Source organism: Marmota flaviventris, chromosome 16 (genome assembly GCF_047511675.1).
Source record: "Marmota flaviventris isolate mMarFla1 chromosome 16, mMarFla1.hap1, whole genome shotgun sequence".
Taxonomy (NCBI): Eukaryota; Metazoa; Chordata; class Mammalia; order Rodentia; family Sciuridae; genus Marmota; species Marmota flaviventris.
The window spans coordinates 71,663,196-71,734,720 of record NC_092513.1 but is presented as its reverse complement, the minus strand read 5'-3'; the positions used below and the strand labels follow the sequence as shown (position 1 = coordinate 71,734,720).

Below are 71,525 nucleotides of genomic sequence, written 5' to 3'. Positions count from 1 at the left end.
CCCCTCAAATAGAAACCCCGTGCTCAGGAGACCAACCACTCCAGGCCGCACCTCCCCAGAGGGGGCGCCTCAGCTCCCACCCTCCTCCAGGTGCCATGACCATGAAGAGCGTTCTCACTGGACGCTCATGCAATGCGGAAAAGATGCCCTGCACGGGGCCTCCCCTCCAGGTCATCGGAGGGCAAGGTGTGGACCTGGAGCTAGGTGGAACCTCACAGCCTCAGAAGAGAAAGTGTGTGTCATCTGGCAACCAGAAGAAGAAGAGGCCCTGAGGACAGAAGTGTTGGCCGGTGGCCTCTGGGGTGGCTGCCCCTCAGGCAAGAATCACCTTTGCTTCATTCTACACCAGAAGGGCCAAAGGTCTTCAGCTTTTGAGGACCTTCTTCCCCACACAGGGCAGTTCCTGAGGGTTCTCAGGAAAGTGAAGGGGGTGGGAGGGTACAGGGAATGTAGAAAGAGGGCAGGTGTGGGGCAGAAGGGAGGGTACTGAGAGGGGAGGGTCACGATGTTCAAGCCTTGGTGGGAAGCTGTACCCTGTTGGACTGTCAGTTATAATAAAGGCAGTTTGGTAGGAAACATCTTCTGTGGCTGCTGACTCTGCCATATTTTCTGTGCATGTCCATGCAGTGAGAACTGAGAGGAGACAACTGGGGTTGCCAGGACGAAGGAAGCACAAGCATCCATCTATTGGGTCTTGTTTGCAGATTTAGACTGTTTCTTCCTCTGATCCTAGGAGAAAACCCTAATCATCACACCATTGAAAAGGCCTCTCTTGGTTGAGGGAATCTTCTCTGGGCATCCCTTCATGATCTGTGCCCCTTAAACACCTCTCTTACCAATTATCTGAGGGCCAGACATGAAGAGGAATCACAAAGAGGCAAAGCACATCTTCCTTGGTGTTGGAGCTCTTGGATCTGAGGACTGACATGGGGCTCTCAGACCGTAGTGTTAGTACCTGGCATTGAATGTCAGCAACCCCCAGTTCCTAGTGGCAGCAGTTCTCCTGTTGCTCTCCTGGGGGCAGTAGCCAGCCACTTCCAATAGTGCCCTGGAACTCATCTGACAGACCTAGCAGCTCCTGTAGCTCACCACTGCTCTGGGTCACTCTCTGTGCTGGCCACCCTAAGGTTGACCTACCCAGTTTGCCAGTTTTCAGTGCAACCAACTTGACCTGCTCCAGTTGAAATGAGAGTCTGAATATACAAACTCTACCCATCCCTAAGAGCCTTCATTAGGACTCCTGCTGCAGCAGAATGGGAAGAGGTACAGATCATGAAGGGATGCACAGCCACTGTTGGCAAAAGGAGATGGGGAAACAAATTTATTTGAATTAAAAAGATGGGCTCAAGCATGCAGTGTCCTTGAAGATATCCCCAGTATTTCTGCCTAAGCATGGTTAGGGGAGGGACTCCTTGCACTCCAGGCAAGGAGTGGAGTCATCTGGGGAGGTCCTGCTATGGAAGCAAAAGGCTCCGAGTGACTATGAGGCATTTGTGGCAGCCATGGCCATCACAGACAGGGGCATGATGTTTTTTATAACATGCCTCTTGAGATCTTTGGGCCCTCCTGTCTCCTTTGGAAGGAGAGTTACTTTTCAGCCTTCAGTCCCCTGTGCCATTAACCAGGTTTCTAGCAATAAGCCTGGAAACATTTGTTTTGTCTTTTTTCTTAGCTTCTTTCTCATCTCCTGAATGATGATGGACAGAGTGGTTGGACTGATCCCCAGCATGGCCATGGTCTCCCTGTGTAGGTGGCCTGATGAGAGAACATGGCCTTCCTCCCACCCTCCCACCCCCTCTATAGTCCTGACCATGAACTCTCTGGGGACCCAGCAGCCTGGAGGCTCTGACTGCATCCCAAGGCAGAACCACCACTGACACAGCTCTGACCCTCCCTAGTGTCATCCCTACCCTGACCACAGCCTGACCTGTGTTCCTCGTGGCTGTCCCAAATGTAATCAAGTTCTCCTACAAACCAATGAGAAAAAGAAACCGAGGCTACACAACATGGTTTGCCCGTTTATAAAACCGAGAAGTTTGCAAAGGAGAATGGTTTAATTACAAGGAGGCTACAGTTTAGTGCTCCTGATGAGATAAGAGCTGGGGTGAGTTCTGACATGCACAAAAGGGATCAGACGTGATGTAGTTTGTGGTCTGTCATGTGTAATCAAACTCCATGGTTCTTCATAGGACACAGGTTCCATGGCTTTCACAGACAGGGACACAATGTTTTCTCAAGTATTTCTTGACAACTTTGAGCCCTCCTGTCTCATTTGGATGCAGAACTGCTTTGGAGTCTTCAGGCCCCTGTGCCATTAATCAGGTTTCTACAAGTAATTCTGGAAACATTATGTGTTTAGACAGCTTCTTTCTCCTCCCCTGAATGATGCTGGACAGTGAGGATGGACAAAACCCCAGCATGGCCACGGTCTTCCTCAATAGATGGCTTGATGAGAGGACTGGCCCTGACTTCTAGGGGAAGAAGTCACAGCACACGAGGGAGTCATCAACTGACACCACCAAGACCCACTCCCTCCATTAATGAAAAGCTGTGCTTTCTGACAGTGACCATTGGGTCTGGGCTCTTGTATGTCCCCTTTTTTAGATGCACTCTTATAGAAACTCTGTTTATAAACCTCCTCCTGATCTCTATGCATTGGCCAGGACAGTTTCCTGGGATCTTGGCCAGGCTGTGGCACCCTGGCCAACCATCTGAGGCATTGTCTGCTAACATCTCACTATTTTTGCTGCAGGTCATTACAAAATCACTTTAGGAAGACATTCACATAACTCACATCACCCATCAAATATTAGAATTCTAGTTTTCATAGACTTTGCCACCATGTCGGCAATAAACATTTCTTTCATGACTACAACAAAATATAGAGTACTTCCATCAGCTCAAAAAGAAATCCCTTGTCTTTTAGCTATCAACCCCATTCCCCCTGTATGTTTTCCCAACACTTTTGAACTATCTCTGTGCCTATCAACTCTTCCCACCATTTATTTGATATGTGTAAGTGTGGCCCTTGGGTGTTCAGTTTTAGCGCTGCATCTCCCGTGGTTCAAGATTTAAGAATGAATGACATTCTTTCTACTTTCTGTTGAACATTCTTAACTAAAACTGTCATTTCTCATGCATCTGGGTGGGTGAGACAAATACAATCTCTACTCGTACGATTTAGGTCCGCTGCCTTGATTCATTTCAAGTTGAGAACAGTTCTGTGACCATGGCTTTTGCACCTCCTGCCAAAATATTCAAGTGCTAATCTAGTTGTGGCCATGTCAAGAATTCTCTTGGAAAAACCCTCTTTAAAGATACACTGAGGTGCCAGAATATGTGTCCCCACTGGTGTTTGTGGTTAGAAGTGCTGGGAGAAGTACCCCCACTCTGGGCAGGATGTGCTCCTGGTGACCTTCAGGGTTCCTCAGGCTCTAGCTGGGGAGACATTTCACTCAGGTGCTTTTGTTTAGTTGTGCAAGGCCAGGAAAGAAACAGGGTTTTCCAAGGAGAATCAGCAAAAGGAAGGCTGAGGAGGTGATGGACCCATAAATTATGAACTTGTCACCTTCACATAGGCCTTGGAGTGCCTGGAACTTTCTTGGAGAAGGGAGGTCTCCTTCCTGTTGGTGAGAATGCTGAGAGGCATGGTGCCACTCGGCAGAGTCAGTTTCCAGCGAGATGCCTTGGACGCTGACCCATTGTCAGCAAAGGACGCCAAGGGGCCTCTAAGTCAGGGAAAGCTGAGGTGTCACTATAGACCATGTTCAGGGAATGTTTGAGTACTGGGATCAAGATTTCTCTGAGTGATACTTTTGATTGGAGGAAGGAAGCCTAAATTTCACTCAGAGAAAGTTGCAAACCACAAGATTTCCTGCCCACGAGACCCTGAGCTGTTGCCCTTCCTCCTCAGATGCCCAGTGACAAAGGCTGGGGGCCTCACTCCTACAGCCACTTGCCCTTACTTTGCTCCACAACATCTTGAATGCTGACACCAGGCAGAACCTGGCTCCCCTATGTCTCCCCTCAGAGACCTGCCCTGTCTTCCCTCTGCTCCTGTGCCAGCACACCAGCCAATCTGGGTGCTGCCCATGTTGCCTCCTGTGACTGCACCAATCTCCCAGGGTAACCCACTGGTGCAGTCTCCTTACCCTGAAATATCAATGGCAGCAGGAGCAGTGTCCCTGCTGTGTGTGTGTCTAGGCTATTCAACTTTGATCAACATGGGCCAGATGGAGGCTAGGAGAGCCACATTCAGAAGGTTGCCCTCACTCAGGTGCTCCTCAATTGGAGGGCCCCAGGGGCCTTCTGAGGTGGTGTGGATCATCCTGCTCCATTCCTCATAGCAGCTTCTGCCTGGAGGACAACTGTGCCTGCCTCAGCCAGTGGGGGACCCAGAACTATGGGAGCTGATGGACTTTGAGCCTTCACACTCCAGCAACACCTCCATTTGCTAACCTGACCCCCATTGTCCCCCTAATGAATGCCCACCAATGGCCACAGGGAGTGTATGGGGAGAGTATACCAGCTGCGGTGCCACCAGATGACTCCAGTGGACCTCAGAGCATCTACAGAATCTTCGGGCACTGGCAGTGCTTCAAGATCCTAGTCCACCAGCACCTTCCTAAGAATCCACTCATGTGAGTGTTCTTCCCAGGGACCCAGAACTTCTCCTTGAGCTCTGACAGGGAAAAGTGTGGGACAGAAAATGAGGCTGGGATGTAGGGGAACTGGAAGGAAGGTCCTGAGGGTGGGAAACAAGCTGAGAGACCTACATTCCCAGCATCATTGATCTCACACCAGGGGAGGAAATGTGCCTTAACTCAGTGCCCATCACAGCCCTGTGGGTGATGGAAATCTTTGTTTCCAATGGTCTTCATCATTATATGGCAGACTCAAGCTATAGTAGGTTTCTGGGGTAATGTGAGCCAGAATTTGGAGTTGGCTGTCTTGCTCCATATGATGGTCCCTCCCCCAGTCATTTCACCTTCTACCCTACACCTGATTGTTCTTGGCATGAGGAAATCACAACCAGAAGTGGGGTTAGGGTTGCTGGCTCCAAGACAGAACTCTACAGATATCCACAATGTTGTCCTGAACTCTTGATAAGGACACTGTGGTCAAGTGGCACTCATGAGGAAGTTACTCTCTTTGAATTCTGAATGTGGATGTTCATCATTGCCCCAGTTTGTGACTGTGCTCCCAGGCCGTTCTGTGCACTGTCTCAGTTAGCTTGGGCTGCCATACCGAATGCTATAGACTAGGTAAATAAGACTCCAGACCTTCACTTCTCAGAGTTCTGGAGTTGGTAGATGCAGATGAAGGGTGCCTGATCCAGATTCCCATGTGGGCTCTCTTTTTGCCAAAGAAGATGACAGACTCGACTGTCCTCACACGACTGACATTACATCAGTGTCTCTTCCTTCTCCTGGGTGACCACTAATGCCTTCATGAAGCCCTATCCTCAGTATCTCATCAAACCTCCTAAACACTAAAGTTCATCTCTAGATACCATCACATTGGGGGTTAGGATTTCAACAGGTGAATTTTGGAGGATAAAACATTCAGTACAGGCTGGGATTGTTGCTCAGTTGTAGATTGCTTGCTTAGCACCAGTAAGGCACTGGGTTCGATCCTTGGCATCACATAAAAAAATAATAAAAATTAAATTCTTAAAAATCAAATTCAGCACATAACACACCATACCATCAAGGAATCCAAGTGAAATCCTACAGGCCAATGCATCCCTTGGTGTTAATGTTTTATATAGGGTATAGTGTCTCAGAGCCCCAGTACCATACTTGAATATGATGGAGCAGATGTAACAAAGGTAGGAGGACATGTTGGGCCAGTTAGGCTGATCCTAATGAATTCCAGCCCAGTGCTTTGGTCTCTGTCCCAATGGGAGTCCACCATGACCATGGAGGAGGGCCTGTGGAAGGGTTTGCAGGAATGGCAGTGCACCAGCAACTTTGATCAGATGGTCTTCTATGAGATAGCAGAAAAGTGAGTCAGGTTTCAGAGCCCAGACCTGAGTGGTGGGTATCTTGGTTGCATAGCAGTGTCTGACAGGGCCTGTCACCTACCTATGTGTTAGATCCAAGCCATCTATCTCTCCAAATAACAGCTCCCTCTAGCTGGAAGGCTGGGATTTCTCTCTGCAACAATGGAGGTTCAGGGTCGGGATGGGGAGGAGTAACTAGCCCAGTCACAAGGTCTCCTTCTGCTTTCTTGGCTCTGCAAAGGGGAAAAGTTGCACTGTATTGATCACTCAGGCCACCTGCCTGGGAACTGGCACCTCTTTACAGAGTGAGGACTACAAAAGATCATGAACATGGCCACTACTTCAACCTAATGTTCCAGAAGAAGATGGCAGTGGGGCGTGCATGGTCAGGGACATCCAGCACCTTAGATGCCCCGAGGACCTGTCTCTGGTCTTACTGCCTTTGTTCTATGAAATCCTTGCCATTGAAACAAGTGAAAAGAAGAAAAAGAACCAGCCCTCATTGGAAGCAATCCAATGTTCTCAGTTTAGCTTCCATTTTCTCATGACCTCTCCTGTCCCTTGGTCTCCCAGGTGATCCTTCCAGGGCTCATGTCCCAGAAACAGTATCTCTAAATTGGGCCAGGATCCCTGGTGTTCCCTGATATAAATTACATCCCTGATGAGTTTCTGGAACTCACTTGATCCGTGTGGTTCCTGGCAGAAACAGGAGAGACCTAGAATAAGGCCAGCTAGGGGCCCTGCCTGGGTCCCTCAGATCTGACTCCTTTCAGGTGGTAGCTGATGTAGTTGATGTGGTTCTTCCTTTGTAGAAGCTCCTTCCTGGGACTGGCCCAGCCCACTCCAGGACACAGCTCCACATCCCTGCCACCAGCTCCTGCCTGGTATGGGGCTCGCACCTGCCTGGTATGGCTGACCTGCTTTTCAGCTCAGCCTGTGCCTCCTTTTCCCAAACTCCAACCAGGTACATGGAGTTTGAAGCTGCAGAGGAAATGGAGGATCCAAGGATGCAATTGTCAGGGGTCTTCCAGTGCCAACCTCCTGTACCTCCGTGGATGGATATTCCAAGGCCTCCAGTCCCCAAGGCTGTTCAACAGCCAGGTGGGGTTCCCACGTTCCCACAGAAACTCATGATAGTGTCCAAAGTCACCAAAGGGTGACTAGGTCCAAGGCAGTCTGTTGTCCCAAGTAAGAACTTTTCCTTCAGTATGGGGGATTTGGTCTTGCAAACAGAATAGCCTCCTAGCACCTGAAGTCTCTGCCACCGCTCGTTTTGAACTGCATATTGACTGGGCCAAGTATGTAGCTCCTTTCTCTTCTTTCCTTTCCAAAGAACCAACACACCATCTTCCTGGGACTTGGTTGGGCCCAGACCATGGAATATTGTTGGCTCCAAATGTCCTCTCTCATGACTGTCCTATATGTTCCACCTGTGCGTTTTCATCTCCCTTGGGTCCTCAGGTCAGATTGTCCTGGTGCATGGCAGACCAGGTTAGGTTCCCTGCCTTCTACCAAGTGTTTGGGATGAGGTTGGATCGCCCATCCATGATCCAGCTGGTCCTCCCTCTCCTAGTGTGCATTCTCAGACCACTCGTAAGGCATAGCATGCCTGCTCATTAGCAGTAAAACACAAGGAACCAGAGAAAAAGGTGTTTAAGATCAAAGCATCTGAGAAGATCCCACCTGAAGCCATCCAAGAGTACATGGACATCATGGATGAGCTATTGGGCCTACCAGCTTTGCCACATGGGAGCCCTCCCACTTGTCCACACAAGAGCTTGCTGCAAACTTGGGAGAGGAAGGACTGGAGCAACAGCCAATAGAGGATTTATACCCAGATGCAAGTCTCCTGAGCTACGTTGATGAGGACTTTGTCAACAAGGTGGGCCACGCCTACCATCTTGGTGTCCACAAGGTTTTAGGACCTGTAGAATGGAGCTTCATAGCTTAGATTCTCAGCAGTGTTTTTTTATGGGATCATGTGTGTGTGTTTCCAAACATGTTTAGCTGGTGGTCGAGATTTAACAACCCCATATATGCATGGGGTTGTTATTGCCTCCTGTTCTCCTAGAAGTCTTCCTATATTGGGGCCATTGCCTTCCAAGGTCATTCATACTCTCTCCATTCTCCTCCCAGGTAGAGACCGCGATTACCCCACTTCCTGGAAGAATGGCTTTCCTCTGAACCATATATAAATTTCTTTGACCTAACAAAAGAGTAGAGCAGCAGGAAGGACTCCCCTCTGAACAGGTGAACAGGGACGGAGTGTCTCCCAGCAGACCAGGGGCAGGAGGTACGCCAGTTATCCAAGGGAGGCAGGGCACCTGATGACCAACTACAGGGACAGCAGGAGCACCAGGGTGTGGGAAGCCACAAAAGGTAGACAAGGAGAAAGGGAACCGGGTAGAACCATGGAGGTGGAGACGCAGGTTTACTGGGGCTTTGGGATGGACATCAAGTGGATAAGGGAGAGAGGATTACCTGGGAGCCCAGGAGACAAGGAGACAGAAAAGGTCGTGGCTGCGGGTGAACAGGGGAGCAAGGGGTAGCACGTTGATGAAGAAGGTACAGGACCCTAGTCACGCGGCCCACAGGACTTTGTCTGTCCCTATCCTGCCTGTGATTCATGGCTCCTTGAGTGTGACTTCTCCAGGATAGTTGATGTGGGGTAGGGGATGAAGGAGACAGAAGAGTCATGGTCAGGCTCAGGGTATCAAGCTGAAAGGAAGCCAGCAGGGTGGCCAGTAGAGCCTCAATTTGTCTCTCTGAGAGCAAGATGGGTGACAGCTCCACTTTCCATCTCCCATGGAAATATAATTGTCCCTGGTCCCTATGGCCCTTGTCATGCATAAATTTAGCCAGTGCCCATCATCCCCTCCTGCACTGGTGGAGAAGCACCTCTTCAGGTGCCCCAAGGTCATGTTACGTCCCAACTGGACCCAAGAGCTTCTGAGGCAGCTGCCAAACAATATGCAGAGAAACGTAAACACTGCACTGACCAAGGGGTCAGCACGCAGAACTGGCCCCCAGAGGTGGCTTCCAAGGACGTGAAGAGGTGCAGGAACACAGAGCCAGAACTTCTGGGTCCAAAGGACACTGCTATCCTCCTGAGCTGTCACAGGTCTTCCTGGTTGGGGGCAATTGGGTCTAACCATCCTCCCCAGAACCACAGATACCCTCACTAATCCTGGGGAAAAAAGGCATAATGGGTTCCAGGAGAGACACTTCCTCTGGGTGGCCACATGGGACAGCCAATGGCTGCAGTGTGGACAATGACCTCCAATGCCTGGACTTCCTCCTAGTCTCCCAGCACCGTCTGCTGCCCTGGGCTCTGTGCCAGAGCCAGGGCCCTCGCATGGAACCCCTCTGCTCAGGAGACCAAGCACCCCAGGCCCCACCTGCCCAGACAGGCAGCCTCCTCCCCCATCCTCCTCCAGCTGCCATGTCCAAGAAGAGCGCTCTCACTGGACGCTCCCGCAATGTGGAAAAGATGCCTCGTCCCAGGCCTCCCCTGGAGGTCACTGGAGGGAAAGACCTGCATCTGAAGCAGGTTCGAACCTCACAGCCTCAGAAGAGGAAGTGCAAGGCACCAGGCAACTCGAAGAAGAAAAGGAGGCTCTATGGACAGTAGGGCTGGTGGGTGGCCTCTGGGGTGGCTGCCCCTCAGGCGAGGTCTCACCCTTGCTTCATTCTGCACGCAAAGGGTTCCTCCTCACTCAGGATGGTTCCTGCCAGTCCTCGGGACAGGGAAGGGAAGGGGATTGGGAAGGGGAGGGCAGAGGGAGGCTACTGAGAGGGAGGGGGCAGGATGTTCAAGCCTGGAGGGAAGATGGACCTTGTTGGCCTTGTGTCACTGGGAATAAAGGCAGATTTGCAGGAAAACTCTTCTCAGGCTGCTGCTTCTGCCATAGAGTCTGTGTAGCATCATGCAGTGAGAACTGAGAGGAGGAGGTAACTGGAGATGCCACGCACCAGGGTGCACAAGTGTCTGTCCACTGGGTCTTGCCTCTGGATTGAGGCTGGTCCTTCCACTGATCCTGGGAGAAAAAAGCCAACAAGCTCCCAGAACCCCACTCATCACCCCACTGAAAAGGGGTTACTTGGTTTAGGGCATCTTGTCTCTGTGCAAGGGTCATGGTCTGTGTCCCTTAAACATCTCTCTTACCAATCATCTGAGGGCCAGGCATGAAGAGGAATCACGAAGAGCCAAAGCACATCTCCCTTGGTGTTGGCAGCTCTGAGATCTGAGGACTGACTCTCAGATCTTAGTGTTAATAGCCCTGAAGTTGAACGTCAGTGACCCTCAGCTCCTAGTGGTAGCAGCTCTCCTGTTGCTTTCCTGGGAGCAGTAGCCAGTCACTTCCAACACTTCCCTGGAGATCATCTGACGGCCAGACCTAGCAGCTCCTGTAACTCTCCACTGCTCTGGGTCACTTTTTGGGCTCGCCACTCTCATTCTGACCTGCCCAGTTTGCCAGTTTCAGTGCAACCAACTTGACCTGCTACAGTTGAGATGAAAGTCACGAATATAGAAACTCTACCCATCCCTAAGAGCCTTCATTAGCACTCATGCTGCTGCAGAAGAGAAAGTGTTAAAGGGAAGGTTTGCTTAAGGAGGTGAAGAAGGAATCTTATTTGAATTATAAAGGTGGCCTCAAGCATGCACAGTGTCCTTCCAGATACCTGCAGCATTTCTCCATAAGCACAGGCAAGAGAGTTTGCACACCAAACTAAGGACCATTGAAGGTCCCCAAAGAGGTGGAGTCATCCAGAGCCACCCCACTGCAGGGTGGAGTCATCTGGGGAGGAGTTGTTATGGAAACAGAAGACTCCAAATAACTGTGAGGCATTTGTGGCAGCCATGGCCATCACAGGCAGGGCCACAATTTTTTACCCACAGTATTTCTGCTTAGGCATGTGCAGGGGAGGGGCTCCTCACACACCAGACTGGGGACCACTGAAGGTCCCCAGAGGGGTGGAGTCATGTTGAGCCACTGTAGTGTGGAGTCATCTGGGAAGAACCTGCTATGGAAGCAAAAGTCTCCAAGTCCTGTGAGGTGTTTGTGGCAGCCATGAGCATCACAGACAGAAGCACAATTTTTTAATATAGTTCTTGAGAATTTTGGGCCCTGTTATCTCATTTGGATGGAGAGCTGATTTTAAGCCTCAAGCCTCTTGTGCCTTTAAACAGGTTTCTAGAAGTAAGCCTGGAAATAGTGTTATTTTTTAGACAGCTTCTTTCTCCTCCCATGAATGATGCTGGACAGTGAGTTTGGACTGATCCCCAGCATGGCCATGGTCTTCCTGAGTAGGTGGCCTGATGAGAGGACAAGGCCTGGCTTCTAGGGGAAGAAGTCACAGCGCCCTAGGGAAACGTCAACTGACACCACCAGCAAGAACCACTCCCTCAATTACTGATGTGCTGTGCTTTCTGACGGTGACCACAGGGACTGGCCCCTTGTGGATGGATGCCCTTTGTTAGCTGCACCTTCATTGAAACTCAGTTGAAGAAGCTCCTCCTGGTCTCTCTGCACTGGGTAGGGTTGGTCAGAGTCTCCTGTTTCCTGGGACCTTGGGCAGCCTGTGCCATGCTAGTCAACAGCTGAGCCGTGGTCTGCTAACATCTTAAAATTTTGTTTTAGCTCATTATAAAAAAACTTTAGGAAGACCTTCTCATGACACACATCACTCATCACATATTAGAATTCTAAGGTTTTCAGTAGGCTTTCGTAGACTTTGCCTCCATATCAGCAATAAATTCATAGACATAGGCAAAGAGGGCTGAACTGAGGGAAGGGGTCTAGAGAGATGTATAGGGGGCAGTTATGAGGGGCTGTAGGGACTGCTATCCAAGAGGAATTAGGTCTGTGGAGTGGGTAGGAGCCCTCCTGGTTAGAGAGCTGTGTGAACAAAGCCATGAAGTCTCTCAATTCTCTTCAGAGCAAAAGAAAGCTACAATATTTTTGCATGAGAAATTCATTGTGGGCTGGGGCTGTGGCTGAGCAGTAGAGTGCTCGCCTAGCAGGTGCAAGGCCCTGGGTTCCATCCTCAGCACCACATAAAAATAAATAAGTAAAATAAAGGTATTGTGTCCAACTATAACTAAAAATAAAAATATTTTTTAAAAAGAAATTCATTGTGAGCACTTACCACTAAGTGGAATAGAAACCCTTAGGGAGTGGGCAGTAGTAGGGTGGTTTAGGCCTGGGGATGGGTGAGAAGGAGACATTGGAAGAGACAATTGATAGATGAGTTAGCTTTTGGTCACTGTGACAAAATACCTGAGAAAATCAAGTTGAAAAGAGGAAATTTAACTTTGGGTCATGGTTTCACGGTTTGTATTTTTGTTACATGGTAATTTGGACACATTGCTTCAGTCCAGTGGGAGAGCACTACACTATGGCAGGAGCCGTAGTGAGAATTCCTCTTCACCTCGTGGCTACAAGGAAACAAATTGGAGGACATGGTCCTCTGCACATCAAGAGCACCCCACCCTCATGACCTAACTTCTTTCCATTAGGCTCTGATACTTACAGTTTCTGTCATTTCCCGTTAGTGGAGATAACACCTCTGAAGTGGGGGTTTAGGATGATCATGTTTTCCTAGGTTAATTTTTAGGGCTATCACACCTGCTTCTGTTGAAACCACTGACTTCCCTTAGGCCTATACTGGTGTCTGATGGGTGACCTTTTGATGTCTTGGGGCTGACAACCCCACAACTGGATCACACCAATGCCACCACTTTTGGAACCCATGTCCTCTGAAGAACAATGAAGTTTGATTACTAATGACAGATATGACCTATTTCACCTCCAGTCACTTTCATGTGTGCCTGAACTCTCCCCAGTTCTTTGTCCCATAAATAGCACTAAACCTCGGCCACCTTGTGATAAAATCATTGTTCTTTGCAAACCTCCCCATTGCAATGATTGGCAAGCCATGTGGTGCGTAGCTTCCTTTTTAAATTTTTTTCCTCATTGATTTGTAGGAGAACTTGATTGGATTTGTGCCAGCCATGCTCAATATAGGTCAGGCTGAGGTCAGGGTTGTGTCACACACTGTGTCAGTGGGGGGTCTGTCTTGGGATGGAGTTAGAACCTCCAGGCTGTTTCGTCTCCAGTGAATGCACCCATCAGGGCTTAGAGGGGACAGAAGGGGTGTGACTTGGGTTATATTAGGGACTGTCTGTAGTTGGGTCAGGCCCAGGTCAGGGACAGGTCACACGCTCCACTCTGTACTCTGGATGGTCAGGGGCTGTGGGGACCTGAGCTGAGCCAGACCCTGCCTCTGGCTGCTGCTGCTACTGCTGTCGCCCCTGAACCCTGAAGTTTCTATCCCCACACCCCCAGCCCTTCACACATTCTGTGAGGGACCAATGGGAATACCCAGGTGCAGGAAGGCCTGCAGCCAGTGAGCAGAGTTTTCAAGGAAGGTGTCATTTTGCATTTATTTCTTATGCTTTTTCTTCATGTCTGACCATAAACTTCAGACTATAGGGAACTTATTTTATTTGCCACTGTCAGGAAAAAATATCAAATGGAGCAGAATTGGTTCTGGGCACTTGAAATGGAGCAGGAAGCAATTGTTAATCAGTTATCACTGGGAACCACAGCTCAACCTTATCTGGGCTTCACCCCACCCCACCATGCTGACCCAAGTGGGACAAACTACCTGTTCCTGAAACACGATTAAACTCTTGATCTCCTGTACAAACCACTCCTTCCACCAAACTATATAGAGACTTAAATTGTACTCACGCCCCTTCCTACAAAATGGCTTAATTTTTCCAGCACAGCAGTCTTAATTCCTAACTCAGTGTTGTCATCCCCAAAGCCCTTGCTGTTAAGGCTCTCCATGCAGCCAGCATGCACTTGGGCAGTGCCCAAGTTGTGGGTGTTGTCAGGTCTCCAAGGTGATTTGCACTGGCAACCCAACTCCACATTAAGTGCCTTCACCATTATCATACCATTTTTATTTTTTCCCTCGACACAGTGTTATTGAAATATAATTTATATACTATAAATCTCACTCATTACAAGTAGACAATTCAATGATTTTTGGTAAATTCATGGATTTGTGAAATAATCACCTAACTTGCTATCTTCACTCTTGCCTCCACTCCTAGAAAACTGCCAATAATTTTTAAGTCTTTTTTTCCTATGAGCATTTCCTAGGCAATCCAGATAAATAAAACCACAGAATTTGTTGTCTTCTGCATCCAGCTTCCTTCACTTAACATAACCTATTTGAAGTTCTAGGCAGGTGCCTGTATTTTGTTTCTTTTTATTCCACCGCATGGTTGTATCACTCTGATATTTGTTTACCAGTTGACAAGCATTTGGTTGTTTGCAGTTTGGAGATATTATGTACAATGTTGCTATGAATATTCCTGTGAAAGTATTTGTGGAGACACGTGTGTTTTGATTTAACTATTTTATTTTAATTCTTTAGTTTACTTTCTTTTTGGACATGCAGTTTTGTTTTTCTTGGGTAGATTCTGAGAATTGAAACTGCCGGGTCATGTGGTAAGTTTTTGTTGAATATTTTATAAATTTCCAAACTGATTTCTAAAAGGTCTCTAATTTTACATTCCTGCTGAAATGTGAATGGGTTTCACTTTTTCTACATCCTTGCCAAGTTTTGATATTATCTCTTTTATCAGCCATTCAACTCAAATTAAGTGGTCTCCCATTTTAGTTTTAATTTGCATTTCCCTAATGCCTGATGATGTGGAACATATTTTCATGTGCTTCATTACCATTCACAAATCTTTTATTTTTCCAAATTTAAAAAAAAATTAATTCAAAGCTCATCCAGTTTGTATATTATTATACTTATTAGTGTATATTAATTGTACTTAGACACATTCTCATTGTCAAACCCAGAAGCATCTTAATCTTAAGCATCTCTTACTCTAATAAGGTGATACTTAAAATTAACCATTGCACCAGTTTATTGATTAAATATTTAAAGGTATTATTTATGTTACAATATCTTTTGATTTCTAGAATTTCCTTTTGACTCTTTCTTGGAGTGTCCATCTGCCTGTTGACATCGCCCAGAATGTATTCATAATTATTTCAGATTCTTGATCTGAATTTTTCAAAATGCCCACTAAATCTAAGCCTGGTTTTGATGTTTGCTTTTCCTTGAAGAAATGTTGTCTGATTCTGTTTCTTCTTCTCCTTCTCCTTCCTCATCCTCTTCTTTTTTCTTCTTCATGTATACCTTGAAATTTTCTGTACAAAGTCAGATATGATGTGCTGGGTGAAAGGTTCATAAATGTGCAGTGTGATGTTTAGTGTTTATCTGGTGAGGAGTTAGGCTGTGTTTGCTGTTTGACATTGCCATGGGTGTGACAGACTGTATTTCCTCTGGTGTCTTTATTTTTGTCTCCCCTCTTGCCTGTTAGTTTCCCAGTGGATCCTTACTGATTATGGACTGAGACGGTTCCTTCCTCTCTCATTATACAGAATCCCTACTGAGGTGGTGCTGAGGTGAGCATGTGGGATAGGAAGAATTCCCTAGTCTTAGAATTAGACCTCACAGTCTCACAGGGAGCCTGTGTCCTTTGGCTAAAACCTTCATGCACTCCCAACCATGACAGGGCAGGAATGAAAGAGGGAGCAGGAGGTTGATGTTTGCCACTCCAAGTCAGTTAGATGCAGATAAAATCATAAAGATCAGCTCTGGCATGACACTCTCTCTTGTAGCAGCTTTTATAGAGTAGAACTAATACTCTGGTAATAGTGCAAAATGGTTATTTTCCCCATGCCATTGCCACAAACAGGGGTAGTGTTTGATTCTCTGGTCTAAAGCCTGAGAACCTGACAAGGCTCCTGGAGTTAGCACTCAAAGGAGTGAGGGGTCCCAGTGCTCCCATGGCCTCTCTGGAGTTCAACTCTCAAGTCTCCAGCAACTGCTCCACTGCAGTTTAGGTTTGCTCACCCAGCACTGGTGCCGGTGCCTGGCGTGTACGCCTCGGCTTCCCTTCAGGTAAACGTTGAGTCTCCAGATAAGAATGTCTCTGCAAATGTGAGGGTCACAGTTTGCCTGGGGACCTCAGTTCTCCGAGGGATCTAAGAAGAGCTGTGGATGTTCCGTTTGTCCAGCCTTCCTGTTTTGAGAGTGGGAGTGAGGACTTCCAAGCTCCTTCTGTTCCAGGCTGAAGCAGCATCTCCAACTGACCTTGGCTCACTTCTTGCCCTCCACAGCTCTTCTACAGTTGGTCTTCCAATGAGCAGTAGCCTGTGTCCTTGCACCACCTGTGAGGGTAGGGAGGCCCTGATCAAAGAATTTCAAGTCCTTCCTCCTGATAATGCTCTCCCAATAGGGCTGCTTGAAACCCTGCTCCAGGCCCACCCAGTCACTCCCTCTCTTGAAGGCAGTATCTGGAGCTCACATTTGGGACGGGTCATAAAAAGTCTCTCCTGCGTGACTGAGGCTGGGTTAGGGCAGCCTATGGGAGAGGGGGAAAAAGGCCTTCAAACTCTTTCAAAGTGGTATTGGGCTTACATTACTCTGCCACTACTTGCTTCTTATAACATCTCAAGTAGTTTCTGAACCTTATATGCTTCAGCTCACCATTCAAAATAAATGACACTGAGTACTTAAGTTGCTTCACCTAAAGAAAAACCACTTGGGCTGAAGCTGATATTTGGTGGATCTGTTATGTGGACTAGGTGTGAGTTGAGATCTCTTGGTTTAGAGTGTGAGAATGCCCACGGATCAGAGAATCTCCCAGCCCCTGTAATAGGAAAGACAATGCCCGGGTCCCCAGCACCAGCCAGCCTGAGGTTTCCATAGCACCAACAGGCCAGTGAAGGAGGTGGTACTCAGCACTGAACCACCCAAGCTCCCCTGACCCTGTGGAGAAGATGCATGGACCGCATGCTGTGCAAATAACTCATATGCAGACCACAGTTCTGAGCAGTCCTGTTGGGTGAGATCACCTGTTTTGTTGCCAGATGGAAATCTCTTGTCTTCCACCTTCCATAGAGTATGGAGCTCCAAGACCCATCAAAGATGGTGGTTATACAATCATCCAGAGTTGTACTTTAGTAGAGGTGCTCTGGCCAAAGGCCAGGATTGTACTTAAAGCTCTACAGTGTCTTCACACTGGAAAGGCCATTGCTGAGCCTTCAGAAGGTCAAAGACAGGGAAGTCCTATTGCTAATGTTCATGAGAGTTCATCCATTCTCCTGTCAGTAAGGGTCCAGGAAATTTGAGAAATATCAGGGTAGGAAACATTTACCACTGAAACCCATAAATGGTGTCCAGTTTAAGTGACCATCTGCTAAATAAAAGCTCTCCCTTTCAACAAGGGATCTGAACATTGGGGTGGGTATTGTGAGGCCTCTGGATTCCTGCTGGCTGCATCAAAACCTGTGTCCAGCATATTTTGGGGAAAGACAGCCACACTACTTTGAAACTTATTACTGGACCCCTAGTATAGGATCAGCCTCATCAACAAGGTGACACTGGGATCCAACCACAAGAGGCATGTGGACACAAGGGTAGGTGTACCCTGGACCTTAGACAACAGGTACCATGTTAATGGGTGACTGGGGTTGGGAAAGTGGACAGTGAGTCAACCCCTGTATACATGCTTGAAGCATCCTGTAGATGCAGATGAAAAGCACACCAGGTGTCAAAAAGGGGGCAGAGCTCTGAAAATCGCTGCCTTATGAGGATGAGCTTTCAGTCTGGCATCAGGGCCTCCTCTCTGCTTCTTGACCAGATTCCAGCCCCCACCACCGAAATCTGAGAGACCTCTGGCTACAGGACAGGACCCATCGTCATCCCTCAGGTCCACTGATTCCTGGCTATTCCTCCTCCAAACTCCAGGAGTGCCGCACATCTACTGAGGGGAAGCACTGCCTCCCTTACACTTGGACACCAGGTGTAAAGCCTGGCCTTCTCTGAACAATCCGGTGCTCCCCAGGGTTGGAGCAGTCAGCCATGGTAGACAGACCATGATCGCTGCTTAGAAAGCACCCTGGCTCCCCAACTTCCTCATAGTCCACCCCTATGGCAGTGCTTTCTGCCCAAGGGCCCCTTGGCTGAAGATTCCTAAGAAGACCCTTTCCTCCTCCTTCTGGAAGTCAGATGACCAAGTGGAAGGGAAAGGAGAGCACTGAGGGACAGAAGGAGCCCAAGAGGGCAGCACAGCCAGAGGAACAGGAGGATGAGTCTTTTATTTGGGCTGGTTTGCTGAACTTGGCTTTGGGAGTGGCAGATGATGGGCAGGGAAGCTGAGGAAAGGAGCTGCTTAGATCAACAGTGGACTTGAGTGAGAGAAGCTGCAGCAAGAGCCCGGGGGCCTGGGCAGAGGAAATATGTAGGGCCCTGACAGTCACCCAGGGACCTGCTGCTGTACCATGAGGATAAATGGCAGACGGAGCCAGGTCTGTGTGCACATGAGCGTGTTCCAGGGCCCGGGGCAGCCGGAAGCTCTCAGAGGCCGGGATGGAAAGTCTGTGGGAGGCGGGTCTGGCAGAGAACTCTGCTTCCTGACTTTACTGATCCAGTCAATGAAGTAGGCAACCCTGGTGAAGATGCTGGGGTAGACAGGATGCCTGCAGTCCAGGCCCCAGCTGGCCAGTCCCACCAGGACCCAGGCATTGGGGCCAGAGCAGACAAGAGGACCCCCAGAATCACCCTGAGGAAAGAGAGAGAAGAGTTAGTATGGGGGCTGAGTGGGGGCAGAAATACCAGGTGACAATGTTGGACACCCTGGGCTGCCACTGTCTGAATCAGGGCCCCAGTGAAGGCCCATCAGTTCAAGCCCCCAATGAGCGACACCAGAATGAAGCAGCAAGAAGCTGCTGAGATGATCCTCCCAGTGGAGATCATGTTTCCAAATCCATCAGTGCACAGCCCCGCTCTCTAGCCCCCGTGCCTGAGCTCCTGGTGGCCCAGGGCAGCACATATTGTGAGGCCGGGATGGACAGCTCTATGGACAGAATGGCCTAGAGCAGGCCGGGTCAGCTGACACCTCTGTGCAGACCCTGGCTCTGTGAACCCTGAGCAGCAGGGAGCACCCATACTGCCTTGTTCTTCACTGAGTATCCAACTTCCTAGAATTTTGTAGGAACAGAATCACACAAGTTGTACTCCTATTTTTATCTGGTGTTTTTCACTAAAGATTGTTTTCTTCTATTTCTTTTTCTTTTTTTCAGTCCTGAGGATGAAAAACAAGACCCTCATATGTGGCAGGCCAGTATGCTATTACAATCATTTAGCCCCGGGACAGTTATTTAGTAGTACACCTGGGTAGCTGTGTGCACCATAGTTTATTCCTGTTTATTGCTGAGTAGTGCACTAGTGTAGGGATATTCCTTAGTTTATTTGTTCATTAGCCTGCTACTGATCTTTTAACTTTTTCTTAGTTTTGAATTATTACCCAAGAAACCTGCTGTGAATTGTCTTGTAATCATATAGATGTCTTTCTTGGACATCTACATGTCTTGCTTTCACTTCTCCTGGGTAAATACCTAACATTACTATGTCTGGGTTGTATGGTAAAAGTGTATGCAGCTTTTTACAAAATTGTTTTCAAAATATTTGCACCAGATTACAATGCTACCATTCAGGTATGTTGAGGGTTCCAGTTGCTTCACATCCTTGTCAACAATTGACGTGGCCAGTCGTTTGAATTCAGCCATCTAATTAATGTGTAGAGGCATCTCACTGGTGTTTGAGTTTGTATTTCTCCAGTGCCTGACAATATTGAGAGGTTTTTTTATTTGCTTGTTTGACATCTAATTGAACTCTCTGGTAAAGGGTTTATTTCAATCTTTTCAAATCTTTCCAATTTGAAATAATGTAGGATTAGGCTAGATTTGCAGGATACTATAGAGGATCTACATACCCTGCACCTAGCTTCCTCTAGTGTTAACATCTTACATAACCATGGTACAAATACTTAAACCAAGGAAGTAGAGATGGTACAATATTATTAAATAAATATTCAGATTTCACTATGTACAAATATCCCTATTCTTTTTTAAAATTTTTTTCTTAGTTGTAGTTGGACACAATATGTTTATTTTCTTAATTTTTATGTGGTGCTGAGGATCAAACCCAGCTCCTCACACACGCTAGGTGAGCACTCTACACTGAGCCTCAGCCCCCAAATATCCCTATTCTATTCCAAGATCCAATCCAGGATCCCATATTATCTTTAAATACCAAGTTTTATTAACCTTCTTCAGTCTCATTCATTCCTTCTTTTCTATGACATTGGCATTTTTGTATACTACCAACCAGATATTAATATTATTTTTATTACCAGGGACTGAATCCATGGGCTTTTCACGACTGTTCCACATCCACACTTTCTTTTATTTTTAATATGAAAACAGTCTCCCTAAGTTGCAAAATGTCTCACTAAATTGCTGAGGCTTGGCATGAATTTGCAGTCAACCTCCTGAGCCACTGGGCTTACAGGTGTACTCCAACACACCAGGTGACCAGATGCCCCCCAATTATGGCTTACCCTTTATTTTTTGATGATTAGACAGCTGATATGAACTTACAATAAAAACCCTGGGTACAAATATAATGTTAAAATACAGAATAAAGCCAACTGTAAATCCTGTCTGCAGAAAATTCAGAATCAATTCCAAAGACTAAAAGGAAATCTGCTGGTTAGGGACAAGAAGGGAATGGAGAGTTGTGGGGAGGGCCGGTAACAGGTTGCATCAACGTCAGAAAAATCATCATGCTGTACACTTACAAATAACTCATCCTGTGTATATGCTACACATCAAAGTTTAAAACAGGCAACTAAAATGGATACTGTCGAGGGTCCTCACAGCAGACAGCTTTGTGCTGGGATGGGCTGAGGAAGGTGCTGGTCTGAAGGAAGGCTGATGAGGGATGGAGCCCACAGAAAATATGTAGAAGGAAGGAAGTTTGGGGTCTCCACAAAGACAGTTGAGGCCAACACAGGCCCTCCAGGGGAAACTGAGGCCAACAGAACAGGCAAGAGAGCAGCTGAGCCCGACCTTACTTACTTGGCAGATGGCCTTTCCTGTTGAGAAGTCCCCCACACACAGCATCTCCTCCTGCACAGAGTAGTTCCTGCCTTCTCCAGGTGTTTGCCCATAGAAGGTATTGCAGATCGTGCTATTCATAAGACTCACCTTAGCTTCCTGGAGAGAGTAGGGCGGTAACAATGGCTCTGTGAAAATGAGAAGGAGGTGAGTGACATGCACTGTGCCTTAGCAAAGAAACCCAGACGACTCAGAACCCCCACTCTGCCTGACACTCACCCCTACTCTCAAGCATGGGTTTCAAACCTTGGTTCAGTCTTCCATGCTAAGCACCCCACCTTTTTCTCAAAGCTGTCCACATACTTAGCCTATTCCTCCAACAACAGAACAACCTTTCCTATTCTACAAAGTGGCAAATCCCACTAATCACGTGACTCCACTCCCTGGAGTTCAGCAACCATTCACTCACCCACCTATCCTCTCATGAACCATTCAGTCTACTCTCTACCCATCCATTACTAACCTTTTTGCCATCTCTTTATCCACTGACCTGCCCACCCACACGTCCACTCATTCACCCATTCCTCCATCCATCTACCCATCTTCCCACACTCATTCTTCCATCTACTCCCATCAGTCTCTCCATTCTTTCTTGCTTCTCCCCATCCACTAACACATACAGCCACCCATCCACCAACTTCACCCATCCATCCATCCATCCAATCATCTTCCCATCCAATTCCACATTCATCCTCCCATCTGTCAATCCATTCATCCATCCTCTCACCCAATCACTTATCTATTCACTTGTCCTTGTATAGGGCATCACGTGGGGACCTGAGTAGAAGTACACAGGATGGAAAATGGGAGAGAAATTTGGAGTCAACAGGCAGGAAACAGTGATTTACTGTGCCAGGGTGGAAAAGAGCAGTGGAGTTCCTACCAGGTGCCTTGGGACACTGTCTGGAACATTAAAACAAGACTTGGATCTTGCCTTCAAGGAAGAACCAGAATGTGTTTGTACACATATGTATGCTGGGGGCTGGCCATCCCATGACTAGGGAGTGTTCCTAACACTGGGTGGGCAGGTATTAGGCTTGTGGGCAGAGCACTCACTGAAGACATGTTCTGTCCAAAACACTTATAGCACCTCTGTTGAGAGACACAGAACCAAATGCTGACCCCATGGATAATTACAAACTTGTACTGTTCTTTCTTTTATTGAAAGTACACCAGAAGCATTTCCCTCGAGCCATAAACAATCCTTTCTTTATTAAATCATCCAGGCATAAGCCTTTGTCTATAATTCTCTTCTTTCAATCTGACAAGGCAACACAAAATCCCAAAGCTTTCTCCATTATGCAGTTCACATGACAAGAATGTGAAGTGGACAGGATAAGAGCTAGGTGAGCTCACAGACATTAACCATTCATAAGTTGGGATCACTCTGACTTCATCATGCAGGCTCTGGGGTCAGATGCCACATGTGACTTACCACTTTTCCCAAGCACCTTTCCAAGGATTCTCAAAGGCCTGTGTGTTTAAAGTTTGGCCCCAACCCGTGACACTACTGGGAGGTGCTGGAACCTTTAAGGAATGGGGTGTACAGGAGGAGGGTAGGTCACTGGAGGTGTGCCCTTAAAGGGGATGTCAGGAACCCAGCCCCTCCTATGGCTCTCTGCTTCCTGAGCAGCACTGCTCCATAACTTGCTCAGGATGTAACGTCATCCCCATGTAACATCATAAACCATGAATCACAATAAGCCTTTCCTCTTTTTCAGTAATTATCTCAGGCAAGTTTGTTTTCTTTGTTTTTACAGTGATGGAAAGCCAACTAACAACCTGGAATGGGACAGCCCCCGGGAACAGCTTTGGAGTTCATTCAAGTCATCCCAAACCTTGGCTGATTAAACACTCAAATCAAAAGCCACCAAGACTCAAACAACCCAGATTCTTGATTCCAGTTGTTAAGGATCCCCGGATATTCAGGGACTGGGCCACATGGAACTCTGAAGCATAGAATCATACATTTTCAGAACTGAAAGGGATGTAGCACTTGCCCAGTCCTCATCTGAGAGAGCATGGAAATGAGGTACAGGGGGGTCAAGTCCAGGGGCTTCAGAAACCAGCCTGGGCCTCTTGCCTGGCTGAGCCACCCCTCTCATGTTGCCCTGATCCTCCTCCTGTCCTTCATTTCCCTTCCTGCCTCTCCCAGGCCCCCTCACTCTTCTCGGAGAGCCTTCCCCAGCCAGTTATCCAACAGGACGTTTGACTGGGCAACTGCATGTCTGCACATGGGAGGCAGACAGGAACCACGTAGGGTGTGAAGTTCACAGGCAGGTGCAGCTGCAACATGGCAATGTCACTCCCGAAGACATAGAGCTTCTCAAAGTCTGGATGGGTGATAATCTGGTTCACGAGCATCTTCTGGGTGCGCTGGGTGTGCTGGTACAGCTGGGTGTTCCCCAGGAGGACCTCATAGTCCTGTGGTGCCTGGGATGTGCTGGAGGAGGAAGGGCCCATTATCAGCATCGTCTCTGATTCTGGGGCCCCCACTCTTCCTGCATCCGCATCCCACTGCCCACCCTGCTCTGGACCCCTCCTCCCTGCCCTGATTCCAGGCAGCTTTGTCTCCTCCCTTCTAACACTCAGGAGCCTTCTCCCTCCAGGTTGATGAACACTCAACTCACAACCTCAGGACGCAGGGCTTCCCACCACCTCCTAGAACTGGAGGAGCTGAGAATCCTGGTGCTGGAAGGGCACTAAGGGGTGCCTCAGATCAAACCCTCTTACTTTCCTAGGGGGAGCTCTGGATCATTACAGTGTTATGGCTCGGATCTTAAATGACTCCCATAGGTTCATGTGCAAAAGGCTTGGGTGCTGGCCTGTGGCACTATCAGAAGATGGCAGAACCTTTAAGCAGCAGAGCCTAGGAATTGGTGGTGTGCTCTGGACGTGATGTTGGGACCATGTCCCCACATTTGCTTCCTTGCTGCCATGAAGTGAAAAGGACTCCTCCACCATGTGCGCCTGCTGTGGTGTACTGTTCTCCCACAGGCCTCCTACAAGCAATGTGTCCAAGTTACATGTAACAGAGGTACAAACCTGTGAAACCAGGACATAAAATAAATTTCCTCTTTATAACTTGGTTTTCCCAGGTATTTTGTCTTAGTTACAAAAAGCTGACACATACATCAGATGTCTCTTCCAATGTCTACCTCTGACATATCCCTAGGCCTAAAAACTCTACTGCCACTCCCTAAGGGTTTCTATTCCACTAGGTGGTAAGTGTTCACATCAAATTTCTTATGCAAAGAAAAAGTGCCCAAAATTGCAGCTTTCTTTTGTTTTGAAGAGAATCAAGAGACTTCATGGCTTTGTTCACACAGCTCTCTAGCCGGGAGGCCTCCTACCCACTCCATGGAACTAATTCCTCTTTGATGGCAGTCCCTAAGGTTCCTCCTTACCGCCCCCTATGTTATAGAATCTCTCTCGACCCCTTCCCTCAGTTCAGCCCTCTTTGCCTATGTCTATGAATTTATTGCTGATATGGAGGCAAAGTCTACGAAAGCCTACTGAAAACCTTAGAATTCTAATATTTGATGAGTGATGTGTGTCATGAGAAGGTCTTCCTAAAGTTTTTTATAATGAGCTAAAGCAAAAATTTTAAGATGTTAGCAGACCACGGCTCAGCTGTTGACTAGCATGGCACAGGCTGGCCAAGGTCCCGGGAAACAGGAGACTCTGACCAACCCTACCCAGTGCAGAGAGACCAGGAGGAGCTTCTTCAACTAAGTTTCAATGAAGGTGCAGCTAACAAAGGGCATGCATCCACAAAGGGTCAGTCCCTGTGGTCACCGTCAGAAAGCAGAGCACATCAGTAATTGAGGGAGTGGTTCTTGCTGGTGGTGTCAGTTGACGTTTCCCTAGGGCGCTGTGACTTCTTCCCCTAGAAGCCAGGCCTTGTCCTCTCATCAGGCCACCTACTCAGGAAGACCATGGCCATGCTGGGGACCAGTCCAAACTCACTGTCCAGCATCATTCATGGGAGGAGAAAGAAGCTGTCTAAAAAAATAACACTATTTCCAGGCTTACTTCTAGAAACCTGTTTAAAGGCACAGGGAGACCAAGAGCCAAAAGCATCCCTCCATCCAAATGAGTCAAGAGGGCCCAAAGCTGTTAAGAGGCACTTGATAAAAAATTGTGCCCCTGCCTGTGATGCTCATGGCTGCCACAAATGCCTCACAGTACTCGAGCCTTTTGTTTCCATACAGGTCCACCCTGATGATTCCACCCTGTAGTGTTGTGGCTCTAGATGACTCCACCCTTTGGGGCCCTTCAGTGGTCCCCAGTCTGATGCCCAAGGAGCCCCTCCCCTGCCTGTGCCTATGGATAAAGACTGTGGGTATCTGGAAGGACACTGTGCATGCCTGAGTTCACCTTTTTAGTTCAAATAGGATCCCTTCCCCATCTCCTGATGCAGACAGTCCCTCTACCACTTCCCCTTCTGCCACAGCATGAGTCCTAATGAAGGCTCTTAGGGATGGGTAGAGTTGATGTTCATGACTCTCATCTCAACTGGAGCAGGTCAAGTTGGTTGCACTGAAAACTGGCAAACTGGGCAGGTCAACCTGAGGGTGGTGAGCACAGAGAGTGACCCAGAGCAGTGGAGAGCTACAGGAGCTGCTAGGTCTGGCCATCAGATGATCTCCAGGGAAGTGTTGGAAATGGCTGGCTACTGCTCCCAGGAAAGCAACAGGAGAGCTGCTACCACTAGAAGCTGAGGGTCACTGACGTTCAACTTCAGGGCTGTTAACACTAAGATCTGAGAGCCACCAATCTGTCCTCAGACCTCAGAGCTGCCAACACCAAGGGAGATGTGCTTTGGCTCTTCGTGATTCCTCTTCATGCCTGGCCCTCAGATGATTGGTAAGAGAGATGTTTAAGGGACACAGACCATGACCCTTGCACAGAGACAAGATCCCCTAAACCAAGTGACCCCTTTTCAATGGGGTGATGAGTGGGGTTCTGGGAGCTTGTTGGCTCTTTTCTCCCAGGACCAGTGGAAGGACCAGCCTCAATCCAGAGGCAAGACCCAGTGGACAGACACTTGTGCACCCTGGTGCGTGGCATCTCCAGTTACCTCCTCCTCTCAGTTCTCACTGCATGATGCTACACAGACTCTATGGCAGAAGCAGCAGCCTGAGAAGAGTTTTCCTGCAAATCTGCCTTTATTCCCAGTGACACAAGGCCAACAAGGTCCAACCTCCCTCCAGGCTTGAACATCCCGCCCCCTCCCTCTCAGTAGCCTCCCTCTGCCCTCCCCTTCCCAATCCCCTTCCCTTCCCTGTCCTGAGGACTAGCAGGAATTGTCCCGAGTGAGGAGGAACTCTTGGTGTGCAGAATGAAACAAGGGTGAGACCTCGCCTGAGGGGCAGCCACCCCAGAGGCCACCCACCAGCCCTACTGTTCATAGAGCCTCCTTTTCTTCTTCGAGTTGCCTGGTGCCTTGCACTTCCTCTTCTGAGGCTGTGAGGTTCGAACCTGCTTCAGATGCAGGTCTTTCCCTCCAGTGACCTCCAGGGGAGGCCTGGGGCAAGGCATCTTTTCCACTTTGCGGGAGCGTCCAGTGAGAGCGCTCTTCTTGGACATGGCAGCTGGAGGAGGATGGGGGAGGAGGCTGCCTGTCTGGGCAGGTGGGGCCTGGGGTGCTTGGTCTCCTGAGCAGAGGGGTTCCATGCGAGGGCCCTGGCTCTGGCACAGAGCCCAGGGCAGCAGACGGTGCTGGGAGACTAGGAGGAAGTCCAGGCATTGGAGGCCATCATCTACACTGAAGCCATTGGCTGTCTCATGTGGCCCTCCAGAAGAAGTGGCTCCTCTGTGACCACCAGCACCTTTCCCCCTCAGGTTTGGGGAGGAGGATTTGTGGTCCTGGGGTGGATGGTTGGACTGGATGGCCCCCAGTGAAGGAGACACTTGACAGCTCGGGAGGATAGCAGTGTCCTTTGGACCCAGCAGTTCTGGCTCTGTGGCCCTGCGCCTCTTCACGTCCTGGGAAGCCACCTCCGGGGGCCAGTTCTGCGTGCAGACCCCGTGGTCAGTGCAGTGTCTACGTTTCTCTGCTCCTTGGCTGGCAGCTGCCTCGGAAGCTCTTGGGTCCTGTTGGGACATAACATGACCTTGGGGCACCTGCAGAGGTGCCTCTCCACCATCTACAGGAGATGGGCACTGGCTAAGTCTTCTTTATGCATGATGAGGGCCAGAGGGACCAGGGACCATCATATTTCCATGGGAGGTGAGAAGTGGAGCTGACACCCGTCTTGGTCTCAGAGAGACAAACTGAGCCTCTGCTGGCCACCCTGCTGGGCTTCCTTTCAGCTTGATACCCTGAGCCTGTCATGACTCTTCTTCTCCTTCCTTTTTTCCCCCACCCACATCCTCTGTCCTGGAGCATTCACACTCAAGAAGCCATGTGTCACAGGCAGGATAGGGATAGACAAGTTCCTGTGTGCCATGTGAGTAGGGTCCTGTACATTTCTCATCTACCTGCTATTCCTTGGTTTCCTGTTCACCTCTGGCCACTTCCTTTCCTGTCTACTTGTCTCCTGATCTTCCAGGTAATCCTGTCTGCTTTATCCACTTGGTGTCCATCTCCAAGTCCCAGTTATCCTGGTGTCTCTAATTCCATATTCTACCTGGTGCCCCTTTTTCCTTGTCTACCATTTGTTTCTCCCCAACCCCTGGTGTTCTTTGTGTCCCTACACTTGTTTATCAGATGTTTCTGCCTTTCTCTTTTTTTAAAAAATATTTTTTAGTTGTCAATGTACCTTTATCTTATTTATTTGTGGTGCTGAGAATCGAACCCAGTGCCTCACACATGCTAGAGAAGCGCTCTGCCCCTGAGCTACAACCCCAGCCCTCCCTGCCCATCTTTTATAACTGGTGTACCTCCTGCCCCTGGTCTACTGGGAGACCCTCCTTCCCTCCTCTACCTGGTTAGGGATAAGTCCTTCTTCCTGCTCCAACTGTTTTGTTATGTCCACGATATTTATATATGATTTGGAGGAAAGTAATTCTTCCAAGAAGTGGGGGTTAATCATGGTTTCCATCTAGGAGGAGAAAGAAGAGATTGTGAGTGACCTTGGGGAGAAAATGGCCCCAAGTCAGGAAGACTTCTAGGAGAACAGGAGGCAAAGGTGACCCCATCTTGGTCCATACCACAGGGTTAATAAATCCCATCCACTAGCTACACACATGTATACAAGCGCATGTGTGCACACACACACACATGAACACAATACTGAGAATCTAAGCTATGAAGCTCAATTCTATGGGTCCTAAAACCTTGTAGAGAGCAAGATTGTATGCCCAGCCCACCTTGTTGACAAAGCCCTCATCAATGTAGCTCAGGAGACTTGGATCTGGATATAAATCATCCTCCGTTGGCTGATGCTCCAGTCCTTCCTCTCCCAAGTTTGCAGCAATACCTTCTATAGACAAGTGAAACGGCTCCCACGTGGCAATGTTGGTAGGCCCGACTAGCTCATCCAGGATGTCCATGAGCTCTTGGATGACTTCAGGTGGGATCTCCTCTGGCACCTTGGTCTCACACATCTTAGTCTCTGGTGCCTTGCGTTTGGCTGGTACTGAGTGGGCACACTGTGCCTTAGGGGTGGTCTTTCTGGAGTTGCACACTAGGACAAGGAGTACCAGAACAGTGCATGGATGGGGGATCCACCTTTATGCCAAACACTTGGTAGTAGGCAGGCTTAACCTGGTCTACCATGCACTACGACAACCATAGGAGGACCCAAGAGAGATAACAGTGCACCAGGCGCAACATCTAGGTGAGTCACGTGGGAGGAAATTTGGAGCCACTGATATACCATGCATTCTGCCCAGCCAGACTCAAGTCATGGGCACATGGTATGTTGGTTCTTTGGAAAGGCAGGGAGAAAGGGGAGCTATGTACTTGGCACAGTCAATACGCAGTTCAACAAAATGGGTAGCATGGATCTCAGGTGCTAGAGGCTGTTCTTGAAATACTGAATGCCCCATGCTGAAGGTAAAGTTCTTATTGGGGACAACAACTTGCCTTGGCCCTTGGCACACTTTGGACACCATCAGGGGTTTCTGTGGAAAAGCAGGGGCCCTACCTGGTTGTTGCACAGCCTTAGGGGCTGGGGGCCTTGGAAAATCCCTCCTTAGAGATACAGAAGGAGGTTGGCACTGGAAGACCCCTGACAGCTGCATCCTTGGATCCTCCATCTCCTCTGCAGCTTCAAACTCCATGTACCTAGGTGGGGTTTGGGTAACGGAGGCACTGGCTGAACTGAGGAGCAGGTCAGCCATACCAGGTAGATATGAGACAAGCTGAGAGACCTATATACCAGGCAGTTACTAGCCCCATACCCGGGGGAGCTGAGGGCAGGGATGTGGAACTATGTTCTGGAGTGGGCTGGACCAGTCCCAGGAGGGAGCTGCTACACAGGAAGAACCACAGTTCTGGGGAAACACTGAATCAGCCAGCACCTGAAGGGAATCAGATCTGAGGGACCCAGGTAGGGCCCCTTGCTGACCCTTGTTTCAGATCTCTCCTGTTTCTGCCAGGAACCACACAGACCAGGTAAGTGCCAGAAGCTGGTAGGGATGTGATTTATATCAGGGAACACCAGGTGTCCTGATCCAATTCAGGGACACTGAGGCTGGGACCATGAGCCCTGGAAGGATCACTTGGGAGACCAAGGGACAGGAGAGGTCATGTGAAAATGGAAGCTAAATGAGAACATTGGTTGCTTCCAATGAGGGTGGGTACTTTTTCTTCTCTTCACTTGTTAGAATGGCAGGGATTATATAGAGAAAGGGCAGTAAAGTCCAGGGATATGTCCTCAGGGCATCTGAGGTGCTGGATGCCCCTGACCATGCACTCTCCACTGCCACCCTCTTCTGGAACATCAGGTTGAAGTAGTGGCCATTTTCATGACCTCATGTAGTCCCTACTCTGTAAACAGGTGCCAGTTCCCAGACAGGTGGCCTAGGTAAGGCTAGTGGGACTTTTTCCCTCTGCAGAGCCAACAAAGCTGCTCCCCATCTTGACCCTGAATCTCAAGGCAGAGTTGGAATCAGGAACATTAAGGCTGAAGTTTCTGGGATTGTTGCAGAGAGAATGCCCAGGCCTAGAGGGAGCCACTATCTGGAGAGCCAGATGCCTTGGAACCAATATTTAGATAGGAGACAGGCCCTATCAGACCCTGCTGTGCAAACCATGATCCTCCAGCACTCAGGTCCGGGCCCTGAAACCTGACTCACTTTTCTGCAGTCTCATAGAAGGCCACCCGGTCAAAGTTGCTAGTGCGCTGCCATTCCTGCACACCCTTCCACAGGGCCTCCTCCATGCTTATGGTGGGCTCCAGTTCAGAGAGAGTCCGAAGCACTGGGCTGGAATTCATTGGGATCAGTCACGGTGCACAAGGTCACCCTCCATTCTCATCTTCCCAAATTTCCCTCCTACCTTTGTTATATCTGCCCCATCATATTCCTCTCAAAGCATTTGTATTTAGAATCCAGGACACTGTTCCTTATGCCAAACATTAACACCAAGGTCTGCACTGGCCTTGGGATTTTTCAGTGGTATGGTGTACTAGGTGCTCAATGACTTTTTATCCTCCCAAATCCACCTGTTGAAGTCGTAACCCCCAATATGGTGGTATCTGGAGGCAGGCTTTAGTGCTTAGAGGGTTAGATGAGATGCTGAGGGTGGGGCTTCATGATGGCATTCACTAATTCCTGGAGAAGACAGAGCCCTCATGGGACTCTGGGTCAGGCACTTTTTATCTGAGACTCCAAACTCCAGAACTCTGAGAAATGAATCTCTAGGGTTTCATCTACCCAGTCTATGGTGTTCAGTATGGCAGCCCAAGCTCACCAAGACCATGCAAAGAGTGGCCTGGGAGCAGGGTTACATACTGGGGCAAAGATGAACATCCCCATCCGGAATCCAAAGTCAGCTCCCCCATGAGTGCCACATCATCACAGGATCTTTATTGGGGTTTCAGGACAATGTGTGTGGGTGTGTGCAGTGTTCACCCTTGGGGCCAGGACCACTAAACCCACTTCTGCTGGTGATGTCCTTTGTCTGGGAACAATCAGGTCCATGGAGGAAGGTAAAATTACTAGGGAAGGAACCATCTTATGGAGTGAGACAAATCCTGGCTCATGTTACCCCAAGAACCTCCTCTGACTTTGGGATCTCCATGTGATGGAAACAAAGATTGCTGAACTCACAGGGCTGTGATGGGCACCTGAGATAAGGCACATTTTCTCCCCTGGTGAGAGGTGCATATAGCTGGGAATGTTGGCCTCTCAGCTTGTCCCCCACCCTCAGGACTTCCCTTCCAGTTCTCTACATCCCAGCCTCCTTGTCCATCCCATGCTTTTCCTAATCTTAGAGTTCCAGAGGGTGGTCTGGGTCCATGGGGAGATCACTTACATGAGGAAGCAAGAAAGTGCTTCCACATCTAGAGTCTGAGGAAGGTGCCTGCGGACCAAGGTCTTGAAACGCTGCCAGCGCCTGAAATCTTCATAGTTGCTCTGAGGTCCACTGGAGTCATCTGGTGGCACTGCAGCCTGGAAGGTGGGCAGTGCGCCCTCCCCATACTCTGTACCTGGCCATTGGCAGGCATTCATTGGGAAGATGATGGGGGCCAGGTCTGTAAATGGTGGTGGTGCTGGGGGACTAAGGCCCAGGTGACAGTTGCCCCCATAGTTCTGGATTCCCCCACTGGCTGAAGCAGGCACAGTGGTCCTTAGGCCAGAAGGTGCCACGAGGAATGGACCAGGATGCTCCACACCCCCACAGAAGGCCCCTGAGGGGTTGAGGGGTGCCTGAGTGTGGGCAATGTTATGAATATGAGGAGGCCCTTCTGGCCTCAGTTGTGGCCCACGTTGTCCAAAGGTGGACAGCCCCGGCACATATGGTTGTCCAGGGTAAGCGGACAGCACCAGAGGGTTACCCTGGGAGATGGGTGCAGTCACCCGTGGTGCCAGGGGCGGCTCCCAGAATGGCTGGTGTGTTGGCACAGGGGCAGCTGGAAGAAAGGGCAGGCCCCGGAACTCAGACATGTGGACACCAGGATTGAAGTTCATGTCTGGTCTCTGGGATGCAGATGCTGTGGAGGCAAAGCAAAGGGGAGAATGGAGGAGGGGAAGTGGCAGCAGGATTGAGGTCCCCCAGTTTCTTATTCAGTGGGAATCTGAGGACAAATGCTCACAGCTCAGGGCCCTGTGGGCAGGCAAATTGTGCAGTTTCCAAATGTCCCTGAGTGAGCATTGGTGTCATAGTTCTACCCAGAGAAAACTGTTTCCCAGGACACCAGGACTCCCTGAAGGCTGTCAGTGGACTGTGATCCCTCAGCTTTCCCTGCCTCTGAGAGGGCCCTTGTGCATCCTTTGCAGACAATCATTAGCCTCCTAAGTGACTCCCTAGAAATGGATCAATTTGACTCTCTCAGTGGCACCATGCCCCTCCTCATGCTCACCAACAGGAAAGGGATCTTCTCGAGGGCAGATGCAGGTACTCCAGGGTTATTTGTGAAGGTGACAGGCTCTAAAGGTTATTGCCCCATCACCTCCTCAGCCTTCCTTTTGCTAATACTCCTTGTATACCCCTCCACTTCTTTCCTAGGTCTCCACAAACAAACAAAAAACACCTGATTTAGATCTCTGCCTAGCTAGAGGCTGAGGAATCCTGAAGTTCACCCTGCCCAGCATGTGGGTGCTTCTCCTAGCACTTCCCACAGTAAACACTAATGGGGCAACAGAGTCTGGTCAGCCATGTCCCCAGTGTTCATTGGTCCCTGCCATGACATAGGAAGCTCTGTTCCCAGGGAAGAGGTCTTTGTGATAGACACTGAGTTCCCGAGATCCTCTCCTGCCCTGACCAGCAGTGGCTGCTGAGGTTCATGGAAGGTGATGGGATTGTGAGCAGTGGGGCTTTCAAGAGATTTTCACAGCCACTGGTCATGTTATTACTGGGCCTGGGAATTGGGGCCATTCTGAGGTCCTTTTCCTTTTAGCTCCCAATCACAGAATGACGGTGTCACAGAGAACCAGGTCTGCACCAGCTGCCAGGTGTGGCCGGGTTGTCTGGAGCACATCTCTGTTCACTAGTGTAGTCAAGGAATGTGAGGTCCACTACACTTCCACACTTGCACATGTTGATCAGGACCCCTGCCTAACTTCAAGTGACAATATGAGTAGGGCCCCTTCCTAACTGGGTGCTATTCTCTTTCCTCTCTTGAAAAGAACCCAGTCATCTTCAAACCTGATCCTTGAAAAAAGAAGGACACCTCACATGTGTTCATGGAGTACTGAACAAGGAAGATGAGAGAAGTCTTCCTGCCAACATGAAATAAAGGGCTGAGGCTACCCCACAGAGAAGGGCCAACACCAAGAAGCTCTGAAAGAACTCCTCTTTCCATGAAAGTGATAACAATTCAGAAGACCTCACAGGGGCCCAAATCTATGTTGGTGGAAGTTTTCTGGGTTCTCTGACCTTTAGGAATCAAGAACACCAACTGTCTGAATGGAAGGAGAAGTTTTTCTGGGCAGGAAGTTGGCGAGGTGCCCTGGGCTGTGGCAGTCGGAGTGCCCTGCAGCCTCACCCACAGAGAGTATATCACACTGCATTTGTGGTCATTGAGAATCCCACTGGGCAGTTTTCTAACTAAGAACACTTCTCAACACTGCCCAGTTATCATCTGAGACTCTCGGTCAATCCCCTCAGAATGACATCCCAGGTAGCTTCCCTGTGTCTGAAGAATGGACACAGGGTTCAGCATCTGGACTCCAGGGAGCTGTAACTGACCACCACTGTGACACCATCTGTGACTGCCTAAAAAATCATGCCGTGATCTGTGTCCATTTTATAAGGAATCAATCCCTTGGCCTCTCTCTTTTCTGTTGAACCAGTATAATTCCCCTGAGTAGCCTGGACCTGGTCTTAGGAGCCCTCCTTCCCATTAGCAGTATCAGTCTTCCTGGGGCTTCCTGGGCCATGTCAAGTGCATCCTCTAAGGCTCTTTCCTTCCCTTACTTCTGCTCAGTGAGTTGCCCACAGGGGAAGTACTCCATTCTAACTCCCAAGGGTTTTCGGGGTGACTGGCCCTCAGATAACAAGCCCCTGACCCTCCAGGCTCACCTCCTCCCAAAGTTCAGGATACTGGTCACAGTGTCTCACAGTCTCCACAGTGGGAAACGGGAAACAGGACCCAGAGAGTGACCTGTCTGTAACAGATGCTCAGGGTCCAACTGAGCCAAGCTGGGCAAAGTTTAAATGTAAACCCCAGTGGAATGTTGGACCCAGACATTCTGCAGGGGGGAGGGGCCAAGGGGAGCTGGCCTGGGTGGGGGCTGGGCAGACATTCCATGAAGAGCTCTGGCAGGTATAGAAGAACCTCGAGTTCCCTTCAGGCAATTCAGTGGTGACACAAGTGGTGTGTGCCTCTGGGTCATTTTGAAGTATTTTCTCAAATGTATGGCAGAGTGGTGAGAGCCATGGCTCTCATGAGCCACACAGTCACGGGTCTGAACAGCCCATACTCTAAACTGGAGGGTATGGATTGCATTTTATGTATAAATTGGTTTTTTTCATCCCATCCCCTATCAGCAAAACAGACTCTTGGGTGTTCCTGAAATATTCCACACCTTATTATAAGTCTTTACAATGAATGGGGGAGGGGGCAAACTAAGAAGAAGCTTCTTTCACTCTTTATGTAGTTATTCCCCACATTGATGTCAGTGATGAAATAGCTGGTGGGGCTTTATTTTTTAAACTAGTGATATAAAATATGCAGTGTAGAAAAACTGTCTTTTCATTCCACAATCAGTTTGTTTTTAGTAGTTTCTTATACTGAATGATGGAGTTCAGATTCTCAAAGCAAGCTTTATTTGTAGACCTAGGTCGAATTGGGGCCTTGCATACTCTTGGTCAGCACTTTGCCATTGAGCTTCAGCATTACCCCATCAGTCTTGCACTGCTTCACACTGCTCATATAATCACACTAGTCAAATGCAATTTGTGCAAAGTGGCCATGGGAAGGAGCATTGAAACGTCCTTTTGTCCTACCATCTGACCTTTACTCTTGTAAAGTCCTGAACTCATATTGATTGCTGAAGGGAAAAAAATTAAAAACACTGTGAACATGGATGTCCTTGTCATCAGGAACACTGGCGGAATGCTAAAGGCCCTGCCTCCTGTAATGCCTTTCCGTCCTAGGACCTTGGCAGCATCACATGTGACATGTCTTCCACATTGTCCTTTGGAAAGCAACGGTACTAATTATCTAAATTTCCAGAAAGAGAATCAAAGGATTGGTTTTTTTTGTTTGTTTGTTTGTTTTGGGGCAATGCATTTCAGGGTCAATGGGATCCTTGGTACACATTTGAAAAGTTCAGGCTAAAAGTATGCCATGGAGTAGAAAAGGAAGAGGATACATTTGGTGTGTGTGCAAATTGATCAACATTGCCGAGTCTTCATCAAACATATGAGAAAAACTGTCAAAGAGAACATTTGGGCATCTGTATATAGTGGGAGGGCTGTCCGTATGCAAAAATATGCTCAGTAGGCAAAATCAAGGAATGGGGTTTTCAGAGTGTTACCCAGACCTATAATTCTTGGAACCTACAGCTGGACTAGGAGGAGAGCACAAACTGATGTTCGTGGGGAAGGGGGTATAAACACTGGGCCCAAATGGGGAGCCAGTGCTTCAGGGTAGAGAGCTTCCAAGGGCTGCACAGGGCGGTCTCTAATTTATAACATGAAAATCACTTTGTCATTTCAGATGCTCTGGCTGAAAGAAGGGCCAGCCCAGAGGCTCTGGAGAGGAGCCGCCTTGCTGCAGACACCTGGCAGGCTTCCCGACCCACTTGGTGCTCCCGCAGGGGGTCCCTCCTGCACCCCTCGCGCATGCGCACGTGGTTGGCTGGAAGCGCGCGCTCCCAGGCTGCCCCAACTGCTCCAGCTTCCGTTGGGGCTCCAGCGGGGCAAGGCGTAGGCGCGAGCGCGGACGGCGGGTTCCCAACGGCCGGCAGGACTCCCATGGCGGCGTCCAGACTCAGTCCGGTAGGCCCGAGGTACTGGACCCGCGAACCTCTCCCGTCCCCAGTGTGTCCCTGCCTGGTCCTCTGGCCCCTGCGCCTCGCCGGGCAGCCCGGGCGCCGGCCTCGCCTCCCCTGGGACGTGGGCCGCCCGCACCAGGCCCGGAAGTGAGGGGCGCGTCGGCCAGTGAGGCGCCTTGTCGAAGCGTCGTCTGTCCGTGTCCCTTGCAGCCTGTGCAGCGCCGGGCTCCAGGGCACCTGTGTGGTGCTTGAGAAGTGCGGTCCTGGTCAGCAGGTCCGTGGCTCCTGTTGGTGTCAGACGAAGTGGTGACGGTCATCTCCTGTTCCCTGTGAAAGCTGTGAATGTTGGGGACACCGTCAGCTGGCATCCGGGTTGTTAGGCTGAAGGACATTCATTTCTTGTGACGTTAGCGACTTTGCAGAAGGGAACACACTGAGCCCAGTGCGCTGAGTCGCTGTGGTCACACCGTGATTGACGGCCGTCATAGGTGGGCTGTTGCTGGGCGCCTCTGGACAGAGCACCTAAATGATGACGGGAGAATCCTGTCACCCCAAGTCGTGTGCAATAAAGAGTCGTGTTGTATTATTAACGTGTGGTGCTTGTGTATTGCGCAGTGACACTGATGATGTGCCCTCACGTGTGGTTGGTGGGCTGTTTGGGGGGCCCTTGTGGGTATTTCTGGATGCCAGGAAGTTTTCCTTCCGTCTTGATGGGCATGAGGATCAAGGGGTGGTTGTTTGTGCAAGAAAATGAGTCGCTGCGCTGGTCCTTCTATGGTTGGTAGGAGTTCAGAGGGCATGAGTGGTTTTCTCTGTTCCTTTGGTCAGGTGGTGGTGTCCCTAATGTGTTCCTATGTATTCAGAGTGTTGGGGTGGTTGTGTTTTCGACTGACCAATGACAACCTGCTGTGTATTCAGAAGTGGGGGTATTTGAGATTAAGGGAAAGTCATGACTTTTGTGAGACTGTGTAGGGTTGGGTGTGTTTGGAGGCTGTGAAAAGTAATGAGCATAAACACTGGGAGTGGAGGTTAAGTGTTTGGAAATTGGGTTTTGTGATATTTCACCTTTTTTTTTCTTTGTTCTTTTGTTTGTTTGGCTCATGAATGCTGGGAAGTGTGCATGCACCATGGGAAGTTTGGAAATAAATATGTGTGTGCGTACATATGGGCAGTGTTAAGGACTGTGTTTGGGTATATTTCTCTGGGTTTGCAAAATGATTGATATAATTGGTAAATGTATGAGTATTTTTATATTCAGGACATGCTGTTTGTTTATGTGGGTTTATTTTTATTTTCCATATTCATATTCATGTATATATACTTGAGTGTCTCTGGCTGGATTGTGTGCACATTTGTGGAGTAGTAGGATTAATATTTATGATTGTGATATGGAGTTATTAGGATTCTGCATTTTGGACGATGAACAGTTATTTCTTTGTATTGGCAATTTGTGATCTTGTGTACGATGGTAGTATAGATATCGGGTCTCTTTGGGAATATTTGGGTATTTGTGTATGTTGGGTAATTGTATAGAGGTGTCATGCCCGTGGAGAGGTACATGTATATGTACATTATATTAACTAGCACACCCCAGAGGTGCTCATATGTGTGTGTTTATTGCATGTAACAGCCATAGTTATGAGAAGGAAGAGTATTTAGGTGTATGTGTATGTAAGGACATGGCAGTTTTGATGTGTAATTTCTCAGGGTATGTGTGCATTGAGTAGAAACTTATTTGTATAAAACTAAGAAGTGTGTATTTAAAGTCTGTGCATATACAGGATGCTCAGGAGTTGTTTGTATGGTGAATGTAATCCTTGAAGGTTTAGGTGAGGTTTCCTGAATGAGTGGTCCTGGTATTTGTGTTTAGTCTCATGTGTTAGAAAAATATATGTTGTTGGTGGCTGCATGTCTTTGAATTCATGGATCTCTTGGGGTGTGCATTTTGGCAGATGTGGGAGGTTCATTGTGTGCTTGGAAATAGATTGTATACATTGTGTGTTTAAGTGTTGTGGAGAAACGTATTTTACAAGTGTGGGATTTCATGTGTGTCTATTTGGGTATGCATGAGACAAGTGTCTGTGTACTTGTTGGTTTTCTAGAGTCTGTGCCATGTAGGGTATTCATTGTGGGTAGAGCAGCAGTGTGTTGGTTGTACAGGCATGTCTCCAGCTCATGTTGTATGTGTATGTGGTATATTTGAACATTTAAGGTGAATAGGGTGTTTTTCTGTAAAAGTTCATGTAATAACAGGAGTTATATCTGTTTAGGGTGCAGTTAGCAGTTGTACATATATTCGGAAGCAATGAGGAATATTATTGCTGGAGATATAATTTTTTTGTGTATTTGGTTTTGTGTATTGTAGTTTGTATTCCAGAGAAGACAAATTGCTTGTAGGAATTCCTTTGTATGCTGGAGATGGCTGGAACTAGTTGTGGTAATTGATGGGGCTCATCCCTTTTTGGGTTTGTATTTAGTGATATCTGGTTGTTAGGTTGAAAATAGTCTTGGTTGGATAGACACACCTCATAAACTAAAAGTCAAGACTTTCTTACCTCCCCCTGAATGACACTGTATTAGGCATTTATTAGCACACCTCTAGAGTGTGTGTGTGTGTGTGTGTGTTTTCAGAATGTATGACTAGTCATCTGTGTGAAGTATACATAACTCAGGCAACAATGAGTTCAGGTGTTGGTAATTCTATGTGTATTGTGAGTGGGGCATCAGGAATCCTTGTGTGTACGCATTGACCGTGGTCATTGTTATCCACTACATTGCTTCTAACTGGGTTAGTTTATTCTTCAGGGCCCCAAACCCTCATGAATGTCGATTCCTTACTCTTCCTCATGTGAATATCCATTCAGGCACCTGGATGAAGTTGGCTTCTCTGAGGTTAAGCAGTGGATGAAGACACCAGCCTCCACAATGTGAGGCTGCCAAACATCTGCAGAACTTCTACCCCAGAACCACTTGTGCCCTAGGTAGTGTTTGCTGCTGGATGTCAGGCAACCCTTCCTTGTGGAATCCTGAGGCTTCAGGGCTGGTCAGGACCTCCAAGGGCATCTTTGTAGGGGATTAGAGTGTTGTCCTTTTTTTTCTTACTAACATACATGGCATTTTCCCTGGGAAACCAGGTCTTTTTAATGTCCTTTGCAATGGATTACAGCTACTTGTTTGGGGAGGTGGAATGCCCCTGATAATTTTAGATTTTCTGTCATTCGTTTCATAGGAGATTTTTTTTTTTTTTTTGCAGTAAGCATTCCCCTGTCTTTCCAGTTGATTGCATATGCAACCTCATCAACAAGGCCTTATCAAGGCCCTGTCTCAACATAAAAAAGGGGTAGGGATGTTGCTTGGTGGTTAACTACCCCTGGGTTCTTTTTTGCAGGTACCCTCCTCCCCAATAGAATATATCCTAAGTAATCTTTTGTTTTGTGGCCTGATTCAGAGTTTAGATTCCCAGTAAACCCATTGTGCTAGGAAGTTTAGTTGCTGAGCAGTATTTTGATCAGAGTTGTCTTTATTCAGGTTACAGGTGAGGATGTCATCTACATACTGAAGGGCAGTTCTAGCCAGAAGCCCTTAGTCTTTTGAATCCATAAGTACCCAGACAAAGAAATGGGGGCTGTATTGTCCAGATAAGTTGTTTAGAGTGTGTGTCTCAGGATCTCCCCATCCAATGGCAAAAGAGTTTTAGGAGTGGGATGCAGAAGTATAGAGTAGAAAGCCCCCTTGAGATCAAGGACAGTGTGCCACTGAGTGGTAGATGGAACCTGGGACAGCAAGGTGTGTTTGTTACCATGGGGCAGAGGAGGATCACTGCCTTATTGACCAAGTTTAAATCCTGGAATAATCTACAGTCCCCATTTGGTTTAGGCACAGAAGAATTGAGGCATTGCAAGATAACTGACAAGGAATTATAATCCCATACTGTGAAGATATACATGCAGTGGCTCTTAATCCATGCAGTGCTTCTGAGATCCTTAGGGAATATTGTCTTTTGTATGAATAACTTGTTCCCTTTAATGAAATCTGCATCAGTTGTGCATTCAGGGCTTGTCATGGGATTCCATTGTGTCAGACTTTGGGTCAACCACCAAAGAAACAGTATGAATTGTGATTTTACTCCTGTACCAGTCGTACTTCTGAAATTGAGAGTAGCAGCATAGGATGTCAGGATGAAGCAAGTGTCCACAGGGAACTGCACTGATTTATCTGACACCTCAAGAACTACCCAGGGTTTCCTCATGTGAAATGGGAATGGTTGTTAGGGGCTTCTTTCTTCCATTAGACTCTCCAGTCTTCTTTTAAAAAAAAAAAATATTCTTAAGTTTTAGGTGGACACAATATCTTTACTTTACATTTATATGGTGCTGAGGATCAAACCCAGTGCCTTATGCATGCTAGGTGAGCACTCTGCCACTGAGCAACAACCCCAGCCCTCTCTCCTGTCTTCTTGAAGGGGCCAGATGTTGTGTTTTCAACCCTTTTCTCACTGGGAATGGGCCAAGTTCACCTTTCAGTGTCAGTTGACAGGGTCATCCTTATATGTAGACAAAGTCTGGGGCAGGAGTTTGTGTTGGGCTTGTGCACTTGGGTGCCAAATGTCCATTTCCCTTGCATTTGGAGCTACTCTGCTTTCAGTTGCTTCCTGCTGTATTATCATGAGGACTGAATCCTGACCTGTCAAGTGGTAGGTTTTACTGGAGGTGCGGCTGACTGTGAGTGGGACATTTGAGCCTTTCGTGCATCCCTCCTTTTTCCTTAGCAGATGTTATTGAAGACAGAGAAAGTCATATCAACTGATTTTGAGGAGCCCAAAGTTCCAATTGAAGCTTTTGGAGTTTTCTCTGGATATCAGGGACAGACTGAGCAATAAAGGGCTTGTCCCTAAAGGGAGATCAGGTCTAGATTGTTGTACCTGCTAAAGATCTAATTAAGACATGTATGGAATCCACAGGATTTTCTTCTCTTCCCAAGGTAATCTTGAATTTTTCAGATGAATATGATTTTTAAAAAAATATATTTTTAATTTTTTTGTATTTATTTTTATGTGGTGCTTAAGATTGAACCCAGTGCGTCACACGTACTAGGCAAATGCTCTACCACTGAGCCACAACCCCAGCCCATGAACATGTTTGTAGTATAACTTTTCCTTCCCATTGCTGTGCTCATCTGTGGTGCAGCAGGTAGAGAGATTAAATAAACATCCCTCCACCTGAGACTGAAGGCAAGAATGAGTGTTTGAAAGTTACTGGTAAAGCAGGAGGAAACTTCTGAGCAATTGTCAAGTCTTTCTTTGGATTCTTTGCAGGTCATCTACATTTTCACTCAGTTTGGTCCCCTCCCTTTTGGGCAGGAGTGTTGGAACCAAAGATTTGGGCATTGGATGGTAAAAGGCTCTTCTCTGGGTATGATGTTGAGGACTGACAGTAGCTGCTAAGCCTTTTTTTTTTTTTTTTTTTTAGAGAGAGTGAGAGAGAGATAATTTTTTTAATATTTAATTTTTAGTTTTTAGTGGACACAACATCTTTATTTTTATGTGGTGCTGAAGATCGAACCCAGTGCCCCGCGCATGCCAGGAGAGTGTGCTACAGCTTGAGCCACATCCTCAGCCCTGCTAAGACATTTGAGAGTACTTTGGGACATAGAGAGGAATGCCAGGGGATCCTCTTTGTTATTATGAGCTATAGCCTCCACTGGTGAGACAATAGGAACTGTCAGCAAGGGATGATCTGGGTTTCCATAGTCTTAAAAATCATTCCTTGTCTCCCCGTTTAAGTCTGGATTTTGATAAAATGCCATGAAGTCTTGTCCCACGTGGAATCTCAGATCATTGGCATGATCATTCGCAGAAAAAAATCCAGTTGTATGATGTAATTTAGGCCACCATTTTGTTGCCTAAATATGGTTCCCCATATCCCATCTTATAATTTGTCCAGGCAATATTATGATAGAAAATGAAGCACTTTTGCCTGAGGACATCAGGGTCAAAATCATCCCATTGCTTTAGACTACAGTGTAAAGGGGGTACTCCCTTGTGTTGAAAGTGAGGCTCCCATGTTGTGATACTGGCCCCTAAAGGAAAGAATGAAAGTAACTGACTCAGAGGTAATTGAAGCATTTCTTTTGTGCTATCTCATGAGTTTCACATTGTACAGGCAGAAGGTGGGGTGTCCCCCTCCTTCTGCCTCACTGCCAGATATCTCTGGCAACTTTCTGAGTCCCTTCAGTGAACTGTGTCTGCTTTCCTCCATAGGTGTGGCCAACTATCAGACGTGGATGCTTTGATGTATTAATCTGGACCTTGAATCCCTCACCTTGTCAATTTGTAGGTCTTGCCATCAGTAATGAGCCTCTGGAAAAGCCCCTGTGAAGCCAGGTGACAAAGGGACCTATGTGCTTGTGCAGTAGATCAAAGAGCCAGTAGTGTTGCTGTGAGTTGGTCCTGTAAATAATGGGGAAGTTGCTGTCTCCCAGTAATTTGTATAAGGAGTCCTCCTTAAGAAGCCCTATACTTCTATAACTATGCCTTAGATCACTGGGTGATCACTGGGTTTTTGCAAAGCTCCAGGAAGTCCAATATAGTATCTAAAGGGATGAAACCTAGACAAAGGTCAAGAGGGGGTTTCTCACAAATTGTGCATCCGAGAAGTCTAGGAGTGTCAAGGTGATGGCTAAGACTAAAGAAGGTCTCCAAGGTATGGTCCCAAACCAGGAAGTGAAGATGGAAAAGAAACAAAAGTATCCATGGCACTTGGATTATGGAATTCAGGGGTGGTGAGAGGGAACGTGAAAGAGCTGTAATGCAGCCTCACAAGACACAGAACATGAACCTATATGGTGTGTGGGTTTGCTTTACGCTGGGGATTTTTTTGTCCTTTCATATATATTTATTCTTCTCTTTTCTATCCATTATAGGTGGATTTCTTTTATTTAAAGTAGAGGATTTTGTAGTTACATATGTGGTCGATATCATTCATTCCCCAGTGTTTTCTTTCCCTTCTCCCTCCCCGTGAGCCCTTTTCTCTACTCTACTGGCCTCCCTTTGCTTTTCATGAGGTCACCCAAGCTTTCTTTCCCTTCTTCCTTTCTAGCTTCCACATTTGAGAGAAAGCATATGACCCTTGACTTTCTTAGTTTCAACATAATGTTCTTATGTTCCATCCGTTTTCCTGCAGATGATATGACTTCATTTTTATGGCTAATAAACTCCATTATTGATATATATTTCCTTCATCCATTCAGCCATTGGCAAACACCTGGGCTGTTCCCATGGTTTGGCTATTGTAAATTGTGCTGCTGTGAACTTGACTGTGCCCTTGTCACTGATAGGCTGACTTTACTTCTCTGTGGTAAATACCAAGGTGTTGTGTAGCTGAGTCGTATGGTGATTCCTTCCCTAGTCTTTTGAGGAACATCCATACTGATTTACAGAGTGCTTGTACCAATTTACAATCCCACTAAGGATGTAAAATTGTTTTCATCCCCTCCCACCCTCATTCTCTCCAGCATATATTATTTGTAATCTCAATGGCTGTATTTCTACGTGGAGTGAGATGAAATCTCAATGTAGTTTTGAATTGCATTTCCTCATTGCTAAAGACGTCATACATTTTTTTTCATATATGGGCCACTTGTCCCTTTATGTAAGCTGCCTCTTCTTACAACTCTTTTCTTTGCTATGTGCAGAATCCTTTGTATTGCTTTTTAAAGAAGTATATGTTTAATTCATTTCTCTGATTACTTGTTGTGTTATTTATTAATTTGGTGTTGATTTTTTGAGTTCCTAATATATTCTGGATACTAATCATCTGTCTGAAGAGTAGGTGGCAAGGGCTGGGGTTGTGGCTCAGTGGTAGAGCACTTGCTTAGCTCATATGAGACACTGGGTTTGATCCTCAGCACCACACAAAAATAAATGAGTAAATGGATAAAGATATTGTGTCCATCTAAAAAAATATTAAAAAAGAAGAGTAGATGGCAATCATTTTCACCTATGCTGTAAGTTCTCTCTATATATCTTTTTTTGTTTTTCTGAACTTAAAATTTTTATTTAAAATTTTAATGGTATTGTTAGTGCATGATAGTTTTATGTAAGATTTTGGTTCACTTTGGCATGATTATATGCACAAATATATTTCATGCCTGTTTAGTCCTCAGTACTTCTCTTTGCATTCCTTCTTTTTCCCCCCTGCTCCTTTAACTCTACTCATCTGCCTTCTGTACATGTGTATCTTTTTAAATTTGTACCTTTAGATACATATAAAGTTGAAATTCACTGTGGTTTGTTCATATATTTACGTGGCATAATTTGGTCAATTTCATTGCACCTTTCCTTCCTTATGCCATCCCTCTTCCCTCCTTTTCTTTCCCCCTTTCCCACTCTTCTTATATTTTTTTCTATTTTCATGGGATTTGCCTTTATTTTTCTAATTTTTTAGCTTCCCCAAGTGAGAGAGAATATTCAACCTTTGATGTTCTGACCTGACTGATTTCACTTAGCATGATGTTCTCTAGTTCAGTCTGTCTGCCAGCAGATGCCATGATTTTATTCTTCTTTCTGTTTTGTAAAACTCCATTCTGCAAATATACCACATTTTCTTTATCCATTCATCAGTCGATGGGCACCTGGGCTGGTTCCATTACTTGGCTTTTGTGAATTGCAATGCTGTAAGTGTTGATGTGCTTGTGTTGCTGTGGTATCCTGACTTCAGTGCTTTCAGTTAAATACTAAGGAGTGGGATAGTTGGGTATATGGTGGTTCTATTCCTAGTCTTTTGAGGAACATTCCCACTGCTTTCTGGTGGTTGTACTAATTTGCAAACCTACCAACAATGTACGACTGTTCCTTTCCCCCTACATCCTCGCCAGTATTTATTATGTGTATTCTTGATGATTACCATTTTCAATGGAGTTGAGATAAAATCTCAGTGTAGTATTGATTTGCCTTTCCTCTGATTTCTAGGATTTGAAGTCCCCCAGCCATATATTTGTTAGCCATTTGTATTTCTTATTTTCAGAAGTGTCTCTTTTGTTTTTCTGCCCATTTACTGACTGTGTTGTGTGTTTATTTGGTGTTGAGATTTTTGAGTTCCTTATATATTCTGGATATTAATTCCTTGTTGGAGGGGCCACTGGCAAAAGGGGCCACTTGTCCTATTATGTTACCTGCCTCTTCTTGCACCTGTTTTCTTTGCTATGTGCAGGAGCCCTTTAATTTGAGATTGTCCAAATTATTGATTCTTAGTTTCATTTCATGAGCTTTATCAGTCTTGTTAAGGAAGTGAGTGCCTATGCCAATATATTGGAGTGTTGATCCTGTGTTTTCTTCTATAATTTGCAAAATTTCTGTTCTAAAGTCTATATCTTTGATTTCACTTTGAGTTGTCTTTTGTGCAGGGCAAAATATAGGAATCTGTTTTCATTCTTCTGCTTGTGGATATCCAGATTTCTCATCGCTTTTTGTAAAAAAGTTATCAATACTTTCTTCAACATGTGTTTTTGGCATCTTTGTTGAGTAACAAATGACAGCATCTATGTGGATTTGTCCCTGTATCTTGCATACCAGTGGACTTCATGTCTGTGTAGATGACAATACCATGATTTTTTATTAGTAGAGCTCTGTAGTGTCATTGGTTTTGTGATGCCTCAAGCATTGCTCTTCTTGCTCAGCATTGCTTTGGATATTCTGAGTCTTTTGTTCTTGCAAATTTAGTTTAGAATTGTTTTTTTCTAGTTCTTTGAAGAATGTCATTGTTAGTTTGTTGGGAATTTCATTGAATCTGTGTAACACTTTTGGTAGTATGACTACTTAGGCAATTTTACTTTTACCTATTTAAAGAAATGGAAAGGCCTTTCCATTAAAGAATTAAAGAAGACCTTTAATTTCTTTCCTCAATGTTCTCCAGTTTTCATTGTAGAGGTCTCTCACCTCATTGATTTGATTTATTGCTAGGTATTCAATTAGATTTTATGAGGCTATTTCTGTTTCTTTTTCACTGGGTTCTTTATTAATGTATAAGAAAGGTGCTGATTTTCTTGTGCTGAAATTTTAAACTGCTGCTCTTCTTAATATCAAATCTAGTGGCTTTGTGGTGGAGTGTTTTGGATCTTCTGGGTATCTGACTATATCATCAAAACGGATATAATTTGACTTCTTCTTTTCCTATGTTTATCCCTTCCATCTCATTTTCTTGCATTATAGCTCCAGCAAGAATATACAGTACTATATTGAACAGAGAGGTCTGAATGGGACACTCTTCACTTGTTCCAGATTTAAAGGTAATGTTTCATATTTTCCTCATTCACAATGATGTTGAGTTTGGGTTTGTATATATAGTCGCCTTTATGGTTTTTGCAGTAAGTCTCTTCTATGCATTGTTTCTTCAGTTTTCAAAATGAATTGGTGCTGCATTTTATTAAAGTGCTTTCTCTGTATGTATTGAGATGACTATATGATGGTTCTCCAAATGCTACATATGTGATGAAGTACATTTATTGATTTGCATATGTTCAAATCAGTATCCCATTGTATCCAAATTCTACATTTGTAATGAAGTACATTTGTTGACTTGCATACGTTCAAAGTAGTATCTGTTGTATCCTTGGAGTGAAACCAATTTAGTCATGCTGTACAATCTTCTTAATGTGTTGATGACTACAGTTTTCTAATACTATTATTAAGGAGTTTTGCATCTAAGTTCATTAGGGATGTTGTTTTCTACTTTTCTTTCCTTAATGTGTCCTTACCTGGTTTTGGATGTCAGGGTAATATCTGACTTCATACTATAGATTTGGAATGGTCCAACTTTTTCTGTTTTATTAGTTCCTCTTTAAATGTCTATCAGAATTCTGCAAAAAAAATCTTCTATTTCTTCTATTATTTTTAGAAGTCTTTGTATTACTGCTTCTTTCTCATTGTTTGTTATTGGTCTATTTAGCTTTTCTCTATATTTACAGTTTAATTTTGGTAGGTCATATATGCTTAGAAACAGATATTTGTTCCTGGTTTCCTAAGTTATCAGATTATGAGTTTTCAATATAGTCCCTGGTGATTCTTTGGATGTATGTGCTGATTTTTTCTCTTTCTTCTCTGATTTTATTAATATGAGTTTTCTCTCTTTTGGTAAGTTTGGGCAAGGTTTTATTTATTCCAAGAACCAACTCTTCATTTCATTGATCATTTGTATTGTTTTTATTGTCTATTGTATTGATTTCAGGTCTGTTGTCCATCATTTGCTTCCTTCTTCTGGTTTTGGAAATGGTTTCATTTTGTTTTGTTTAGGGCCTTGGGGTGCATCATTTTATCTACTGATCTCACTTTGACTTTCATGAATTTCCCTCCAACTTTCTTTGAAGTTTTCTTTTTACACATACGCACACACACAAACACACACACACACTCACACCATTTTTTCCATCCATCTGTCTATTACTGCTAGGCTGATTCTATAGTGTGGCTTTTGTAAATGGTACTGCAATAAACATGGGTATGTATGTATAACTGAGGCATAATGGTTTAATTCTTGGAGGAGTGGTATAACTGGGCCAAATGGCAGTTGTTTTCCTAGTCTTTTGACAGAAATATGATAAATTGTGGTATAAAGGTGTATTAAGAATTGTAATGCAAATAATAATAATAATAATAATAGAGTTCATGTAAAAAAAATAAATAAAAATTTATAAAATGAAATCTAAAAATAAAGAACATGGAAGGTCTTTCTATCTTCTTTTTTCTTCTTCAACTTCTTTCTTTTTTGTTCTGTCGTTTTTATCATAGAGGTTCTTTACCTCCTTTGTTAGATTAATTCCCCAATATTTTTTTGATGTTATTGTAAATGGGATAATTTTCCTAATTTCATTTTTGGCAGATTTATTATTGGAGTATATAAGAAAGTGATTGGTTTTTGTACATTGATCTTGTATCCTGCTACTTACTGAAGTTGCTAATCAGCTCTAGAAGTCTTCTGGAGACTTTTTTGTGACTTCTGAATGTAATTAGAAATAATTTGAGCTCTTTTCCTATTTGTATCCTTTTAATTTTTTTCTCATGCCTGATTGCTCTGGCTCACATTTCAAGGACTATGTTGAATAGGAGTGGTGAGAGTGGACCGTCTTGTATTGTTCCTGTTTTAGAGGAAATGTTTTCAGTTTTCCTCTGTTCATTATGATGTTGTCCTTGGGTTTTTCATCTGTATCCTTTACAATGTTGAGGGAGGTTCCTTCTATCCCTAGCTTCTCTAGTGTTTTAAACATGAATGGGTGCTATACTTTCTCAAGTGCTTTTTCTGCAATTATTGAGATAATCATGTTTCTTTTCTTTAACCCTGTTTTTGTGGTGAATTACATTTATTTATTTTCATATGTTGAACCAACCTAGCATCCTTGGGATGAAACCCAATTGATCATCATGGACACAAAACCTTTATTTTATTTATTTATTTTTATGTAGTGCTGAGGATAGAACCCATTGCCTCACACGTGGTACCCAAGCATTCTACCACTGAGCTAGAACCCAAGATGTACAATCATACACTGTTTTTGTATGTGATTTGCCAATATTTTATTAACAACTTCTGCATCTGTGTTCATCAAAGATTGTTATGGTTTGGATGTGAGGTGTCCCCCAAAAGCTCATGTGTGAGACAATGCAGGAAGGCTTAGAGGAGAAATGAGTGGGTTATGAGAGCCTTAACAGAATCAGTGAATTAATCCTGCTGACGGGATTAACTGAGTGGTAACTGAAGGTGGGTAGGCTGTGGCTGGAGTAGGTGGATCATTGGGGGTGTGACTTTGGGGTATATATTTCATATCTGGTGAGTGGACTTCCCCTGCTCCTTCCTGATGATCATGTGAACCACTGCCCTCCATCACACTGTTCTTCCATGTTGTTCTAGGAATAGAGTTGTCTGTCTATGGACTGAAACTTCTGAAACTGTGAGCACCCAAATAAAATTTTGACTAAAATAGTTCTTGTCAGGACTTTTAATCACAGTAGTGGAAAAGCTGAATTAAATGAGGATGTTAGCTTGAAATTGTCTTTCCTTCTAGTGTCTTTGTCTTAGTTTAGTATTTTGGTGATACAGACCTCATGGAATGAAGTTGGCAGTGTTCCCTGCTACTCTGTATTGTGGAATTATTTGAGCAAGATTTGTGTTCTTCTTAGAAGGTTTGGTAGAAGAACTTGGCTGAGAATATGCTCAGTCCTGGGCTTTCCTTTATTGGAAGACTTTTGATAACCTTCTTTATCCTTGGTAGTTTGGTTAAGGATTTATTACTCTTGTCACCCATTGCCTCACATTATATTTTTTGTTTTGTTATTCTCAATTTCATTGATTTTGGCTGTGGCTTTAATAATTTCCTGTCTTCTACTGATTTTGTTATTAGGGTGTTGTTCTTTTTCTAGGGCTTTGAAGAGTAAATTTAGATTATTCTTTTGGCATCTGTTTTTTAAATACATGAACTCAATGCTAGAAACTTTCCTCTTAGAAATACCTCATACTCTGCCAGAGATTTTGATATATTCTATCACTATTGTCACTGGTTTCTAATAATTTTTAAAATTTTCTCTCCTATTTCTTCTGCTATCTATGGAACACTCAAAAACATATTATGTAATCTCTAAGTGTTAGAGTAGTTCATGTTTTCTTTTCATGTAATCGAGTTCTGATTTCATTCCAGTATGACCTGATAATATGAAAGGAATTATTTGGGTTTTTTTGTATTTACTAATATTTGTTTTGGTGACCTAAAATATGAACTATTTTATAAAATGTTCTATGTGCTGCTGAGAAGAAAGTGAGTATAGTCATTGATGGATGAAATAGTCTATCAATGTCTGTTAGATCCATTTGATTACTAGTATTTTTTCAGTTCCAAAAAGCCTTTACTTATCTTATGTCTGGATGATATATCTAGTGGTGACAGAGGTGTGTTGAAATGACCCAGTATTATTGTATTGTGGTCTATTTAATTCTTAATATTGATAAGGGTTTATGTACAAACCCTTATCATTGATTGGGGCATTAATATTCATAGAAATCATATCTCTTTTAAAATGTTTTTTAGTTGTAGATGGACACAAAACCTTTATTTTATTTATTTATGTTTGTGTAGTGCTGAGGATCGAACCCATCGCCTCACATGTGGTACTCAAGCATTCTACCGCTGAGTTAGAACCCCAGATGTACAATAATTATATCTTGTTGTTGAATGATTCCCTTAACACACTGTGAAGTGACCTTCTTTGTCTCTTCTGATTAAATTTGGCTTAAAGTCCACTTTGTCTGAATGAGATGACTTTTTCCGTTGTTTCACCTTCATTGTGCGGATGTCTTTCTCTGTTATGTGAGTCTCTTGCAAACAGTGTATTGTTGGGTTTTGTTTTTTTATCCAGTCTTTAAATTTATGTCTTTTGATTGGAGAGTTTGTGCTGTTTACATTGCATGTTGTTATAGGGACGATTTTAATTTCCTGTCATTTTGATTTATTTTTGTTATTTGATTTAGACTTGATTCTCCTTTATTTGATTGTTCTTCTTGTGAAATATAATCATTAAATTTTTATTTTTTATTTCTGTTTTATTTCTTCTTCATGAAATAGTTCAAAGAGTGTGTTTTGTAGTGCAGGCTCTGTGGTTACGCATTCTTCTAGTTTCTGCTTATCATGAAATGTTTTTATTTCACCTTCAATTCTGAAGAATAATTGTGGTGGTTATATTAATAAGGGCACTCATTTTCTTTCATAACTTGGAATACCAAGCCTTCCTGGGTTTAACAGTATGGGTGGAGAAATCAGTTGAAATCTGAATTGGTTCACCTCAAAATAAGACCTGCTGTTTTTCTCTTGCAGTTTAAAAAATTTTATCCTTATTCTTTATATTAACTATTTTTATTAACATTTAACTTGGAAAAGATGTGTTCTGATTCTGTTTGGAGTTCTACATGCTACTTTTATTTGAATTTCCAACTCATTTCTAAGATTTGGAAATTTTTCTAATATTTCATTGAAAAGATTTTGCATTCCTTTAGTTTATATTTAGGAGTTTTTATCTACTGCAATGTTTTAAAGTTTGGTCTTTTGGTGTTATCCTAGATTTCTTGAATATTCTGATCATGGACTCTTGACATCTTTTTTTAGTGGTCCACTTTATTTTTAAAGTAATATACTCAGTCTTTATGTCCTAAAAATATTTTCACAGTGGTTTAATCTATTAGTGATGCTTTCCATTGAATTTTTAATTTCATTTATTGAATTTCCATTTGGTTCTTTTTCCTGAATCTCTCTTCATTGATGTGATCTTTCACTTCCTGTATTTTCTCTATAGGTTCACCCCTTACGTCTTTTAGTTCATTGCACATTTTAACTGTGAACTTTGTAAATTTTTTCTCTGACATTTCCTCCACTGTGGTGTTGATGGAGGCCATTGTTGAGGTATTATGGGCTATTTGGGATGTCTTGTTTCCTTGTGCTTTCATATTTTATATTGCGATATGCCTACACATTTATTGGAAAGTTTATCACTTCTTTTTTTTTAAATACTACTTAGTTGTAGGTGGACACAATGCCTTTATTTTTATTGACTTATTTTTATGTGGTGCTGTGAATCAAACCCAGTGCTCCACATATGCTAGGCTAGTGCTGCAGTACTGAGCCACAATTACATTTCTTTTTAGCAAAAGTCTTTTTGGTAAGTGTTATGGTTTTGACTTGGTGTCCCCTGAAAGCTCACGTGTAAGACAATGAACAAATTCTCAGAGGAGAAATGATTCGTTTGTAAGGGTCTTAACCCAATCAGTGAATTAATCTCCTGATAGGGATTAACTGAGTGGTAACTGAAGTGGTAGGTTGTGGATGGACGAGGTGGGAATTGGGATGTAGCTTGGGAATACATATTTGTATTTAGCCTGTGGAGTCTCTCTCTGCTTCCTGATCACCATGTAAGCTGTTTCTCTCTGCAACACTCTTCTGCCACGATGTTCTGCCTCATCTTGAGCCTTGAGGTACGCTTTGTCATATAAAAGTGTAACTGTGCATGTTTATTTTTGGTGTCTAATTGCACAGATTTATCTTTCTCCCATTGTTTTCCTTTAGGCTTTGGATGTATTTGTCTTTAAGGTGGTCTCTTAGAAAAAACAAAGATGGGTCATGGTTTTGGTCCTCCCTGCCAGTCTGTTGCTTTTGGTTGAACAGTTGAGACCAACTACATCCAGTGTTTCTGTAGAGAGATAACAGTAATTTCCTCCCCTTTTATTTCTAATGTTTCATTTGGTCCTGGTTCACCTTTACTGGGCTTCTCTTCCAATGAGACTCATCCATTGTGGTATCTGATTGTTTTATTTCTTCTGGGTGTAGCATTTGTTGAAGCTTTTCTGTAGTGCTATCTTAGTAGTCATGAATTCTTTTGGTTAGTACTTCTCTTGCAAGGTTTTTGTTTCTTCATCAGCTATGAAGGATACCTTTACTGGACATAGCAATCTTGGTTGGCAAGTATATTCTTTGAGGGTGTGATATACATTGTTCCAATCCCTCATTAATTGGGAGGGGTTTGTGTGAAGAAAATAGCCGAAATTCTCATTGACTGCACAATAACTGTGAGTTTCAAATTTTTCTCTTAAGTCTTTTAAAATTGTACCTTTTCTGTGTATTTTCTATTTTAATTATAATGTTATAATTTAATGATAATTCATAATTATAATGTAATCATATGTTATAATATTACATTTTTATTATAATTAGAGGATCTGAATTGGTCTTGTGCACTTGGGGCTCAGAATGTGCATTTCCATCTCATTCTCAAGGTCTGGAAATACTTTCTGATGTTATTTCATTGAATAGGTGATGCATAACCTTAGATTGTATCTCACCACTCTCCTGATTGTCAGTGATTCATTCTTAGGTTTGGTCTTTTAATATTGTGCTAGATTTCTTGAATATTCTGTTTTGTTGTCTTTTTGTTTCTTTTTTTTTTAATATCATATACCCTGTCTTTAGGGCCTGAAACTCTTGTCTTCTCTGTTGTGTAATCTGTTGGGTGATGCTTTCAATGAAGTTTTTACTTGGATTTATTGAGCCTGTCATTTCTTGGATTTTTGTTTTGTGCATTCTCAGAATCTGTTTTACTGAAATAATTTTTTGTTTCCTGTATTTTTCTATTAATTCTTGCTTAGATCTTCTTGTAGTTCATGGATCATTTAAAAATATTGGCTTTCTAGATTCTTTATCCCACATTTCTTCTAAGGCATTGTCTACGTGGTCAGTTTTGGAATTAGTGTTGTGAGGTATTGGGAGAATTTCCTCACTTGCTTTCTCCTGTTGTTTTGAGGTGTAGGTTCTTTCTCTTGTGGATCTAAAGAATGAGACTTTCAGTCATATAGTGACAGAAATTCTTTTTCTTTCTTTAAACATACAAGTGCAGCTCCCATGTGGGAGGGGTTCCACATGGGTTGTTGTTGAGTTGCTATTGTGAGGAGTTTATATTGTTGTTTCTTTAGGTGACTTTTAAAGCCCTTGTCAATGACTTTCAGGGAGTGGAGTCTCTACATCCAATAAGAGTAAGACATTCTCTGATGATGGCCACCACCCTCCAATCAGGATGTTGATCAAGTCCTGTTCATGTGCTCATTCACATGCCCATTAGATACTTTGTACATGCAATTGTAGCAATTGAGGTCACTGCCCTGTGTGTGTCTATCATGTTTCTAGTTCCTGCTCTTATTCCCTCTTCTGAAGAAATAGCCCTAACTGCTATTTTGGAATTTGGTTGATGACAACTCCACCTTCCTCTAGCTCTGGCAAATAGGAAAACTCTTCAATGGGTCTATCTAGAGGACCTTAATAATGCACCTGCGGCCCCATCTCTATCACCATCTCTCTGGAACTTGATAGCTTCCAGATGAGAAGGGATAAATTTCACTGAGGCATTTAAAAAATATATATTTTGGATGTTGATGGACCTTCATTTTATTTTTTTATTTATATGTAGTGCTGAGCTAAGCATTCTACCACTGAGCAACAACCCCAGCCTATCACTAAGGCTTTTAATATACATGGGCCAAAGAGCAAAATCAAACACACCATGTCCGTGGGCAAGTAAAGGCCACAACCTTTGTAGGATTTGAGCCCACAGGGATGTCCACCAGTTGTAAAGCTCTTCTTCATAAGTTACAATCTGATTGGAGTGTTATGTAAGTGGACTTGAATCTAGAATGGTTAACATAAAAGCGATATTCTCCTTGCAAAAAGACAGCATTGGTGGTCAAAGCAAAATGCCAGGTGTTATTTTGACTTGTTTACAGACTCTAACAGTCAAAAGTTCCAGAGCTTGGTGATTTTGTAGGATCTCTCCTACCAGGAGACTTCCTGCTGGGTTAATTTTTGGACTCCCCTGTAGTGTTTTCCATGAGTGCCTTAACCAGATGGGCATAGAGATGTACGGAGGTTCCTCTAACAGATGCCCCTGTGCTGTCCACTATTCCTGATGTTAAAGGTATCAATTTAGTGAGAGCTGCAGGGATTGCCCTTTTGGCTCTTGATTACCTTTTATGTACCTGAGGCATCTTAGCATCCCCGGTGCAATTGAAGCTTCCAGGGAGACATAGGCCAACCAGCTATGGCCTCTCCACACTGGTGGCAAAGAATTATATGCCCTGTCTCCAGAAATGAAAAATATCCCCTCTTATGGCTCCAGATTTATTTGGAAGCCATATGGAAAAGGTAAGTTAGGGGGTTTTCCCTGAAAGGGCCTGGAGCCTTTTCTAAATTAAAGCACAGTGTATTTTAATCTTCAGATATCATATTGACCAGGAATCCAAAAATATACATTTTATAAAAGAGAATTCTTGAGAGGAAATTAATAATCATTGGGCAATAGAGAGGTCAGTACTGTTAAAAATACACTGAACTCCATCCTGCTGAGAGACTGGAGGCACTGCTTTTGGAACCGAAGGAGGCCTTATGGTGAGGGATAAATTGAAGCATAAGAACAAATGGGTCTCATAGAGTCCCTTGTAATTTGGGATATCACTTACTACATTGTCCCCAAAGCAGAATCTATGCCTTTTAATCATCTTCAAAAGCTCTGGGGCCTGATGCAGTCAGCCTTTCCAGATCCCTTTTCCTTTTGTGGTCCCCTTTCTCTAGCATGCAGGGAGGAACTTACTAAAAGATAAGAATGCCAGAGTACAAAAATACCAGCCATTTATTTCTCAGAGTGGCTTGGCTTTAAAAGTGATGCTTTTTCTCTGATCTTGAACTGGTCTGGGAACTTGGTCATGTAGCCCACGTTACAGACAGATATCCATCAAAAAGCTCACACATAGTGACTTATGCCCATTTTCCTCCCTTTTATAAAACAAGTCTAGGTGTGAGTTAGTGTTATAGTTTGTTTCCCTTTGGAAGCCATTTTATCCCATCCTCCAGCTTATATTTGAGCCAGGCTTAGATGCAAAACAATATCAGGCATTTCTTTTTTTAGAGCTTGTGGATCAAACTGATCTCAACTGTTTAACATATAGCAGAGGGAGTATTTTCCATCCGTATGACAAAAAAGAAGGGAAGAAGAAGGCATCCCCTGTTACTTCCTTTGTCTCCTCATAGAGTGTAAACTGGTGTTCCTGCCCTTTCTCATGAGCAACCATGGGAGAGGGTTGTGGCCTAGTGGATTAGTCACTTTTGTCAACATGGTTCTGTATCCTATGATTTCCTGTCTGTTACAATAAACCCTAAGGAAACGGTGTTGAGCCTACCAATATATTGATACACTTTTGGAGGGAGAATTATTCCTAACTCAGTATGGTGAAGTTATTTAATAGCTTCTCTAAGGTGAAATATCAGTGCACGGCACAAACCAGAATCCAACCCTCCATGCATCAGATCAACAAGGTCCTCTCAAAACACCAATCTACTCTCATCACCATAACCTCCTATGTCCACTAGAATTCCACCACTCAGGCAAACCATGCCCCAAGGAATAATAGCCCACACCTACTCCAATGTCCCCCATGTGACAACATAATTGTCCAAATAACTGTCAGCTTACACTATCACAGTAGAGCTGACACCCCAAGGATAGGTGACCAGAAACATGCACACACCCAAGAACCAAACATGTGCTCTCAAGAGCTCCATCCAAGCACCAAGGTGAAAACTTGCAAAAAAACCCGAGAGCCCATTTTGGCTCAACACAAGCAATGCCACCCTCCTGCCTGTACCAAGCCCATGTAAGTCCCCATTCCATAAAGCCCTACATCAGCACTCAAAGATCACAAAGACACCCAGCTCCCAGATGTATATAACCTACAGCCGTACACACGTAAGGCATAAAGCATACTGCAGCAACCAAAACAGCAACCAGCCATGAAGCAGCATTCAAAAGACCCCAAATTAGGTGTGACTCTCAACCCCCTAAGACACTCTCCTCAAAAACAAAAACCCAACAGACACAACTTGATCACATACAAAAACTGAATGAAATTTACCTTGCAAGAGCCATCTGCAACTTTCTTAGACACTCTATAACTTGTTTAAATCCTTAGCTTTGTAGTCTCTTGCCATACCAAATGATTTATCTTCCAGAAACTTCCTGGTTGCTGCTGTCCTTTCTCAAATTCACATCCCGAAACAATCCTTACATAATTCCTGAACACCACTCTTCCCAGAAGACAAAACACTTTCATCAAAACAAAACAAGCCCCAACTCCCCATGCTCCCTGCCCCCTCTGTGGTCTGGACAGGGAGGCAGGCCAGATAATGCTCTGGGTGATGTCCCCAATTAAGGAGAAAAAACAATCATGTCCCTTCTGCCGGAAAAGGCTTTTCGACTATTTGTATTATACCTTGGGTCTTAGGGTCTAGCCTATGAGCTCTTAGAGAATTGAGGCTAGAACCTTCCAAACTGGCCCCTGCCCTAGAGGTGGTTAGTAGGAATATGATCTAGGTTTATGTTCTAAAAGTATCTCAAGGACTCAAAAATTACCCATAGCTTTATCTACAGGTCCTAGTGAAACAGTTGGAATTTGGAGGAACATATCAAGGAACCTGGGTATACTAGTGCACGAGAACAGGTGAGGAGAGGAACTTTCAGCATAGAAGTAAAGAAAGAGACACAGACCACTTGGTTAACACTCTTGGGGATTAGTGGGTCATCTCTTTCACAAAGACCAGATCAGACCAAGACATCGTCTCAGGATCCGAGAAAATGCATCCATCAGGTGAGGGCACCCTCCACCATTGGACCAAGTCAGTCACAAAATGAAAAAAAGCAGACACTTGAAGTTAGCAATTCAAGTTGGTTTGTGTCCTGCAAAGAGAAGCTGAAGCAAAACTTCACCAATATTTCACCATCAGGGATGATGGAAGTTGAGCAAGCCTTCTCCAGTAAGCCTGTTACCAGTGTCTTTACACTGGAGGCCACTAATGGCTTTTAATTGGCTGACAGGTACCCAGTATTCCTCTTTTGGACACAGATAGATTTTTCCCCCTCTGAAGGAGTATAAAACTCTAGAAAACTTAAGTGACAGTTCTGTTTGTTTTACTCCCCCTTCCAAGGATCCAAGATGAGTCCCCAAATCTGTGAGATGTAGGTTCTTTGTTTTTGCAGATCTGAAGAATGAGACCCATGGATGATGGAGGGTAGAGTAATGTGACAGAATTAATTTCTTTTATTTAAACAGAGAGAAAGTACAGCTTCCACAGGGTGGGAGTCCCAAATGGGTTACAGCTGATTTGCTGCTGCCTACAGATTTATGTGGTATTGCTGGAGGTAACCCTTAAAGCTACTGGCTGGTGATTTTTAGAGTGGGGAATTTCTACATCTAATCAGAGTGAGAATTGGTGATCATGGTCCCTGCTACCCTCCAATTAGGATGTTGATCATGTGCTGTTAATATGCTTCACCACATGGGGTCTGGCCCATCAGATATTTGTACATGGAATTGCAGAAGTCAATCTCCACACCTTGTCTGAATATCATGTTTTTAGCTCCCTCTCTCATTTATATTTGTGTGCATCTGCTGGGATGAATATTTCTTCTATTATACAAGGTAGTTTTTTGAGAGTGGGTGGGTACTGGGGATTGAACCCCTTGCTTAACCACTGAGACATATCTCCAGCCCTTTTTTATATTTTTTCTAGAGACAGGGTCTTGCTGAGTTGCTTAGGGTCCACTAATTTGCTGAAACTGGCTTGGAACTCAATCCTCCTTCTTCAGCCTCCTGAGCCACTGGGATAATAGCCCAGGTACAAGGGACTTTTTATCGAGCTCTTTTCTCTTTTTAAAATTTGTTTATTTTTCTTTTTAGTTATTCATGACAGTAGAATGTATTTTGACATATCATACATACATGGAGTATACATTTATCCCACTCATTGGCATATGCCCAAAGAACTTAAAATCAGCGTACTTTAGGGATGCAACCACATCAATGTTTATATCATCTCAGTTCACAATAGCTAAGCTATGGAAACAACCTGGATACCGTATCCTTCAACAGATGAATGGATAAAGAAAATGTGGTACATACACACAATGGATTATTATTCAGCCATAAAGAATAATGAAATTATGGCATTTGCCAGTAAATAGATGGAACTGGAGACTATCATGCTATGTGAAATAAGCCAACCCCCAAGAACCAAAAGCCAAATGTTGTCTCTGATACTCAGATGTTTTATCTTTTCTAAGGGAACTGGACTGGGCAAATACCTAAGTGTTAATTCTTCCTCACAGTGTGAACCTTAGCTACTTATCACTAGCACCACTTTGAGAAAAGACACTAATTCCTAGTAACTGAATCCACTTCAGAACAAAGCCATAAAATTTTACAAAACTTTTTGAGCATGTTCTCTGCATGTCTACTGATCAAAGTGAATAATGGGAATGATGTTCATGAATGGGTTGAGATACTAAGTGTTAAAGAAATGAAAATTTCCATGAAAGAGTACAGGGCTTTCTGGTCAGCGTTTCTCTTACTGATTTAAGTTTGGACTGTAGAGGATTCAGGACTTACTAGTGGAAAAATGGAAGAAACATTCAGGACATAGGCACAGAAATAATCATGGCTGTACTTCCCAGTTACTCTGCAGTTCCCAACGGAGGAAACGGGAACACTGCTAGTTGATCCCTGAAAACCTTTTGGAGTTGGTGTGTGTGCTTGCTTTCTGGCTGAGGCTCTGGAATTAAGAGACTATTTTTCTGGGATTTTAGACACTCTGCATGGATCGTTGTCACCTCTGCCCATGGCTGATCAAACTTATTAGGGAAGCCTGTGTGCACAGTTTCACTCCATTCCTGCCTGGAAACCTCTTTTATACCACCCCTTCCTAGAGACTCAGTGCATGTGCTGGAAGGAGGTGGGACATATCATCTTCTTTTCTGACTTTCCCTAGGCTTTGAGAGGTGACTTAGGAATCACAACATTTAGTCTAACATTTAATCAATCTCAGTTCCCCACCTCTCCCCATTGTGAGGCAAGATCCTTTTTTTTCATCATAGGCCACAAAGTTAGGCAGGGGATAGGACTGTGTGGAAGTATTTGCTGTGCTCTCTTGGGCTCTCACTTGTGCCTGATCCAGCATCACCACCTCAAGCTGGATCTCTGCCTCAGGTTTAGGTGCACATTCAAACACCGAGAAATGTGGAACACTTTTCAAACACCAGCCTGTTGTTTGTCCTCAGTAGCTAAGTTCAGACTGCCTTCTACGTGTGTTTACGCACAACATTTATTTGCTGTGTTTCTCTTTCCTATAGAGCTGCCCTTCCATCTCTAGTGGTTGGGTGTTCCTGCTGCCCTGGCTTTGCTGCCAGTGCTGGCTTGGCTGTCATGTATCCTTTCTTATACTTTTTTTATAACACCATAATTTCTGGTCTCTTCATGACTCTCTGACGTCCATTATTGGATTATAATGATTTTCCTCACTCCTAAACCACTTAAATAGCAGTGTTCCTGTTTCCTCCGTTGTGAACTGCAGAGTAACTGGGAAGTACAGCCATGATTATTTCTGTGCCTATGTCCTGAATGTTTCTTCCATTTTTCCACTAGCATTTTCAAAGGTTCAGATCTTACATATAAGTCTTTGGTTCATTTGAGTTCATTTTTGTAAAATTGCTTTCTCTTCTGACTTGAAAATTGGGTCTAGGCTTATATCTTACTTTTATGTCAGTTATATATATATATATATATATATATATATATATATATATATATATATATATATATATTCGCGCGTGTGTGTGTGTGTGTGTGTGTGTGTATATATATATATATATATATATATATATATATATATATATATTTGTTGATAGACCTTTATTTAATTCATTTATTTATATGTGGTGCTGAGAATCAAACCCAGTGCCTCACACATGCTAGGCAAGTGCTCCACCACTGAGCCACAGCCCCGCCCCTTTATATTTTTTATTATTTTTAAAAATGTTTTAAAATTTTAATTATTTTTTAAATACATGACAACTGAATGCATCACAATTCTTATTACACATATAGAACACAATTTTTCATTTCTCTGTGTATAAAGTATGTTCACACCAATTCATGTCTTCATACATGTACTTTGGATAATGATGTCCATCACATTTCACCATCATTGCTAACCCCCTGTCCCCTCGCTTCCCCTCACACCCCTCTGCCCTATCTAGAATTCATGTATTCCTCCCATTCTTCCTCTCCCTATCCCACTGTGAGTCAGTCACCTTATATCAGAGAAAACATTTGGCATTTGGTTTTTTTGGGATTGGCTAACTTCACTTAGCATTATCTTCTCCAGTGTCATCCATTTACCTGCAAATGCCATGATTTTATTCTCTTTTACTGCTGAGTAATATCCCATTGTGTATATATACCACATTGTTAATCCATTCATCTAGTGAAGGACATCTAGGTTGGCTCCACAGTTTAGCTATTGTGAATTGTGCTGCTATAAACATTAATGTGGCTGTTTCCCTGTAGTATGCTGCTTTTAAGTCCTTTGGGTATAGATCGAAGAGAGGGAGGGATACCTGGGTCAAATGGTGGTTCCATTCCAAGTTTTCCAAGGAATCTCCATACTGTTTTCCATATTGGCCTGAGACTCTTTTATGTCAGGGTTTAAACATTTCCATTTCATTCTTTCTCTGAGTAACTAGGTTATAGTTCATGTTTGCAGAGAAATAGTAATATTGTTTGTGTGTGTCTGTGTGTGTGTGTGGTGTAGATAGAACATGGACAGATTTACTGTAAAGATTTGACTCTCGTGACTGGGGGTGGGTGGGCCAGTGAATTTGAATTCTGCAGGGTCATTCAAGAAGCTGAAGACACAGGGAGAAATTGATGTTGCAGATCGAATTTGAAGGCAGTCTTCTGGCAGAATTCTTTCCCATGAGATTTCAGTCTGTTCTCTTAAGCTTTTGAACTGATTGGATGAGACCCTCCCACGGTAGAGGGTAATCTGTTTTAATCAAAGTCCACTGACTAGAAATATGAATTCCCACCCCCCCCAAAAAAAACCCCAAAAACTCTCACTGTAATATCTAACCTGGTGTTTGACCAAAACTGCTGGGTACTTGTGCCTAGCCAAATCAGTACATGGAATTAACCATTACAGTAACATTTGATTATCTTCCTTATAGAATCCAGTATGCTCCATGGTAGACAAGCAGAAAATTAAGTAAGGCTGAAACAATTTTCAGAGGAGGTCAGGAAAGGCAGTTATGATATGTGCCTGAGAAGCAGAAAACCGACTGATAAACCCAATTACTACCACTTGTAGTTGGCTCTCTCTTCCACCCTCTCATGAAATGCACTTACCCCACCCCAAGAGATACAACCAAAGTGTTCATTCACTGCCAGAATGTAGTCAGAATCCCTTATGTCTGTATGATTCACACCAGTCCACATGTGAGATCCAGTTTGACCTTGCTTAAGTCATAGTTGTGAATTCCAAATACCAGTTTTCTAACAACACAAGCGTACAGTGTTAGGCATGTACAGCCCTGTGTAGGAAGTATAGAATGAGGTATGTGTTGTGATTTGGATCTAAAATCTCCAGGAAAGGTCTATAATGTAAATATTTCCTCACCAGTCTGCAGCAATATCGAGAGGTGATGAACCGGTAGGTGGAAGGAGATGGCATGGCTGTGGACATACTCTTGAGGGGGATACTGGGACCGTGGCCTCATGCTGTCTACTTCCCAGCTGCCATGAGGTGAGCAGCATTACTCCAGAATGCGGTCCCCGACATGACGTTCTGCCTCGCTGCAGTCTGCAGAACCATGGAGCTGACCAATTATACACAGAATGAAATCTCTGAAATGTTCAGTCAAAATAAAGTTTTCTTCCTTGTAATTGGTTTACCTTATATAACCTGTCAGAGCCACAGAGAGCTGACTACTGTAGTGAGGGAGATAAGATTAGAATACCTGATCTGCAACACTCCTTACCTGTTGCAGGGCAGATATTTTAATGCTGTCTTTTATGGAGTAGAACTTGTTTCTTGATTTGACAACAGTTTTCTCACATTATGGATTATCTCAGCCTTTTTGATTGACTCGTGTGTCTGCCCTCCGAATAGTCCTTCTGTTATCATCCTTGACCTTTTCTTAAGAAGACTTTGAACAATATGCCTTTACCTGCCTTAGAGTAATTAAGTTTCTCATCCAGATTCCTGCACTTTGATTATTGGGAATACAAGGGTTTTTTTTTAAGTCTCAAAGACATTTAACCCAGGGCCATTTTGATCAATATCTTCTCATAGTCTTCTTAATTCCTACAGTTATTCCTTATTCACTCTCCCTGATCCCATGGCATACCCATGGTAACTAGAAATAAATTCTACCCCATAAATCACCCATTCTATGGAGAATATATTTCAATATATAATCAGCAAAAAATGTTACACTAGTAATTTGAATAAACATATGCGTGTATGTCAATACACACACACATATAACTGCACACACATGTATACATATGTATGTATAGTTACTTTCATGAAGTAAGAATAACTACTAAAAGTGTAAATGCGAATTGCAAGATATTATAGAGCCTCAGTCCAAAGAACAAGGAAAAGTGAATCAGGCAGTATTGTCGATGTGCAAAAGAAGGCTCAGCAGCTCAGATTCAAAACTAACCACAAAGTGCACTGCTGCAAGAAAATGCGGCCTGTTCCAGGCAGATGTAGGCTCACGTGGTGATATGCAGAGAGAACATTATTTGGAAGAACTGAAGAACTCTCAGATGAGTAAACCTGCGTGAACACTTGTTTTGGCTGCTTACAGAGGAAGTCATTCCATTTGTGCCTTTTCTGCATGTTGCTCACCCACTAAGCATTAAAACCCACATGTCCTGGTACATATGGGGCAGGAAGGAAATTCAGAATTAGCATCAGGAGAGGAGATACTCACATATCTTAGGCTTCTTTGGGTCCATTTAGATGCAATCATGAATAGGCAAAGTACAGCTAGCTCCCTTAGTATTAGCAGCTCTGAGGTTTGAGTGCCAGTGGCTCTCAGATTGTTGCATTAGCAGCACTCCCCATAATGTCCCTGGCACCCTGAGCCAGCAACTATCTATCATGAAAAGCCATCACCAAAATGCTTAAAAAATTCATACATCCTTAAATGTCTTGAATTCATAAAGAGAAAAAAAGTATCCATGTATTTTATGACATCTTAATATGTCAGTTTTTACTCTTTATTTCACCAAGTGAAATCGACCACTTGGCAACATTTTCTTTCACATTGCACAGTTTCTTTAGTATTGATTAAAATGGGTTTCTTCAGTATTTATTAAAATGCAGGAGTGCTAGTCAAAATTCTGTCTTGCATCTGGGAATGCTATTGTTCAACTTAATTTTTTTCTCAGTAGAATTATTTATTGTTTTTATGAATTGGAAGGAGTACAAATGATATTTGTCCAAACTTATGATCATTAGCATTTGGAAAAGTTCTACAGTGGGCACCCCACTTCGTGCAGGCTGGGTTGCTGCAGAGTGACCAAATGGCTTGCCTCAGATCACCTTGGTGCTGGCCTGCCGGCCTCTGGACTTCCTGAGGCAGGGGGTAGAACAGTCAAGGTCAATTAGATGCACTTGTCAGAGACATCCTCAAAACAACCAAATACTGAGGATCCCTATGCAGAGGTTTACAGAAAAATGCCTTTTATGTCTAAAATGGAACCAATTGGAATGTTTAAGAATCTGGGATAATAAGGTGTAAGGATTGGGGATCACTGAATATATGGAAACCACTTCTTTATTTATTGAGGTCCTGTACTAGTCTCCATTCCCCAACAGTATATTACATGGCCTGTTATAGCGTCTTAAGAGGCCCTGTCACTTTTATAGCTTGTAATAATTTTTTAGTTTCTGGGTTCAGGGAATACTGTTTTGGTGGGGAAAGGACATAGGATATTTGAGATAGATCTGGACAGGAGCAGGTCCTATTTCTCCACCTATTTTTCACCATGTACCCCAGACATCTGGGTTAATCTCCATTTCTATTAGGGGCAGACATAGTACCAGTTCTGGTATCATAAGAAGTGTGGTGCCTAGGTAATTTTAAAATATCTCTTTCCACAATTAGAGTTGGACTTTCAGGCATTATCAAAAAGCCATGTGAGAGGGGTGTGGCTGTGGCTTGGTGGCAGAGCCCTTGCCTAGCTGGCGTGCCTGACTGGGTTTGATTTTCAGCAGTGCATACAAATAATCAAATCAAATAAAGACATTCTCTCCATGTACAACTACCAAAAAAATTTAAAAAGACATGTGAGAAGAGATACTCTCAAAAGAAGATAAGAGAGTGAGAGAAATATCCAGTCATAGGCTTTCCTGAGACTCCTCTTATGGTCATAGTGTGAGAGCCTGGGTTTGAGAGGAGGACAGACAAAATGGCTCTAGTGTAGAGACGGAAATTATTTCCCTTGCCTCAACAGTCACATTCATCCTGGGCTCCTGTGTGGAAATAACAGTCTGAGTAGTTGGGAACCTGAGAAGGATTCCCTGGGCCCATTAGTCCTGTTGTTGCACTGTTTGATGTGAGGGATTGGTCTACTGGGGACTTTGCCTCTGAGTGCAGTCCAACCACCTTCACTGATAGGACAGAGTGTTGGTTGCTTCCATTGCTTTTGTGGGGAGTCTTTTTTTTGTAATGTCCCTCTTGGCCACCGTTGTAGCAGGCTATGGTGGGACCAATACCACTCTGGGGACCTTTCCTTTGGAATTAGCCCTCTGTAGAGCTGTCAAAAGGGCAGCTGCCTTTCTTTCTGTCCTTCTCCTCCTCTTCTTTCTCCTCCTCCTGGTCTCAATTGTAAAAGAATGAGTGGCATTTTTTTTAGAGGAGGAAAATTTTATTTTGGGGCTCACAGTTTCACAGATCTTAGTCCACAGATGACTGACTCTATTCCATGGGGCCGTAAGGTAAGGCAGAATATCATGGCAGAAGACCGTGTGGAGGAAAGCAGCTGTGAGCACAGAACCAGGAAACAGAGAGAGAACTGTGCTCAACAAGCCCAAAATATATACCCCCAAAGCATTCCTCCTCCAGCTGCCCTTACCTGCCTGCAGTTGCCATCAAGTTAATCCCTATCAGTGGATTAATGCACTGATTAGGTTAAGACTCTCAGAATCCAATCATTTTCTTTTTTTTGGTTTAAATTTTCTTCTAATTTATTATAATTGACAGAAGAATGCATTACGATTTATATTACATGTATAGAGCACAATTTTCATATCTCTGGTGTATACAAACTACATTCACACCATTCGTGTCTTCATACATGTACTTAGGGTAATGATATCTATCTCCTTTCACCATCTTTCTTACTCCCATGGCTCCTCCCATCCCCTCCCGCCCCTTTGCCCTATCTGCAGTTTGTCTAATCCTTCCATGATGAGTGACAATTTTTAAGAGACTATCTAAAAAGTTTCAGTGTCTTTTTCTACCTTTGATTTTTGTAATCTTTTCAAAATGTCAGTAACTGAGTTATGAATTTGTTTTTTAAGTTGTTACACTGGGAAACTTGGGTCCATTGAGGTATGTTTAATTAATATTTTCCCGAGTCTTTTTAAAACGGTTGTGGAAGGGGCTGGGGTTGTGGCTCAGTGGTAGAGCACTCACCTAGCACATTCAAGGTACTGAGTTTGATTCTCAGCACTACATAAAAGTAAATAAATAAAATAAAGGTATTGTGTCCAACTACAACTAAAAAAAAATTTAAAAAAGGTTGTGGAAGTTTCTTCATTCCCCTGTGTTATCAGAGAGAGTTTGGAATGATTTAGAGATTTAGTATGGGTTCTCCTTAAGCCCTCAAGCACACAGTTCTGAAAGTCCTTTCCCTTCCATTACCCCATGTGACTGTCTGCATATTGTTTGTGGTCCTTCTGGGGAACTGCCTGTTTCTTCTGAGTCGGCTTCATTTGGAAGGAGTAGGTCTTCTGGGATTTGCACTATATAACATTCACCCACAGAGTGTTCAGTGCTAGAGAGGATTTGGTTCAGTAACAACATTATGTCTTTCCAGGTTAGATCAAAATTTGGTTAGGGCCCTGAAATGTTGCAGTGTATTTATCAGGGTCATCTGAGAATCTTCCTAGGTCAGTCTTAATTTGTCCCAAGCCTTACAGAGAAAAAGTGACCTGTACCATTGGAAGGAGGCTGGAATACATTCCTCCTGGTTTTATGTTCCCTCAGGATTTTGGGGCTCTGTTGCCAACCCTGAATAAGGAGGGCATAAAGGCTTAGAAAAAGGTTTTACTGTATTTGATCCTCTTCTAGGAGAAACTGCTTTCCTGTGGCCAGTTCATGCAGCCAAGAGTGAAGAATCTCATCTACATTGGTTGCATAATTTTGGGTTGTGCCTCCAGGCAAAAAAGCTTGTACACTATAGTGTACCTGTGACCATCTTTTTCCTCCCTTTTACAATCTAAGTTTAAGTCTAAAATGGTATTATAGTTTATACTTCCCTCAGGGGGCTATTTTTCCCCACTTTGCAACTGGTTTTCAGGCCAAGCTTGGGTACAGAAAAATATCAGGCATTGCTTACTTAGAGTCTTGAATGTCAAAGAAATCCCAGTTTTTCAAAATTCTACTTAAGGAGTACTTGTGCCAGATGGAGTATTACCCATCTGAAAGACAAAGGGGGAAGAAGGCATCCCTTCTTTGGCATCCCTTGGTATCCCTCCATTGCCTTAGTCAAATTGAAGTATCCCTCAATTCCCTGTGGGCTGGAAAACCATGGGTGACCACTCCTTCAATCCTGCCAGTTGCTTTTGCCAACACAGAGTACTCAGAGTACCTATGAACCTCCACACACAAGTGACCACATTTTGAGGTCTTTATATGCTGGTTGGATTAGTTGCCCTTAATAATGCATGATCCAAAATTCCTTTCCTGTGTCACTTCCCTCTTAAAATGATAGACCCTGTTTTTTTTTTTTTTGTTTGTTTGTTTGTTTTTTTGTAATGTTTTGCCTTCCATGGTGGAGGCACTGTGGACAGGATTGTATGTCCTGGAGGAACTCAGTTATTATGCTAAGAGAGAGCTATGTCCCTCAGGGTCATGTGCCCTGAAGAAGTTTTTAGGCTTTCCTATTTGCCATCATACTCATACTTGGGGCCACTAAAATTTTGTTCTATTTGTCACAAATATTGGATCTTATATTGCTTGAGAATCTTTGTTTGGGGTGCATTTTTTTTCTTCTTTGAACTGGCAGGGTTTGGAAAGCTAGAGAATGGGACCTTTTATCTGGGTAGAGCTCACGAATGACAACATGGGTTTTGGGTCCTAACAGGTGCTTAAGATCTTGAAAATTCCCCAAAACTTTATCTATGGGTTCTGTTGAAACAATTGGGGTCTCAACGGGTATAAGAAAACTGAATCTACATGGTGTTTGAGTGCATGTGTGTGAGAGAGAGACTAAAAGAAAGAGAAGAGAAGAGGATAAATAGATCACCTGGCTCATTCTCTGGGGATTTGTGTGTTACCTCTTTTTCAAAGACCTTGTATGAGACGAAGACTTTGTGTTAGGATCCAAAATACACCTGGTGAGGGACCCCTTCACCATTGGGCCCAGTCAGTCTGAAAGTGGAAGAAAGAAGCAGACACTTAACTGATCTACTGACCTGGTTGTGTTCCACAGAGAGAAGCTGAACCTGAGCTTGACCAACGTTCCTCCTTTAGTGACGAAAGGGATTGAACAAGCCTCCTCCAGTAAGTCTGTCACCTGTGGCTTTAGACCAGCAGCTGCACTATTGGATTTTAAGTGGGTAATAGGCGTCCATTAGTTTTGAAAGAGAGCTTTCTAAAAGGGAGTATAGAACTCCAGGAAAAAAAAAAAAAAGATGGGGAGATAGTTTGTTAGTCTGGTTCACTCAACCTTCCCAAGAAGCCCCAGGTTGGGCACAGAAAGATGAAAGTTGATTCTCTACTTCTGTTAGCAGGGGACACTGGGGGTTTTCTGCTTCTGCTGGCAGGTGAAGTCTGTGTAAGGTGCAGATCTCTGCAGCTAAGAAGTGGTGGTCCTCTCAAAGGTGAGTTATACCCTTCTATGTTAATGCAGAACCCAGTGGCTCACCATCAATTCCTTCTTCCTGGGATCTTTCTTGCAAATTCAAAGAATGAACTCTGCAGACTAGGAAGAGTGAGTGTAATGGTAGGATTTATTGAAGAACAGGAAGAGAATCCTTGCAGTGCAAGAGGCGACCTGATAGCAGGCTTTCTCTGCCCGAGGGTGCTAGTGTAGGGGTTTATATTGCCCTTGGGTCACTCTGTTGTGTTCCCACTTATGCTGATTAAGCTTTGGAAACATACTAAAGCTACTGGTCTCAATTTAGGAAAATTAGGGTTTGGAAAAGCAGTAACACTATTGGTTATCCCCAAATCCCACTCTGGTTTTCCTCACATTAATTTTCTGTATGCTTTGGGAAGCCTGAGCTTCAGTTCATTGAATTGTGCATGCTCATGGTGTGTCTGAACTGCAGGGCTGTGTGGAGTGTGCTTCTGCAGTGGGCATCACCCATGTGTGCAGGCGGGGCTCTTGCAGGGTGATGGATCAGCTTGCCCCAGCTCACCTCAGTGCTGACGGATGCTCCAACTTACGTGGTCCATCACTCCCCTGTTTGCTGGAACTTGTTGGTAGTTGAGCAGCAGGATGACTGTCTGGCTTGGCATCTGGGGAGTCATGGTAATAGGAGGAATGTGTCTTGATTATGTTGTTAGTTGAAGTTACGAAGGGTGCCATGACTTCTTCCACTAGAAACCAAGCCTTGTTCACCTATGCAGGAAGGCCTTGGCCATGCTGAATATTTGTCCAGCCTGGCTATCTAGCCTCTTCCACAGGATCAGAAAACAGCTATCTAAGAAGAGTGCAATCTTCATGGCCAATGATAGAAAATGCTTCAGAAGACTGAAGGCTCCAAAGCAGCTCTCCTTCTAAATGAGACAGAAGAGAAAGGGCCAACACTGTCCAGGAGGCATCTAAGAAAAATTTGGGGGACTGTGGTTATGGGTCAGTGATAAACTCCTCACCTAGCATGTGTGACATCCTGAGTTCAATCCCAAGTACTGCCAAAAAAGAAAAAATGAAAAGGAAAGAAAAGAAAAATTGTCTTCCCTGTCTTTGGCATCCATGTCAACCCCAATTATGTCATTGCCACACAGATTTTTCTTTGGTCACAGGTCTATTCTAGATGTCTCTTGATGATACCACCATTTTGAATGGCTTCTGCTGTTCCTTGTCTGATTAGGAGCCTCTTCCCTATCCATACCTCAGAGAAGACCCATGGTTATCTGGAAGGATACTGTGTGTGCTTGAGCCCACCTTTTCTTTTCTTAAAACGGGAAATGTGCTTCCTTCCCCATCTCCGTATGTAAAAAGTGCCTGTACCACTTCCCCTGTGGTGCAGCATAACTCCTAGTGAGGCCTAAAGTAGATGGGTATATATAACCTATTCAAGCCTTTTACCTCAAGTAGAGCAGGTGGAGCTGGTTGCACTAAGAACTGGTAACTGGCAGTGAAAGCAGTCTGGTCAGGTCACCCTGAGGGCAGTTATGAAAGGGAATGACAGAGAGCAATGGAGAGCTGCTAAGAGCTGCTAGGTCTGGCTGTTGAAAGAGTTCCAGGGAACTGTCAGTAGCTGCGGGCTTCTCCTGTCAGGAACACAGTGGCAGAGCTGCTAGGACTAGGAGCTGGGGGTCACTGGCATTCACTCTCAGGGCTATGCTCCCTAAGATATGAGAGACACTGTCCCATGACACTCAGAGCTGCTAACACTAAGGGAGGTGCACTCTGCCTCTTTGTGGTTGCTCTCCAGGTGGATGTATGAACCCTCAGCCAGTTGGTAACAGATGTTTAAGGGACCCCATTAATGAAAGGATGTGTAGAGAAGGCCCGTTAAATTAACTGAGGTCACGTGAACAGGACCTCCTGGTCCAGTCCCAGGAGGGATCAAATCCAAATGTAAAGCAGTTCTAGGCACACCCAACATCACTTAGCACCTGAACTGAACCATGTGGGCCTTAGTGAACCAGGCACATTCCTTTATGTATCCTCCCATCCCCTTATTCCAGGCTTCTCATGTCCCTGCCCCGAACCACACAGAAAAGCCAAGCATCAGCATCAGGTCAAAGATATGACCCAGGTGATGACTGGGTTTCTGTTAAGCTTTTGATCTGTTTTTCTTCAAGGATCAGTGGAAGGTGTAGGCTAAATATGGAGGCAAGGGCTTGGCCCTGCACCTGTGCACCCTGAAGAATGGAATCTGCAGACACCTCCTCCTTTCAGTCCTCACCCCACACACAGAGTAGCCAGACTCCACAGCAGAAGGCAGCGGCCATGAGAACATGTCCCTACTAAACTGTTGTTCTTCATTCTGACAGTCAAGTCCCATGATGCATAGCTTTGCCCCAGGTATGCGCCTCTCTCCCTCTCCCATCCCAGTACCCACCTTTTGCCTTCCTCCTACATTCCCAGTGCCCTCCCCTTGCCCTCAGATTTGTGAGGACTAGCAGGATCAGTCCCGAGTGACAAGGATCTTTGCCCCTTGTGTTGCAGGATGTGGGGAGAGTGAGATCTCCCCAAGATCCTACCTGAGGGGTGGGCACACCAGATACCACACACCTACCCGTCTGTCTTCAATGCCTCTTCTTGTTTCCCTAGGGTCTGATGACTGACACTTCCTCTCAGATGCTGGGCAGTAGGAATCAGCCGCAGAGCCACATGTTGCTCTCCAGAGACCTGGAGATGAGACTCAGAATAGGGCATCTTTTCTCACATGGGTTGAGTGTCAAGCTGTAGCTCACTTCCTAGATTGGAATCAGAGGGGGATATGGGATGAGGACTCCTCTTTGGGGCTGAGGGGCCTGTAGTGCTCACCCTCCAGGGATGAAGGGGTCTGTGTGAAGGCCCTGGTCTGGG

The 71,525-nt window shown here is 44.6% G+C and overlaps 2 protein-coding genes across 2 annotated transcripts; both read right to left on the bottom strand.

Annotated features, from left to right (window-relative positions):
* Positions 1–18,359: 18,359 nt before the first annotated feature.
* LOC139702174 (putative serine protease 47) lies at positions 18,360–23,535 on the bottom strand. The gene is made up of 3 exons (XM_071602613.1): positions 23,229–23,535; positions 21,025–21,191; positions 18,360–18,665 (listed from the first exon to the last, which is right to left on the bottom strand). The coding sequence occupies exons 1-3, from the start codon at positions 23,533–23,535 to the stop codon at positions 18,360–18,362; spliced, it is 780 nt and encodes a 259-aa protein (XP_071458714.1).
* A 2,931-nt stretch (positions 23,536–26,466) lies between these two features.
* Positions 26,467–36,102, bottom strand: LOC114104763 (NUT family member 2G). Its single transcript, XM_071602612.1, has 7 exons — positions 35,929–36,102; positions 34,985–35,063; positions 31,493–32,171; positions 30,313–30,441; positions 29,160–29,299; positions 28,381–28,697; positions 26,467–27,162 (listed from the first exon to the last, which is right to left on the bottom strand). Exons 1-7 carry the CDS (start codon positions 36,100–36,102, stop codon positions 26,467–26,469), a joined length of 2,214 nt encoding a protein of 737 aa, XP_071458713.1.
* Between the last annotated feature and the right edge of the window lie 35,423 nt (positions 36,103–71,525).

Bases quoted from the DNA above. Each gene is read 5' to 3' on its own strand.
- LOC139702174 (XM_071602613.1), bottom strand. From the start codon at position 23,535: ATGCTGATAATGGGCCCTTCCTCCTCCAGCACATCCCAGGCACCACAG. The intron at 21,192-23,228 runs GTGAGGGGGCCT...TCATTTTCACAG, and splicing joins GGGAAGGCTCTCCGAGAAGA to AGCCATTGTTACCGCCCTAC. The intron at 18,666-21,024 runs GTAAGTAAGGTC...CTCTTTCCTCAG, and splicing joins CAGGAAAGGCCATCTGCCAA to GGTGATTCTGGGGGTCCTCT.
- LOC114104763 (XM_071602612.1), bottom strand. From the start codon at position 36,102: ATGGGAGTCCTGCCGGCCGTTGGGAACCCGCCGTCCGCGCTCGCGCCT. The intron at 29,300-30,312 runs GTGAGTCAGGTT...AACCCCACCTAG, and splicing joins TTCTATGAGACTGCAGAAAA to GTACATGGAGTTTGAAGCTG. The intron at 27,163-28,380 runs GTGGGCTGGGCA...ATGTCCCAACAG, and splicing joins ATGAGGGCTTTGTCAACAAG to GACCCAAGAGCTTCCGAGGC.